This window comes from Callospermophilus lateralis, chromosome 3 (genome assembly GCF_048772815.1).
Source record: "Callospermophilus lateralis isolate mCalLat2 chromosome 3, mCalLat2.hap1, whole genome shotgun sequence".
Classification (NCBI taxonomy): domain Eukaryota; kingdom Metazoa; phylum Chordata; class Mammalia; order Rodentia; family Sciuridae; genus Callospermophilus; species Callospermophilus lateralis.
The window spans coordinates 178,752,125-178,809,593 of NC_135307.1; the positions used below are offsets into that span (position 1 = coordinate 178,752,125).

General features: G+C 54.5%; 1 protein-coding gene across 1 annotated transcript; it reads left to right on the plus strand.

The window, feature by feature from the left end:
* The first annotated feature begins 5,073 nt into the window (after positions 1–5,073).
* On the plus strand, positions 5,074–34,780 carry Vstm2l (V-set and transmembrane domain containing 2 like). The gene is made up of 4 exons (XM_076849082.1): positions 5,074–5,194; positions 26,372–26,541; positions 28,128–28,178; positions 34,508–34,780. The coding sequence occupies exons 1-4, from the start codon at positions 5,074–5,076 to the stop codon at positions 34,778–34,780; spliced, it is 615 nt and encodes a 204-aa protein (XP_076705197.1).
* Positions 34,781–57,469: the final 22,689 nt, after the last annotated feature.

Below are 57,469 nucleotides of genomic sequence, written 5' to 3' on the forward strand. Positions count from 1 at the left end.
CAAAATCTCTGGAGTGAGCTGGGTGGGGTGGCACACCCCTATAATCCCAGTGGCTCAGGAGGCTGAGGCAGGAGTTCAAAGCCAGCCTCTGCAAAAGCCAGGCACTGAGCAACTCAGTGAGATCCTCTCTATAAATAAAATACAAAATAGGGCTGGGGATGGGGGCCCAGTGGTTGAGTGCCCCTGAGTTCAAGCCTGGATACCCCCCCAAAAAAACAATCTCTCCGGTGTGGCCTGGGCATTAATCATTTTTATAGAGCTCCCCAAGTTCTCACAGATGTACCCCAGAATCGGTCCAGCCTCAAATCAATTCTCAGCCCCTTAAGACCACTGTCTGGGGAGAAGGAGAAGTTCAAAATCAAGCTCACATAGAAAGGGGATGGCGAAACCAGTTCTGGGGCCAATGTCCCTCCCGAGACTGAATCTCCTTCTACCAACTAGAGCCCAGGCAGGCCAGACCCACAGTATCTCACTTTAATAATGTTGGAACCTGGTTCAGTCAGGGCCACCACTGTGAGGGGCCGGGGAGCCTCGATGACGATCAGTGGAGCTGTGAGTCTTTTGCTTTATCCAAATCTTGGGCAGTAATTTAGGAAATTTAATTAAAGGGGGAGAAACGGGGACACCCCGCGCTCCCTGCCTCCTGTTATAATGAGTGACATACACCAGGCTGTAAAAGGGAATGCTGTCTGAGATGCAGTTCTGATGTTTTACTGCCAGGTTTTATTCGCTGATGTAAACGTAATCGTTGGAAACCAGAGCCCTATTAATGCACATATTTTCACACATCCGGGGCCCTGCCTGCCCCCCACTCCCTCTGGGCTTGTTCCCCCACCTTCTGGGGTCAGCCCTGGTGCTCTCTGGGCCTGTCTGTGCCAAGTCTGGATCTCCCTGCCGGTTTCATACCCTCCTGTGGCAGATAAGACTTTAATAGAATTCCATTACTCCTCGGAGCTCAGTAATGCATTCTGGAAATTAGGCAGCTACATACTAAAGCCATTGTTCCCCCTTATAAATGGGCTCCCTCGAAGCCAGTGACCATGGGATCCCCGATAAGCTCTCATGAAGCCTCGCTCCACATGTGATTGGTGTGTTAAAAGGTGCGACTCTGGGCTTCCATTGCTCATTGTTAGGGGCTGATACATTTAAGTAGTTTCTCCATGAATCAGGCAGCTTAGGTGTTTCCCCCTCCTGGCATTGATAGATGATAGAAAGGAAGCCATTTAGACGGTGCTCTATAGGGCCCGGGCCCACACGGTGAATGATTTCCAATGCCTGGTTTAATTTATTTTTAAATGAAATTTGTTATTGATTCTGGATTAAAAGGACAAATCTTACGGCTGTTACCACTGACACAGTCACAGGGCTCAAATGACACCTCTCAAGGAGGGGAGGGAGGGGCGGCCTCCCAGAGTCAACGGGAGGGTGGGGACTCTTCAGGGAGCTGGGCTCAAAAGTAAGGACCCTGGCAAGAGCCCCTGCTTGGGACAACTTGGAATTATCATCTTCGCCAGCTGAAATACATGACTTGGTGTCGCCCTCAGAGCCTCATTTGTGTAAGGGAACAGCCCTGATATTCGCCTCGTGGCATCCATGTGACCGCTGGATGCTTGTGAGTTGCCTCCAGGGACAGGAGGCTTACTCTCTCCCAGAGCATTCCCGAGGGATTAGAGGCAGCCACCCCCATGAATTCCCACCCACAGTTTCCTGGGACAGCCCCTGGTTACCTTCCGCATCCACGACTCTCAACTTTCCACGGTGTCTGCAGCTTGCATTTGGATGAGAGGATTACCCAGGCTAGGAGCACGGCGTGAAGATGCGCCACCCTGCTGTGGAACCTTGCGCAGGTTGCCTCCTCTCCTGAGCTTCCCTTTCCTTACCTCTAAAACAAGGAAGGCAATAATATTGGCCTCAAGGGTTGTTGTGTGCATTATGTGGGATCGTGGATGTGAGTGTGATTTGTAAACTGTAAATTGCAGGTTAGATGATGCTGTAGAAAATACAAATGGTACCGTATGGTATTATGAGAACCCTAGATCAGAGACAGAGAACGTGGGTCTAGTTCTGGTATGGTTGGCTGTGTGACTCTGAGGAGGTCCCTCACCCTCTCTGGGTCTTACTTGTCTAAGCTACTAAGGGAAGGGGCATGAATAAGAGGTACTCAGCTATTAGGCCTGATAACATGGGCTCTGGAACATCTAAAACATCATTGCCTTATCACTGCCTTACTTTGGGCAAGATACATCCTTTCTGAGCTTCTATTTCCTTATCTGTAGATTATGAGGACATCGTGGATTTGCCATGGGCCAGGAACTGTTCTAAGTGCTTTCCATGTAGCCACTCATTTAATCCTCACAATAATCTTGTGAAGGTGGTATTGTTATTCTTATTTTACAGATGAGGAAATTGAGACACAGAAAGCCCAAGCAAATTTTCTAAGGTAACACAGCTAGTAAGTGCTACCTTATGCTGTGTTACCTTAATGTCTAGGGTAACAGCAGCATTCGGAACTCAGAGTAAGGCTCTAGAGATCACACCTATGACAACATGTCCTACTCCATGTGGCCTAATTGTTCTGAGGATTAAGTGGGATAATTAAAGTTCTTAACATGCTGCTGGGTTCGCAGCGATGGAACAGAGGCTTGGGACCGGGAAGAAGGCAGCAGACATTTCTTCTGTGTGGGACTCAGGATGGATGGAGCTTTGCCAAAGGGAGAGGCAGCTAGCCGGGGGGAGGCCCTCACAGGAGGAGCAATGAGAAGGGAAGGACATACTGAAGATAATCATGCTGAAGGAAGGAGCAGAGCCCGGAGCCCAGGGCTGAACAAGAGGTGAGGCTGAGACTGCACACAAACCAGAGAGGTCACCATCTCACAAACAAACATGGCTGGCAGGGGAAAGAGCCATTACATCACAGCCTTCCCAAAGTCATATAGTCCCTCCAAGTTTGTCCTTGAAGGCACCTTAGAGGCCACAATGTTTAACTTTGTCCTAGACTCAGAGGAGAGAGAGATCCCTGGAGGTCGTCCACTAGGTCAAGAGCAAAGCAGCAGTGCTGTTGACCCTGACCTTCTCCCCCTGCAGGCCCAAAGTAGAAGACTAAGCCCTGGGTTTCAAGCCCAGTTGTCACCAGGCTCCTGGAGAGGCCTGGGGCTGGGTGTCAGTCTTGGCACTACGAGGTGGTCTTGAAGATTCTCGGTTTCCTCATCTTTACAATGAGTGACAGGAAAGTTCAAGCGAATGAATGAGCACTTTGTAGAGTCCAAGGCGCCTGTCCAACCCAGGATGACCGAACTACCACTTCTCTGTGAGAAGACGACTAGAAGTCACTGGGCACAAAACGGCTGCTCCCTCCAAGGAATGGGGGGCAGTGGCGGGATCTATCCGTGGTGCTGAAGGAGAGCCTGTCGGCCGAGGCGGTGACAGCTGTCCGTGGTTCTGAAACAGTGTTCCTAGGCGCGCGACTCTTGGAGGGGCGCTGTCCTTAATTTTGAAAGAGCTGAATTGCTGCTGGCGACCACAGGCCCCGCCAAGTGTGTTGTCCACCATGATATTGGAAAGAGAGGGTTGCGAAGTCAGAGGAAAGACGGCGAGGGGCGTTGGGTCCTGCAGGCTCTAACCGCGTTCTCGAACTCAGGGCGCTGTCCACGAGGCACGATCGGGGATCAACCTGTGGTCTGGAGCCCAGAACCGGCCCGCCATCTGGGTCGCCCTTCGGCGGGAGAAGGAAGGGACTTGGGAGAGTCTGTCCCTGGTGCTGAACTCTCGCCTCACAGAGCCAGACGAGGAACCGTCCTCGTGCTGCAGAGACGTCGGCTCTGGCAGGATGCTGGAACCAGGCGCACGAGCGCTGAGGAAGGGCAAAGGCCAGGGGCAGGGACGCCCGGCGACAGCTCTCTCCTGGGACCTTGGAGAGGCTCCTTCTCTGATTCAAAGTGCTTCCTTACCTTTTAAGAGGGACACACGCTCTCCCGTCTGTCTTTACTCAGCACCAGGAAGGAATCAGGGGATCTCTGTGGCTGCCTGCTCTTAGGAATGGGAGTACCTCCATCCCCCGACCCAGATGCACACGCACACCCCGCAGCTGGGCTCCTCAGTCCAGGGAAGGGAGCCTTACAACCCAGAAGGGGAGATCCAATTCACTGCGTAGGCGGCCCAGCACCTCTAAGCTAGAAGGGACCGCTAGCTGCGCCTCGCTCCCATTACGTAGACGTGAAAACTGAGTCCCAGAGTCCAAAACAACAGCGGCAACTATGGGGGTGGCATGTAAGCAATATTATGCTTTATCTGATTTCCAAAATCCTCCCCCGACCCCTGGAGGCAGCTCTGCTTGTCCCCATTTCTCAGATGAAGACCCTGAGGTTCATTCAGAGGTGGACATCCGGACACGCTCACACACGGAGCCAAAGGTCGCGGCAGAGCCGTCACCGGGCCTCCTGGGTCTCGGTCCTGCCTCGCCCACTGCAGCCCGGTCTGCCCCTGACCCCGGCCCCAGCGAGCTGGCAAAGTTACGGAATCCCTCTGAGCGCGCCGGCTCTGGCGGCAGAGGGGATGGTTTTTCTCCTGCTCCCGCTGGAGAGTATTTTCCTTTCTGAATCCCGTTGTGTTACGCTTTGCGGGAACCAGGTCCCCGGGGTGCGTCCTCCTCCGGATCGCGCCCCCACCCCCGCCCCCGGGCGGGGGAGCGCTGAGAGTACCGCTTTAAAAATCCCAGCCTGGGCAAAACTTTGATGATAAATCAAGCGGCAGATCCCTCCGCCGCCGCCTCCTCGGGGCGGGCGGGAGCGAGTGGGAGGAGGGGGTGCGGCGCGGCGGCGCGAGCGGAGTGGCCTTCCGCGCAAGGCAAGAGTCCCGCAGTCGGAGGCGGCCGGCTGGGCGTGCGCTCGCTACCCGCAGCCCGGGCTGGGCCAGAGCCGGGCGAGAGCCGGGACCCGGGCCGGGCCGGGCCAGCTGGCAGGGGCAGCGGCGGGAGCCGAGCAGCCAGGCCGCGCAGGGCAGGGGACAGCGGGCGCGGGCTCTAGGGCTCCTGAGCCCCGATGTGAGGCGGCGGCGCCCCCGGCCCGAGCGCGCACCATGGGGGCCCCGCTCGCCGTGGCGCTGGGCGCCCTCCACTACCTGGCACTTTTCCTGCAACTCGGCGGTGCCACGCGGCCCGCCGGCCACGCGCCCTGGGACAACCACGTCTCCGGCCACGGTGAGTTCGGTCGCCGCCCCCACGGACTTCCCCAGCAAACCCCACCCCGGGCTGCGCGCCTCCAACTTGGCCGCCCCGGGGCTGGAACCCGCGCCGGCGGTGGCGGGAGTCCCAGGGCTCCCCCTGCTGGGTCTGTGGACCCGCCCTGGCATCCTGGCCAGCCCTGCGGAGGAGGGGGCAACCGGAGCGCACCCCCACTGCCACTGTCGCGGAGAAAACGCCCCCCGACACACACACACACACACACACACACACACACACACGCGAATACACACAGCTCCACGGCCCCACAGATATTCACAGCCACGGACACGCAGCCACAGCACATCCACAACTGCCCTCCCACGGCTCCGCACGCCCGCTCCCTCCTCTCTCATAAATACTTATGCCCACTACACACATCAGGCAATGCGCCGGTGGGCGCACACCCTGCCAGCTGGCACCCGGGCACGGTGCTTGGCCACAACTCTTGCCTGTCTGCTTGGAGACACACGGGGACACACACACACACACTTGTTCATGCACTTTGCCCACCCACCCCTCTCTGCCTACCTGCCTTTCCCCTTTGAAGGCTTCCCCTCCCTCTCCATCCTACCCCTTATAGACCTAGGGGACCGGTCTTCTGAGACCTGCTAGTCTGAGGGCAGCCTCCCCCTTCAGGTGGGTGACATCTCAGGCATGAAGCCTCCTGATAGCTCCCTGAAGACACTGGAGTAGTTAAGGTTGCTGCTTCCAGCCAGAGGCAGGGGGTGGGAGGGGAATTCCTGCTGCTTTTGTCTGTCTCTGGGGCAGCAGAAGCCCCCGGCCATTCTTCCACAAGGTGCCCCCATCCCCAGTCCTGGCCCCAGAGGTCTGAGACTGGGAGACCTCAACTCCAGCCACTGTGGGAGCTGGGAGCAAGCTGACGTCCCCAGCGCTGCTTGCTCAAGTGTCAGAAGCTCCTGCTCACCCCAGAGGAGCCCAAGTTGGCAACAGAGTTGGGCGGTCTAAGGCAGGCAGCTCTGGGGGCTCCACTGTCCCTCTGAACCAGGCTCAGGTGTAGGGGACGGCACATGGATGAACACAGAGGAGACTCTTCCTCCCCATCCCTCCCCTGCAGGGCTGCATCTCTCAAGGGGACTGGAGCACCAGTGCTAGGCACTGTGTGCCCGGGGCCGGGGCAGGTCTGCACAGAGGTCAGAGAGCCGAGTGGTCTCCTCTGATGGGGACGAGTGAAGACTGTGGCGTCGGATAGATAACCAGGGAGGGCCTTTCTGGGACATGACGCATGAATGGGATTGCTCCAGGGGGAGGGGTTTCCAAAGCCATTCTCAGGGTCTCTGCTTTGGGGAGACCAGGACCCCCCACACCCTCCTGCTTCTCCATGTTAGATGGAATTTGCTCTGTATTGTTCATGCCCGCTTCATACCCCTTACCTTTTGCTACTGATCTGGGTGGAGTCCCGGTAAACAGGGAAAGGTTATTTTGATCTCCACTTAGAGACGGGAAAACCGAGGCTCAGAGAGGTGAGGGGAATTGCCCAAGGTCACACAGTGAGAGAGTGGTTGAGTCAGGACAGGCCCCAGGGTCTGTCAAGCGGAGAGGATGCTTTCTTCAGGACATTCATCTCCCTGTCAGGTTCCCTTCCGTTGACGGGGAACTGGGAATTCCTTCCTCCCCTCCCCTCCTTGCTTGCTCAGTTCCTTGGCACAGTTGGAACTTCTGCTAGGAGGGTTTTCCAAGGAAGGACTTCCCTGAATTTGCAGTCCCAGGAGACATGAGCCCTGGAGCTCCTAGGTTCATGGTCATCTTGTCTTTGGGGCACCAGACTCATGGGTCTTTCATTCCCAAGGAAGCAGGCTCTGCCCTTTGTGTGACAGGCTCTGCCTGCCCCCTGGTGCCATGTATGGTGAGGGGGCACAGCTCTGCCCCCTAACTGCAATCTCCCATCGGCATCCTGCGCAGTCCGGCGGAAGCAGGGGACGGGCTCCATGGAGAGGGCTGGAACCTGGCTTCTCTCCGGGCCCCATGTGCATCTCTGGGCAAGTGAGTGGCCGGCTGGAAACTCCCCCTCTGTCCCTCAAGAAATGAGGAGGCCAGGCGGCTCTGCAGGAGCCAGGCTGCCTTCCCCCGACATGGCCAGGTTCAAAGTCACCAAGTAGTGGCTGCCGAGGAGCCCTCACAGCTACCCCTGTGCCGGGCCAAGCACCCGCCGCCACAGGAAGGGTCTGGAGCCACTCACTTAATCACAAAAAGAAACTGTTATTAATGATAGTGAGACGCAGCGAATAAGTGGGTCATGTCTAATAAGCCATTTGTGTTCAGGAGGAGAATACCAATTTGATAAAAGCTGTGTGTGCTGAAAAAGCTCCGAAATTGCTGTTTAGCAGATTGGAGCCTGATCGTTTCATTATTCCTGGGCTCCATGTGTCCTCAGCTGATTCGGGAAATGTGGTCGGGTCGGGAAAGGTGTCTCTCTGGGGTTGGGGTGGGGGCTGGAAGCAGGGACTCCTGGAGAGGAGCTCACGGACCCCACCGCTAGGTCGGCTGCTCAGTGCCCCAACTCCACCTGAGCCCAGCCCAGGTGCCAGGCAGATGCCTTCCGCCGCCTGCCCTGGGGCTTGTCACGGGGAGAGCCTGCAGTCAGGCGGGTCAGCAAGGATATCTGTTTTGCTTCCCGGCTCCCTCCTACCTCCACCCAACCCCCTTCAAAGAGGGCTGTGTAAAGGCCGGAGGAACGAGGGGGGTGTGGTCCTCAAGGTGTCGACTTGGGAGGCGCAGTAGTGATGGTCAGGGGCTGCACCTAGTAGGTGCTCAGGAAATGGCAGCTGTTTTGATTTTCCGTATCAGAAAGGGATAGCTCATTGCCAAGAGCACAGCAGGGGTGGGAGGAAAGGGAGCTCGCATTTGTCACTATGTGCCAGGTGCCACCGAGCTCCTGGCCAGCGTGGACTCAGTCGGGCTGCAGTCGTGCCTGGAGGACAGTGGACACAGGGGGAAACTGAGGCTGGTGGAGGGTCACTGATTTGTCCAAGGTCACAGAGTCTGTATGGAGAGCGGGAGAGCCGTGTCAGAGGGAAGGTGACTGGTGGTTCCGGACCTGCCTTCTCCAGGACAGCCTGGAGGCAGGTTGGCCCAGACCCGTGACAAACTTCTTCCCGGCACAGCCCTAATCCAAGCACACCCCCCACAGCTCCCGGGGGAACTGTCAAAGCGGCAGTTTTCACCAAGAAGCAACAGCAGCTCAGAAAGGTGACAGATCTTGCTGAGGCCACGTGCACCTTAAAGACAGGCTGCCGGCCTGGACTCCTTGTCTAGTGTGTCTTCCAGATTTTATCCAGGGCAGGTGTCCACGAGGTGGGTTTCATTTCTTTCTTTCTTTTTAAAAAACGTTTTCTTTTTTATGTTGTTTGTTTTGATTTTTTGGTACTGGGGATTGAAACCAGGGGTGCTTTACTGCTGAGTTATATTCCCAGCTCTTTCTATTTTTCATTTTGAGACAGGGTTTTACTAAGTTGCTGAGGCTGGCCTTGAACTTGCTGTCCTCCTGCCTCAGCCTCCCAAGTCACTGGGATTACAAGGCAGGTCTTTGTGCGGATCTCTGCAGACCCTTAGAAACCCCCAGGGAGTTTGTTACAATGGTGATCCCCCGCAAGGCCAGTGTCAAAAGGGTTATTGACGGGACGTTGGAATTTGCATTTTAATAAGCTCCAGCCTGATTAGGAAGCCCTGCCTTAAGTCTCACCCATACCTATTGGGAGGTGGAGGGGTGCGATCCTCTGGTGCTAGGGACTTTGCTGTCACCGGGAGAAGTGGTCCAGTCGGAGTAGGTGTATGGATCCCGAGAGGAGGCCCGGGAAGCCTCCCCCTGCAGCAGCCCCCCCCCCCCCCACTGCCACCTCCCATCCCATCACACACACGCGTGTGCACACACTCACACACACACACCCAGGCCAGCACCTTCAATTATTAATGCACCCAGTGCAGACAAAGGTCCTGGCGAGGCCTGGCGCTTCGTCCATTGAGTGATTCACCGGCCTGAGGTTCTCTGTGGCCAGGAGGGAGCAGCGGGATGCTGGGGGAGGAGGGGGCCCGGGCCATTTGGCAAGCAGCCTGTGTGCTGAAAAATGACCCTGGCTTCCTTGCGTTCCTCACCGAACTGTTGGTGTCTCGCCATCAATAAGCTGGCTAGTTTGGTGGCTGGAAGATGGAGAAAATTGAGTCCTGTCTTCCAGAGTTATGATGTTAAAAATGTGTTCGTCTCCGTCCCGGGCGTTGGTGATTATTCTATCAATTACTCCCGTAAACACGGTGCCTGGGGCTGCGCGTTTCCAGGCCTCCTGTGGGGAACCGGCCCTCACCAGCAGTCTCCCCAGGTCCTTCACACAAATTGGTTCTGACACGGTGCCCATCAGCAGCTCCCGGGGCCTCTTTCTAAACAGGGCCAGCTGCAGGTGGTCAGCAGGGCACAAGGAACTCTGTTTCTTGATATGGGGACAAGCAAGGATGGCGGGGGGCAGAGTTCCCCATGGCCGACGAGCAGGGAGGGCAAAGGGAGCCTGTAATGGTCCCTGCTGGCCCACAGCCTCTGGGGTAGGAGATAGAACACCCGAATCATGGAGGCCCCTCAGGGTCCTGAGATGGGAGGCCTGAGGCCTAGGGCACGGGGAATTTACCCAGAATCTCCTGGGCGGTTCTGCTTGGCATTGGGGGTCACCTTATCCACCCCGTGCAAATGGAGATTCAGTGCTCGGTTGGGAGCACATGTCGGTTGAGGGTCCTGCCAGTGCTTAATGGCTCAAGAACCCTGAACAGAGAGGACAGTCCCAGGCCCAGTGTATAGATGAAGAAAATGGACTCAAGGTCACACACCTGACAAGTGCTGGGGTGCGATATGAACCCAGGAGTCTTGCTGTAGGCCCTGCGTTCATAATGCTGTTCAGTGTAAAAAAGAAGAGGGAGAGGCCTGGTCATGGTGGGAGATGAGGCTGGGCCTCAAGACCTGGCCCTGTGGCGGAAGAAGCTTAGTGACCTCTGTGGTCCTCGCCTGGACGCTGGGCAGCAATGGAAGTGGCAGCCCACATAGCCCTCTGCCACAACAGCCCTCTACTTCCCAAGCTGGAAGGAGAAGACGTGCGTATGCGAAGAGCGGCAGAAAGGAGCAGACGGGTGGTCAGAAAGGAGCCTTTGGGACTTAGGAACAAGCCAGCAGCTGACAGGGCCAGGAGTCAAGGGGCTGAGCTCCAGAGGGAGTTTGGAGCCAACTGGGCAGCCAAAGTCAGAGTAGCCTAAGTCCTGGGGAACCAGCACAATGCCCAGCAAGGGTGGTGGCAGGAAATAAATGAGCGGATGTCGAGGGTCTGAAGGGTGAATTCTGAAACTTCTGCTGATTCCAAGTTCATGCATCTTTAAACTCTCAAGTAATTTTAATTTCATAAGGAATCCCTGTTTATAGTGAAACGCCACGCAGTCAGAACCTCTCCCAGGCTGCTGGCTGCAGCGAGGACTTCCTGTGATGAGTAGGGCTGACTCCATCTGACCTTGGGGGGGGACCCAGGGCCCAGCCCCTGGGGTGCATGTGAAATGCCTCAATCATAGGGCTAAGGTGGCCAAGCATTGTGCCCTCGTTCCCCGACCCTGAGGAGACTCTTCCATTAGGAGAAGGGACGGTGGTCTCACTGGGAGAGGAAATCTACCCCGCGGCCTGTTTGGTGACTGTGGAATTCACAGCCCACCCCAGGGGGTCCCTCTGGTACCCAGTGCTGCAGAGAAGTCAGGTGGGGTGAGGAGGTCCTGCAGGGCCCCCTCCCACGCCTCTCCTTCTCAAAGCCGTCACGGAGGTCTCTGGGCCTCAGCTCCACACCTCCCCCACCCCAGTTAAAATCCTTCGTCAAGATCCTCAGCAAGACCGGGCCCTACCTGAGAGATGATCTTAGGCAGAAGCCAGACAGACCTCTTACGTCTAATAGTTAGGCATTTATTTTATTGGGGTTGGAAAAATATAACCAGCCCATCAAAACTGATTTCATAGATGTGATTGCTTAGGATGAGTCTAACGGGGTATTAGAAACTAGTGGGGTTTGTTTATAGGAAAACATTAAGAACATGATAGCGCAGGTGGTACCTAGCATGTCCAAGGGGGGTCCACAAGTAAATGACGGGACTTGGGGGGCACGTTAGTCCATAGGCCACGCCTTCCCCCCTCATTCCCCATGTGCTGCATCCTGGGAACGCTGGCCTAGTGAGAACTGTTGCGGTGTTTGGAAGCTCAGTCATTCATTCACTCATTCATTCAACAGATACCAGTTGAGCACCTGCCCGTCTGGGAACACTATCAGTGAAGGAGCGAGATAAGGCTTTTGCTGTCTTGAGTTCTCAGTCTAGTGGGGGAGACAGACAACTAAACCCATAGGAATATCAAAAGTATGAATTGTGGCTGGGCCCAGTGGCACATATCTGTAATCCCAGTGGCTCGGGAAGCTGAGGCAGGAGGATCGAGAGTTCAAAGCCAGCCGCAGCAACTTAGCAAGGCCCTAAGCAACTCAGCGAGACCCCGTCTCTAAATAAAATATCATAAAGGGCTGGGGATGTGGCTCAGTGTTTAAGTGCCCCTGGGTTCAATCCTTGATATATATATTATGAATTGTGGCAAGATTTAAGAAGCAGGGGTGAGTGACAGTTAACTCTTAGAAGGGCATTGGCCTCTGGAGCTGAGGGTGCCGGGCCGTGAGCTCTTCATCACAGAAGCTGTGGAGCTGGCCCCAGGCAGCTGTGAGCCAGAGCTGCTGTAGAGGGAGGGCTCTCTGTCTTATCCTAAAGGAGCAAAGGCCGGTGAGGTGGGCAGAGAAGCCAGGGCACAGTCGGGGGTGAGTCACGTCCCACAGGGATTTAGGGGTTGTGCTGGCTCAAGGGCCCAGGTGGGCGGAGCCCCCAGCAGTGAGGATGCCACCCTCAGGGGACCTGGCCAGATGGGGCCTTCTGTCTCCAGTGGCTCCTGTCCGCCGTTGCTCCAGCTCTGAGGGCACAAGGCTCCTTCCACCCTTGCTGGGTGACACAGCAGGTCCCCACCTCTCTCAGGGCCTTGAACCCTCTGGAATTCTTCCCTTGGTGTCCTCCTAAGCCCCGCCTTCTGCCCTGCTGTCTGGAGTGTGACCGAGGGTGGAGTCCCTCCCTGGCACATGGGCCCGCCTCCTCCCCTCCCCTCCCTCCTCCCCTAACCACATCCGGCGCTGAGGAGGGCGCTCCCATTTCACAGGCGAGGACTCAGGACTCGGAGACGCTCACCCGAGGACACACAGATATTGAGTGGCAGAGCCAGGCCCGAGCCCAGCTTGTGGGACCGCGAGCCAGAGTGCCCGACCCGTCATCTGTCCTGCTCAAGGCTGCCAAAGCGCGGTGGGCAGGTGCGCTCCCGAGCCCTGGCTGCCGCGGGTCCTCGGGTCCTCGCAGAGGCGGTGCGGGACACAGGGAGAGTCTCCAAGAGTCTGGGCCCTGGGGCTGAAGTCCAGGCCCTGTCTGTGGGGAGTGGGGACCCTGGGCGAGCTGGCACCTGCGTGTCCCTGACCGGGTGTTCTAGCAGTGGGCGGGTGTCTGGTCCCAGGGCGTGTCCAGAGTCTGGGTGCCTGACTGTGTGTGGCAGCTGGGAGGGTGGGGGGTCACTTGGCCTCCCAGCCTGAGGGACTGAGCAGGTGCCCTCTGCCTTGCGGCCTTTGCTTCTGTGCCAGCCTCCTCTCCCTTCCACGCTGGGGCCCTTGGGAGGCCAGGGGAGCCCTGGGAGCTCCTGGAAGGCCAGAGCTGGAGCCGTGGAGAGCCAGTGGCCAAGGGCGGGCAGTGCCCCCACGGGCAGGGCATGTGCCTGCTGCCTATCCGAGTCCTTGTCCCCCGGCCGCTTTCCTCGGAGTCTCCCTCCAGATCCTCTCCTCCTCTGGTCCCTATCCCTCTGTCTTGGCCCCTCCCCTGTTCCGCTGTACCCCCTCTCACGCCCGCCTGCTTCTCTGTTTACACACTCACACTCACGCCCCTTTCAGGCACATCTGGGATTATGCAAAAGTATATTCCATACATCAAAATGACACCCCCACCGGGCAGGCATTCAATAAGTGTCAGCCAGGCCGTGAAGGAGTGGCCGAGCGGCAGAGCTGGAAGACCTGAAGCTTCCAGGGGTCACCATCCTCTGAGAAGCTGATGCAAGCAACTGGTCACATGGTGCCTTTGTGCCCATAGTTTCCAAGGGCCCCAAAGCCTCCCTCTGGTCACCAGGGGAAGCAGCCTTCCTTTCCCCAGGGAGGAAACTGAAGCCCAGAGAGGTGCCAGGTCTGGCCTTTGGACATGGGCGGGTCTGTGGCAGAAAGGGACTAGGAGTCCTTGCCCTCCTCGGGGACAGTCTCGGGGACAGAGCTTCATTCATTTCCCCGGCAAGTCTCGCAGGGGCCTGGAGATACTGGAGAACAGAGACAAGCTCAAGGACGGGGCTCAGCACTGAGCCATTCGGAGGGGGTCTCCAGAGGGTGGTGGTCACTGGGTGTCCTGGGGCAGTCAGGGAGGACTTCCTAGGGGAGGCAGACTCCTGGAGGCTTGTTTCCAGGGACAGCCAGGACTGGGAGAGGCGCCTCACCTAGCTGCTGGGTCTGACGGGGGCTTCACCTGGAGTCCTGCGTGCTCATTGGAAAGGCAGGTTGTAGCCGGAGCTTGGAGAGCAGGGTTTGGTCTTGATCCACTGGGCAGAGGCCACCTGGGAGCCTTCTGTGTGGGGAGGCTGGTGGAGAGGCGGGAGGAGAGGCTGCCTGCTGGGAAGTCCGGGAGGTTGGTTGGAGCCTCGCTGAGTCTGTGGGCTCCTGGGATGCGTGGGCCGGCAGAGTCCAGGATGGTGGAGATGTGGGCTGGGAGGGGGTGGGGGTTGTGTGTGTGCGCACGCGTGTGCGAGCAGGCGTGTGCATGTGCGAGCAGGCTGGCCTCCTTGCAGTCCTTGGCCACACGGTCCTTCCCGGCCGCAGGCCTCCCCATGCTCTTTCCTGGCCTGGTGCGCTCCCTGACGTCCCCCGGCGGGGCCCAGGACCCTGTGGGTGCCTCCCAGCCGGCCCCTGGACACCCATTCCCTCCACAGCAGGAGAGGAGGCTCAGGGGCTGTGGTGGCCTGGAGCCCAGGGTCTGCCTCCCTTAGCCTGGCACGTTAAGGGTGTCTCCCGGGCTTGGGGGGCCCTGGACTGAAGCCCCTTTTCTGGGATCCCCAGGCTGGGTTCCCGGCTGAGGCAGGAGGGCTGCGAGCAGACGGCAGGGTGTCTGTTTTGCTTTGCGAGGTTTTAAAAAAATCATTTCCGGCCTTGGAGGCAGCAGCAATTACTGCCGGCTCACTGGGGAGCTGTTTGCCGCCTGTCATCGGCCCAGGGAAAGGGTCCCTAATGGAGGCCCCGCGGCCAGAGCGCAAGGTAGTGGAAATAGCGCTCAAAACAAAGCCACACTAATGGTCTCCTAGCAGGCAGGCCCAGCAGAGCGGGGAGGGCTGAGGCCAACGGAAGCCTCCAGGGCAGGGCAGGATTGGCCAGGCAGCTGCCTTATGTCCCCCAAGGTTCCCGCAGTGGTCACTGGACTCCAGCCGAGGCTTCCCCCCAGATCTGCTGCTTTCTGGCTCTCTGCCTCTGGGCATGTTAAAGCCCCTCCCTGCAGAGGGAACACTGTAAGTGCAAAGGTCCTGGGGTGGGGGTGGGACACACCCCCTGAGCTTGAGGTTCCCTGGTGCTAGACTAGTCTTTGTGTTTAAAAAGTCTAGGCCCAGGTCAGGCTTCTCAGCATGAAAAAGGGGGGCTGGAGCTTGGAGAGGGAGGAGCTAGAGCAGGTCCACCCTGAAAACGCAGGTGGTCATCTCCAGCATGGTAATGCCTCTGGGAGGCCCTGGGCCTGGTATTTACAGGCACATGTGCCCATCGGCTCCTCACAATGCCCACTTTACAGATGAGGAAACCGAGGCTGGGAGGAAGTGTCATGGGGCTCAGATCCAGGTCAGCCCAACTCCAGAGCCCATCCCTTCAGGATGCCAACTTGGGTTTCCCAACACAGCGGGCAGGGCTGGCAGGGGCTGGGAGTGGGGCAGGCACTGGGGCCTGATGGGGACCAGGTCTGACCCAGGCCAGGTCCTGTGGGGCCACAGCCAGCTGGACACCCCAGAACCCCTGCCGGAAGCATCCCAGGCTCTCCTAGCCTCTCCCGTCTGCTGCTGGCCCCTGCACCCCGTTTCCCATGCACCCTCTTGCCTTCTGCCCCTTCCGGTGCCTGGCCCTCCCTGGGCCTCCCTGGCCCTCCCTGGCCCTCCCTGGCCCTCCCTGGGCCTCCCTGGCCTCCCTGGGCCTCCCTGGCCTCCCTGGCCTCTCCCGCCTCCCACTCTCCTGCTCTCCTGCTCTCCTGGCTCTGGGAAGTGTCTCAGGATCCGGGGCCACCTGCACCCTGGGCTGGAGTGCCGGCCTGGGCACCCCACTCGCCCCTCCCCCGGGCCTCCCTCAGGGATGGTGCCCGCCAGGGTTGGGGTCGGTCGAGGAGTCCCAGCCTCAGCCGCCCGCGGCCTCCCGCCGCCCCCTGGCGCTCCGGCCTGGACAGGTGGGAAGAGGTGGCGGGAGTCCCTCCGGGGACCTGCTCGGCTCCAGGATCCTGCAGGTGCCAGGACATTGTCACTCTCCCTAAGTCTCCCCAGGGTCGTGGTTCCACCGCGGTCTCCTCGGTCTGAGCTGTGGCCGCCCGCCCCGCCGCCCGCGCTGCCCTCCAGGGCCAGGGCCGCCTGGCGGGTCCCCGCGGCTCCGCTCCTTCCCGGGGCTCAGCGTCGTCACCGGTGAGAAGCAGAGACCCCGAGCTGCCCCTTCTCGGCTGCCGGGGGTCGGGGAGGGGTCTTCTGCTGCATTAAAAAAAAAAAATCCCTCGACAAAAATCCACGCAGCGCCGCCCCGAGCCGCCCCGGGGAGAGCCACCGAGCGGGGCCAAGCGGGCTCTGCAGGACAGCGGGGAGGTGGCGGGGCCAGCGGGCTCTGCAGGACAGTGGGGGAGGTGGCCAGGGCTGGCCGGGCTCTGCAGGACAGCGGGGAGGTGGCCAGGGCCGGCCGGGCGGCTGCAGGGGCGGGGGCTGCTGCTAGGGTGGAAATGTTGGGGACTAGATGAAGAGGGTCGTTGTCCCTGACTGTTCCCTTTGAAATGGTTGATTTTAAGTTTGGTAAATTTCAATAAATTAAAAGTCAATCGAGGACACTCGCTGCACCACCACAGCCTGTGCCCGCAGCCCCGGGGGGCATTACCACGCGGACCCCCCCCACAGCGAGACTTGGGGGCCGGGCAACCCTTACCCCATCTCCCAGGTGAGGACACCGAGGCTCAGCATCAACAGCCCGTAGCACCCAGTTACGTCCTCAGAAACGCTCTGTCTTTTGGTTTGTCCTGGGCAGGCACCGGCCAGGGCTGGCAGGGTCCCCGCCTGGGGATCCTGCTTTGTGTGGCTGGGACTCAGCCCCCAGCGGGCTCCACCAGGTAACAGTGGGGTCTTGTGACCTCCTGTGTCCTGCTCACTGCAACAGCCTCTCCACCTGTATTGGTTCGTTTATTTCTTTTTCTTTTTCTTTTTTTAAGTGTGGATAAATCCCTATTTTTATTCATGTGTTTATTTGCGGTGCTGAGCTTGAACCCAGTGTCTCACACTGATAGGCAAGTGCTCTACCCCGAGCCACAACCTCAGCCCCTGCATTAGTTCATTCAGTCCTCTCACCCAAGCTCAGAGATGTGAAGTAGCTCACACAAAGCCACACAGCAAGTCTGGGGAGAGTGGTAGCTTGTGTCCTCACCTGCGCAGCCTGGGCTCCCCTTCCCCAGCCTCTTGCCTTCCTCCTGGTCCCTTTTCCTGTTCACAGATGGGGATGTGTGTTGGGGGTCGTGGGGTACGCTTCTGAGGAGCAGGAGGCTGCAGAGAGGCACAGGGCCCTGGACTGGAGGGACAGGAAGCCCTCACCTGGTCTGTTGGCCTACGCAGGAGAGCAAACAGCTCCCCCCAGGGGCAGCCTTTCTTTGATGTATCCCAGTTCGTTCAAAATTCATGAATTCTGTCTTCTGCTCCATAATATTTCCACATTTGTTCTAATACACACACAGCCTTCTTTCTCCATTTTTCTGGAGTGAAGCCTGATTTCTCTAGAAGTGACTTCCGTGAGCCAGGCATAGTGGTGCCCGCCTGTAATCCCAGCAACTTGGGAGGCTGAGGCAGGAGGATCACAAGTTGGAGGCCAATCTCAGCAACGTCGTGAGACCCTGTCTCAAAATAAAAAACCAAAAAGGGCTAGGGATGTAGCTCATGGTAAAGTGGTCCTGTGTTTGATCCCCAGGGCCAAAAAAAAAAAAAAGTGGGGTCCTTGGTTTGACCATTCAGACTGCAGAGGAGGGGGGTCTGGCCCCACTTCACTTCTGAGGTATCCATTTGAGCTGCTCTGTTCCTTCATGGAGGCTTGGCCTCACCCGTGCAGGTTAGGGGCACTAAGGGGACACAGACAAGAAGGGTCAGCAGGACTCAGGAGGCCTCTGGGTGTCTGGTCCAGAGTGGGCGGGGCCTTGGAGGTGGGAACTGGGGATGCATGGTGGTGGGGCTGGTGGCCAGGGGTGGCCAGGCTGGGAGGGTGATGGGAGCCGGCTGGCGTCCACACATCAACAGGACCTGCATCCCAGGCCCCTTTGGATCAAAAAGAAAGTCTCTGCTCGGGGCTGGCTCTGAACCTAACACCGCATCTTTGCCAATAGCCCTTGTTAATGGGAAAAGTTGAGGTGGAGGCCCAGGGCCTCCGCGGGCCTCCTTCCCTGGCTGGGATTCACGAATGCCGTTTGGTTGTCATAGTGTTGATTTTTACAGTCGCCCTCTGTTTATGGCAAGTGATGCTGATTTTCGGTTTATGGCCGTAATAAAAGCCTCCTTTTCAGCTGAATTTATTTAAGTAAAAAGGGAAAGATGCTTTGAAAATAAATATTAAGCAAATACTAGTGCAGGTGGTCTAGGGAGCCTGTGGAACCGGTGGAGGTGGTCCCCAGAGGCTGGTTTAGGAAGCCCTCTCTCCGGCACCCTTTCCTCTTCTGTCTCCCCACCATCAAGCCCAGCCAGCCTCCAAGGTGTTCCCTCCTCCCAGAGCCTTCCCGACTGGGCAAGGGCGGGGACACCTTGGGGAGCCTGGGGGAGGGGAGGTCCCGGGGTTAAGCCTTCACTACTTGCAGCAGGGGGGCCCAGCTCCTGTTGCAGGCCGGGCTTCCTCCTGCCAGGGCACACGGAGGTTCCTCAAGCGTTTTTCCAAACGACTTCCTCTTCAACAGGAAGAGAGCTGCTGGGTGTGGTTGGTGCGTCCCTGTGATCCTAGTGACTCCGGAAGTAGGCCGAGGCAGGAGGATTGCAAGTTTTGAGGCCACCCTCAGCAACTCAGCAGGATCCTGTCTCAAAAATGGGGAGCGGCACTTGGGATGTGGCTCAGTGATCATGAGCCCTAGGTTCAGTCCCCAGAACCAGAAAAAGAGGGACGCTCTAGCTTCTCCACGTTGGCCTGCCCATCTCAAGTCCCAACACCTTCCTGAGCTCCCCCATCTTGGCTCTGGCTGAGTGCCAGAGTGGCCACCGAGGGAAGTCCGGCACAGCCAGGGCCCGCAGGCTTTGCATGCCCAGCCTGGGAGACTGACCGTGACCCCGAGAGCCAGCAGTTTCCCAGCTGGGCCCAAGTGAGGGGTTTCCAGAGGCCCCTAGGCAGCCCAGAGAGGGGAAATGGGGTCCTTCCCCGTCCGGCCGCTGGACCTGCTCCCTGTGTTCACTGAGCACCTACTATGTACCTGGCATTGTTTCAGCTGTAAACAGACCCAAGTCCACAGTCCTTAAGGAGCGGGCGCTTAAGGACAGACAGAAATGAGATAAATAAGCACAACAGAGCAGGTGGGTGTGAAGGGTAAGAAAAACACAGGTCAGGGCAAAGGGAACAGAAAGTGGGCACAGGGAGGACCTCGCCAGGAGGACGTGTTTGAACACAGGCTTAAGGGAAGTGCAGAGAGTGGGGGGGGGGGGTCCAAACACAAGTCAGGAAACTGTTACATTGTTGTATGGAAACCCCACTTCTGGCCCAGGGGAGCCCCTGGGGCCTTTTTAAAAGTAGTGCTAAAATGGGCTTATTTCGCTTCACATGATGTTCTCCAGCTCCATCCATTTACCAGCAAATGCCATGACTTCATTCTTCTTTAAGGCTGAGTAATATTCCATCATATATATATATCTCACATTTAAAAAAATATTTTTTTAGTTGTAGATGGACACATATCTTTATTTATTTTTATGTGGTGCTGAGGATTGAACCCAGTGTCTCACACATGCGAGGCAGGGGCTCTACCACTGAGCTACAGCCCCAGTCCTATATCACATTTTTTTAATCCATTCAAAATAAGCCAATCCCAGGGGCTGGGGATGTGGCTGAAGCGGTGGCGCGCTCGCCTGGCATGTGTGGGGTGCTGGGTTCGATGCTCAGCACCACATAAAATAAAATAAAGATGTTGTAAAAAAAAAATAAGCCAATCCCCAAAAGCCAAATGTTTTCTCTGATATGTGGATGCTAATTCACAATAAGGGGGAGGGTCTCGGGAAGAAGGAGTCACTTTAGATTAGGTAGAGGGGAGTGAAGAGGGAGGGGGGAGTGAAGGGGGAGAGGGGAGTGAATGGGGAGAGGGGAGTGAAGGGGAGGGGGGAGTGAAGGGGAGGGGGGAGTGAAGGGGAGGGGGAGTGAAGGGGAGGGGGAGTAAAGGGGAGGGGAAGGAAGGACAGTGGAATGGGTCAGACACTATTACCCTATGTGCACATATAACTCAGTGTGACCAGTGGGATTCTACATCATGGACAACCAAAAGAATGAGAAATCATGCTCCACTTATATCTAATGTATCAAAGAGCATTCTACTGCCATGTGTAACTAATTAGAATGAATTTAAAAATATGCATAACAGAGTCTAGCATTTTCACCTTTTCTTCTTTTTCTTCTGGGGGCACTGGAGCTGGAACCCGGGGAGCTCCACCACTGAGCTACAGACCCAGCACTTTTCATTTTTTTACTTTGAGACAGGGTCTCCCTGAATTGCTGAGGCTGGCCTTGAACCTGTGGTCCTTCTGCCTCAGCCTCCCGGTCTCTGGGATCACGTTTTCACCATGTCCCTCACGAATGCCCGGCAAGTGGCTACCCCTAGCCGCCTCCCCGCCCCATTTTCACGGTCTTTAGGCGTCGTGTTTGGTGGTGACAGGTGCAGACGGTGGCTCTGCTGCCATCGCCAGGACCTGTGTCACCCCAGAGGGAAGCTGTCCCCAGCCCTGGTGTCCCCCCCCCACCCCGCCTCCTGCTTTGACCGTGCTGGGGACCTCTTTTGCTGGCTCACGTCCCTTGGCCTCGGGTCCTCAGGGCGCCCTGGGGTGGCTCAGGTCAGAATCGCCCTCCTCTGGGGCTGCGCTGGGGGTGGACTGGACCCTGTGAGTCCGTCCGTCCTGGAGATGTGGTGCCGGAGCATCTCAGTGTGGCCAGGGAGAGGACCGAGGGGCGACCGAGGCCGCAGGCCACACTCTTCTCTTGCTGGACCCCTCCTCTGTCTTAGTTTTCTGGAAAAGGATCTGCCTTGTCCCCAACATCCCCGGGAGCCCGCCTCTTCTCCGCAGAGCTGCTGGCTGTCTGGGGACCGTCCTTTGCAGGCCCCAGGGGGCCTCACACCAAGACCCCAAGAGCAGGACAGGGAGGGCCGGGCAGAGGCAGAGAGGAGATGTGGGGCTGACCAGGGCGTCTGGGATGGGAATCTCAGCAGAGGTGGAGTGAGCCCGGGGGCCAGGCTGCAGCTGCCCACGGGGACAAATGCCCTGGGCCTGCAGGAGTCCAGAGGCTTCTGGGAGGTGGAGGCAGTAGAGCAAAGGCAGCTGGAGAGGAAGATGGAGCTACGTGGGAGAGGTCCCTGGCCCGGGGATATACAGATGCTGTGCCACCGTACCATCTGCTGAAGCAAAAAGGAAGCATCTTTAAAGATCTTTCTGGAAAGCAGCCATGGTGGTGCACACCTGTCATCCCAGTGACTCAGGAGGCTGAAGCAGGAGGATCGAAGTTAGAGGCCAGTCTCAGCAATTTAGGGAGACCCTGACTCAAAATAAAAAGTAAAAAGAGCTGGGGACGTGGCTCAGTGGGAACGCACCCCTAGGTTCAACCCCCGGAACCCAAAACAAGCGAACAAACAAAACAAGCTCTTTCTGGATATGTAGGAATTTTGGAGTGAGAAGATGAGAGAGTGTTATTTATTGAGCACCTACTGCATGCTAGGCACGAGGCACGTGTCACCTTGTGTCTGTTTCTCATCAGCCTCTCATTCTCCCATTTCTCAGATAAAGAAACAGAGGCTCAGAGAGGCAAAGGGCCGCCCCCGTCACACCCCTTCCTGGGGACAGGACTGAGCTGAGAGCCGAGCCCTCCCTGTTGGTGTGGACGAGGGCCTGGGAGGTCGGGAAGGCCCCAGGGCGCTGGGGTTGAAGGGCCAGCCAGGTCCCCAGGTGTCTCCTGCCTGGCGCAGCAGCCAAAGCCCTTGCTCAGGCCTGAGCTGAGCCGGTCCTGCCGCCGCACTGTCCTGTCCACCAGGGTGGATGCGCACTTCGCGGGAAGGAGAGGTTGCGGCCACTCAAGCTCCTTGCTCCTCCCCTGCAGGATCCTAATTTGTCCTCCCAGAGAGCTCCTGGGGCTGGGCAGGCCCTGAGGCTGGAGGGCACAACCCCCTCCTTCTCCCATATCCATAACCACAGCAGCCCCTGGGCCCGGAGACGCCTGGGGATCTGGCAGGGAGAGGATTTTTTGTGTCCCCAGCTTGGCTCTGATGCTGCTGTGGGGCTGGGGGTCTGGGTGGCTGGAGGGAAGAAGGGGAAGGGGTCTTGAGAAAGGTCTGGAGGTTACAGGTTCCCTGTCTGGGTTCATTTAACCACTCACTTGCTCTGTGGCTTTGGGCAAGTCACTAAACCTCTCTGAGCCTTGGCTTCCCCATCTAATTCAGAGATAATAAGGACCACACCCTATTGAGTGCCATGCTGGGGGCAGGAGGGAATCTGTGTAAGAGCCTGGCGCTGTGGCTGGTGCAAAACAAGTGGCTTATATTTCTTCAAGATTATTATTATTGCCACAGCCTCGCCGTCGGCATCATTAATGGTCGTCGGGACCCCTGTCCTGCCTGCAGGGCTCCCTGGCTCCATCCTGTATCCCTGTCCCCTGTCCAGGGCTCCCTATGTCCCTGCACGCAACCAATGGCCAGCAACCCGGCTTCCCTGCAGACACAGTGTCCCCTTGGCCACCAGGTTGGAGCCCAGGGGATTCTCAGGGTCCACCCCACCCCACCTGGGTGCTCCTGGCAAGGTCAGGGGGCACTGGGAGACTCTAGGGCCAGGGTAGCCCAGTGGGTGGGACAGCTGGTGGCTGTACCTGCAGCCTGGCTCCCACGAGGCCCAGGAGCCTGCTCCCTGCTGTGGCCACCTGCCCAGTGGGTCACGGCAGGGTCACGGCTCCTCCGGGAAGCCCCCCGGTAGCCCCTGGCTGGGTGAAATGGCCCCGATGCCCGGCCTTAGCGGGCAGTGGAACAGACTCCGCGGCTGCGGTGCCCAGCAGCTGTCACTCAGCAAGGTGAAGGGCTGCTCCGCTGCAGAAGAGCCCCAAGAGCCCTGGGGAAGCAAGGCTGGAGTGGGGGGCCTGGGGTTGAGTCCCCTCCGCTGTGACTGTGATGAGGTTGCTGCCTGGTGCTGGGCAGGCTGTCCCCTCTGAGCCGCTGTCCCCTCTGAGCCCTGGCGCTCGGGAGGCCACTGGGGCTGGTGCTGCTGACCGTCTGCTGGGACGTCTGCAGGTCCAGCCCCGAGCACCGGGAAGGTGGCGGGTCCAAATGGAGATGTGCGGGGAGCGGGGAAGACTCTCCACTTTCGTGACTTAGCACGAGAAAAGGATGTAAAATGTCTCATTAGTAATTTTTATTACATGTTAAAATAATAATTTTTTGATAACTCAGGTTAAATAAAATACATTATTAAAATTAATTTCCCTTTTTTTTTTTTTAACTTTTTCTCTTTGTGACGACTAGAAAGGGACTGCTCCCTCTGTGTCTCCTGGGGGACTCCCATTCTGTTTCCGCTGGGCAGCGCGGCCCTCGATGGCCATTGCCGGGTTCAGGTGAAGAAGCAGCTGTCCTGTCCTGTCCACCCCAGGCTGCAGGGCTTGGGGCTGTTTCCAGGGAGAGGACCTGGCAAAAACTCTGAGCCCAGGGCCAGCCTCTTAACCCCGGGATGCTGAGTGACTCCAGGGCAGACACTGCCCTCTCTGAGCCTTGCTTTCTGAGGTAGTGCAAGGAACCCGTGGGCCTGTCAGGGTTTTCAGTCAGTCCTGAGACTCGCGCCAGTGAGTGGCACCGTCCTGCCTGCGGGGCTCCCCGGCTCTCCCACTTCCTGAAGCACCTTGGCCACCTCACCGGCCTGGGATCCTGAGCTGAGCTCCAGCCCCTCTTCCCCCCGTGGGAGGGGAACCGTGGTATTTTCTGATTTCTGTGGCTCAGGAGGACGTCACAGCCATGTCCCTCCTGTCTCTGCCAGCCAGGGTCACACTCCTGGCCACCTCAGATCTAGCTGGGGGCCTCGCCACTCTCCTCCTCACGTTTGCAAAGCGCTGGGGAGAGGGGCCAGGGTCATGGCAGACTGTCCCAAGGCCAGGGCAAGGGCTCACTCCTGGCCCCAGGTGCTCTGTGGCCCCAGGTACAGGTGGGGCTCCAGAGAAGGCTGGCCCAGGACGCCCAGCACGCGGCCAGCTCTGGACCTGCTGCCCCTCTCCGCCCAGCCATGCCCGCCATTCATCCCTTCATCCCAAAGCATCCACTGAGCACCTACTATGTGCCAGGCACTTTCCTTGTAAATAGAGGTAGATCCGCAGGCAAGACAAGCGCTACTGCCTCCTGGAAGGGCGGGCAGGTAAAACCATAAGTGAACTAAGCTATTAGCTGTCCTGTCCAGCACAGTAGCCACGCCCTCTGAGTGGCTATTTGCATTGAAGTTTAATTGATTTCAATCAAATAAAATAAAATTCAGGTCCTCACTCACACCAACTGGCTACCCACCTCTCTTTCTTTCTTCCTTTCTTCTTTCTTTATTTCTACTGGGTATTGAACCCAAGGGTGCTTGAGCTCTGAGCTACATCCCTAGTCGTTTTTTTTTTTTTTTTAATTTTTTATTTTGAGCAGGGTCTCACTAAATTGTTAAGGCTGGCCTTCAACTTGCAATCCTCCTTCCTCAGCCTCCTGAGTTTCTAGGATTACCCGGCTGGTGCTACAGTTCAAGTGCTCAGTAGACATATGTGGCTGGTAGCTATTTGAGTTCAGATACAGACCATTTCCCTCCTGGCCAGCACTGATGGTGTTGGAAGGGCAGGATGATTTAAAGTGCTGCGCTGGGGCGAGAGATGCCGTTGTAGATGAGGTGGTCAGGGTAGGCCTCCCGGAGGAGATGAGCAGAGTTCTGACGCAGAGGAAGGAGGGAGCCACGTGGGAATCTAGGGGAAGAGTGTTGCAGCAGCGGGGGATCAGCCAAAGTCCTGAGGTAGGATCTCCATGGCAGTGCTCAGGAGCAGCAAGGAAACCACTGAGTTGGGACTAGATTGGAGAGGGATGGAGTAGTCACACCAGAGAGGAGCCCAACCCGAGGGCCTCCGCGGCCACGGTGAGGACGGGGCTTTACCTGGGGAGGAGGATACCATGGGAGAGCTGGGAGTAGAGCGGCTCAGGGGCTGATTGTGTTTTGCCAAAACACCTTTGGGGCGGGCAGGGGGCAAAGCCACAGGGTTCGCTGGAGACCAAACCTGGGACATAAGGGGAGGAGGCAGGGAGGGAGCCCGGGTTTGTGGCCCTGGGGGGAGTGGCCATGGGTGTGATGGCCAGGGCGGGGCTGGGGAGGGACTCCCTGCGGCTCCCCGTGGCCCCTGTACTGGGGTCAAACCCAGGGCCAGGGCCGCCCGGGTGGTAGGAGGGGCTCTGTCCTGGAGCCGAGTCCAGGCCTGGGAGCTGGTTGTCCCCTGGGGTGGGGGGCGCAGGCGTCCACCTTCAGGCTTGATGTCCCCCCCCACACTGTGCCCGGAAACGCAGGCCACTTACCGAGCAGCTCTGCTCACCCTGTGGCCAGGCCCTGCAGATGCAGAGCCCTCTGCCCAGAGGCCAGGCTTGCTCTCAGGCGAGACCCCACCCACTGCTCAGGAAGCCTCCCGAGGGCGCCCCCGTCAGCCCAGGTCATCCAGAGCCCCGTAGTTCTGGGGGGGACAAGGTGGGTGGCCCCAGAGCGGAGGCTGGAATCCGGGAGCCCCTCCCTCCCAGCCCAGGACGCCCTCCTCCTGGAGGCAGTGGAGGGCCGTGGGGCCCGGCTGGGAGTCCGACGGGGAGGGCGCAGGGGGCTGCTGACGACGTCACCTTCCCGGGCGCCTCCGAGGATGGGATGATCTCTCCCGAGAAGGGGAAAGAATTCTAATCACCCCTCAGGACAGTATTTGTTTGGGGAGATGAGAGGCATATGGCGGGGACAAGCGGGGCCACACGCAGGGGATTTGCCTTCTCCTCCGCCTGGTGCCTGGGCCAGCTGCGGGCCCTGGGAGCTGGTGGGGGGACTGCGGGCGGCAGGGGTGTCTCCCATGGCACCCCAGGTGCCCCCAGAGGAGGGAGAAGGACCTCTCTCCAACACAGGCAGAGTGGCTACTCTGTGCCAGGGACCGTGCAGCCCGGGGAGCTGCCACCGCTGGTGACAGAGTGAACACAGAGGGGTGGTAGGGGTCCTGCCCAGAGCCGGCCTCTCGAAGGGCCAACTTGGGGCTGAACATGACTGACGGGGGCTGGGAGCGGCTCCAGAGGGAAGCTGGGGAGGCAGCCTCCGGGCCTCCTGGCCTCCTTGCTCACCACGTCCCGTGCAGCCCCTGCCCCCATCCTGCACGACACCCGGGCTCCGGGGAGAGGCCCAGGTCACAGTGTGGCATCCAGGGCCTGAGATCTCCCCTTCACCCCATCCCTTGCCGGCACTGAACGCTCTGCCCGCCCCAGTGGCCTCGCCAGGTGCCACACCTGAGGCCGGCCACGCCTACCAGACCCCCCTGCAGCCCTGGTGGCACTGTGGGTTCCTGAGCGGCCACTCCTCCCCCGTTTCTCGCACAGCCCTGTTCACAGAGACGCCCCACGACATGACAGCGCGGACGGGCGAGGACGTGGAGATGGCCTGCTCCTTCCGCGGGAGCGGCTCCCCGTCCTACTCGCTGGAGATCCAGTGGTGGTACGTGCGGAGCCCCCGGGACTGGGCCGACAAGCAGGCCTGGGCCTCCAACCAGGTAACGTCCTGGGCCGCTGGGCACTGGGGCCCACCCAGACCCTGGGCCGTGTCCGCTGCCCCCACCTCCTGGAGGGACCCAGGGCCGCCTGTCACCTTCCACGGCATCCAGCTGTGCGCCTCTCTGCTACCCCAGCCCCTGGCACTCACAGGGGTCCAGTGTGGGGGCGGCCGGTTAGGAGGGGGCAGGAGGAGACCTGGGCTGAGCCCCCAGAGGCCACAGGGGAAGGGTCCTCCAGAGAGCACAGAGGCCCCCCCTCAGTGCTGGACAGGACACCAGGCCAGAGGGACAGCGGCTGGTCCAGGTCACAGGCAGCTATTTTGTAAAGGACTCTGCAGTCGCAGAGTCCCCTCCCAAGTTCAAGCTCCAGCACCCATGCCCACCTCCGTCACTGCCCACCCCCTGTCTCCACGTGCATCCCCACCACAGCAGACCCTGGGCCACCTCACACACACCTGCCCACTGCTGTGACTGCCTGGGGGTCCCTCTGGACTGTTGGCAGAGCCTGCTGGCAGCCAGCACTAGGAGCAGCCCACACGGGGGGCTGGCAGGGCTGGAGGGGAACACCTCAGGTCCCTCTATCTAAGAGTGTCTGTGCTTCTGCAAAGGTGCCCCAGTGCGACTGGCGCAGCCACCCCCACCCGCCGCCCCTCCCCGCTGTCCCTCCTCCCCTGCTATCAGTTCCCCCTCTGTCCTCTTACTCCCTCACCAGCTGCTACTGGAGTCCCCTCCTGCCACTGGCCTGTCTTCAGTGGCCTCCCAGATAAACCACGGGCATCTGCGTCTTCGTCCCCGGGTCTGCTTCCCAAGTCACATCCTCACACACACGTGGGTGGCACAGGTGGGCATGCAGGTGCCTGCGCCCACACGCGACACATGCGGTCCCCGCCCTCACAGCCACCACGCTCTGTCTTGCTCTCATTCCAGTCCCTGGCTCTCCAGCCACACACAGGCCTAGGGGCCCTGCAGCCAGAGAGCCTGTGGGAGAGGAGTTTGGCTGGTCTCTGCAGGTGGCCACTCCAGGTCATCCTGCTCAGATTCTCGGGGGCGGGGCTCCATGGGCATGGGGAACCCATGGGGCACCTCCCGGCGCAGACCTGCTGCAGAGGGACCAGGGACAGACACAGGTGGTGTCAGCAGCCCTGCTGCCACAAGAGCAGACACTTGCCCTTTTGCTTGTCCACACCCCTTTCCGACCCGAGCCCTCAGGCTGCGTGGTCAGTTCCTTGCCTCTCCTTCGTCACCTGTGTTCCAACCCCCACCCCTGGCCCTGAGTGGACACAGAGCTGGAAGACTCCCGGTTCCTGCCCTGGTGGCCCTGCGCGTCTTCTGTGGCTGACCACGATCTCTTCTAACTCACTTTCTATTAGGATTTTAATTTTTGTCTGAAGCGGATTGCCCACGCAGCTGACGGGGCGCAGCAGGCTGTCCCCCCGCCCCCCCCTCGCTAGCACGGCTGGCACCCGGCACGTCCAGCCGCCCCCTGCCACCATCTTAACAGTCCCCTGCACCCACTCTTGACGTGTCCCTGACCCCCACCCAGGCTAACACCTTGTCTCTGCTCTCTCTGCCCCCCTCCCCCACAGCTAAAAGCATCTCACCAGGAGGACGCAGGGAAGGACGCCACCAAAATAAGTGTGAGTTCTGATAATGACTTCTCCCAAGGGCTCTGGGCCAGGGCGCTGGGAACTTTAATTCTTTTTTTTTTTTTTGTTCATTTCCGTGGGGAGGTTAGGCAAAAAGATGGAGGAGAAGAGAAACAGAAGGGGAAAAATGGCCCTGCTTGGTTTTTTAAAAGCCAGAGATTTTTCAAGTTCATTGAATGACAAGCACAAAAAATGACAAGGGAGAGAAGACGCATCCCTCTGTCGGCCGCGCCTGCGCTTCTCGGGAACCAACAGCACCTAATGGGACTGAACAGCTTCTGGGGCTTCTGGGGGCCCACATGACTGACAGCCACAGCATCTCGCCACCCCGGAGTCCCTGGGTCCCTTGGGTGATCTGGCTCCAGGGGCGGGGACTGCAGGACCCCGCGGCCTTCTTAGACATTCACCTTTTTTTTGTAGTAGGGACTGAACCCAGGGGCGCTGAACCACCGAGCCACATCCCAGCCCTTTTCCGTTTTCATTTGGAGACAGGGTCCCCCTGGGTTGCCGAGGGCAATGCTCCCTCACTACGTGGCTGAGGCTGGTCTGGAACTTGCCTCAGCCCCCCACATCCCTGGGATTACAGGAGTGCGCCACCGCGCCCAGCTTTCCAAGGATAAGTGGGGAAGCTCAGGACCTCAAGGCCACTTAGACAGATGCACGGAAAGCTGTCGTGAGCCACAGGTCGGAGCTTGGAGCATGGACACCAGGGTGGAGTCTGGCCTTCAGGGTGGAGGCAGGGAGGCCAGGGAGGAGGCTCCTGCAGCCACTCAGGGGAGAGGTGGGTGAAGGCCAGAGCAAGGACATTCAAAGTACCCTTGGTCCTGGGTGGCCCTGGGCAGAAAGTCCAGAAATTCCATCCAGCACAAGGTGGCCAGGTTCCACTCCCTGCCCTCTGGCTCCGGCTGTCACCGTCTGCCCAAGGCACATCCATGTCTGATGCCCCATTTCTTGCCCAAATATACATCAGCCGGGCAGATGGAGACCTGTGTGTGTGTGGGGGGGGGGTGAATGCACCCCCTTATTGAAACCCCCTCTTCTGTGATTTTGTCTGTGGGTTCAGAGCAGCTCAGGCAAAGGAGACACTAATCTAATTGATTTAGAGGATTATAATTTGAGGCTTCTGGGCCCCACGTGAGGAGAATGCAACGACGCTGATTAGTGAAATCAAATCAGTGGGCTCAGCTGAGGGTGGCAGTCACCCCAGCCCCACCCCCTGCCCTCCTGCCCCAGCTGGGGCCCTGGGGGGCTGGTCAGCAAAGGCACAAGCAGACCTCTGCCCAGCCCTGGTGCAGGGACTCCGCTGTCCCTAAACCCCACGGGCAGAGTTGGCACCCTGGGTTCCTGCAGTCAGTGGCAGGAGAAGACTTGGACTTCTCCGTGGCTTCAAGGCTCTGCGTTACTGCTCTGCCCAGCCTGGGCTCGTCCGGTCCTGCTTCACGGCACTCCCCCCCAGCCCCTTCCCACGCCCCTTCCTGCCTTTGCAGAGAGAAAGCTTCCTCCCCCTCTCCCCACACCTCCCCCTCTCCCCACCTCACTCTGCCCACCTGCTGGCTGCATTTCTGTCCATAAGGATCCATCCTGGGCTTACTTGCTCCCTGTCCCTTTCCCCAGAGATGGTGGCCCGGGTCTGTGTCTGCCTGATCCCTGGCCACATTTCCAGGGCCTAGAACAGAGCCCGGCACAAAGTAGGTGCCCATAAATGTTCACTGGTGACAGTCACACTCACATCCATGCAGCCAACGTGCACGTAGCAGACGCTGCACAGGGACACGCCACTATGGCTCGAGTCTGCCATGCCTGATGCATATGTGTATGACTAGGCAGGGACCTGGGGGACCAGGCCCCATAGCTGCAGGGGCAACGGGCAACCAGGCAGGGATCCAGACCTCACATGCCCATGTCTTCTAAAAGCACCAAGTTTGATGGGATAGCGTCTGGATTTTTTTTTTTTTTTGTACTGGGGGCGTTGAACCCGGGTCACTTTTGCCCCTCAGCTACACCCCCAGCCCTTTTTATTTTCTATTTGAGTCGGGGCCCTCCTAAGTGCTGAGGCTGGACTTGAACTTGCGTTCCTCCTGCCCCAGATTCCCAGGCCACAGGGATTACAGGCCCACCCCAGCGCCTGGCTTGGAGGGAGATCTGGCTTGATTTTTAAGTGTTGTGGCCTAATTTGATCTTTTGAAAAACACCCAACAGAGAAGTCTGTAATTTGGGCAGTGGCAGAGCCTGTGGGGTTCTGGGTTCTTGGAGGAGGAAGTGCGGGTCATGTTCAGTGAGCCTGGCTGGGGGTGGGGGTCATCTGACCTGTAGCTCAGTGGTGCAGGGATGATTCCAGACTCAGGAGGGGGCCAGAGGACTGAAAGTCTGAGGCTAGTCTGGGCAACCTAAGGAAACCCTGTCCAAAACAAAACAATAAAAGGGCCAGGGATGGGGCTCGGGCCTTGCGTGCCATGCACGAGCTCTAGGTTCTATCACCAGGGCCACCAAAAACAAAAACCAGACCCCTGCTGGGGTCACCATGTGGACCTCGGGAAGGCCCAGCTGTAATGAAAACAGGGTAGGGATGGTGAGGACATTGTGGGGCTAGCACTTAGCGTCCCGGGAGCTGCGTCCTGGCTCCACTCTGCCACCTCCTTGTGCCTCCATTTCCCAAGTTAGCTGTGGTCTAAGCCACAGAAGAAAACACTCTGGAGTGCTGTGGGTTTGGCTGTGAATGGCAGGGGTTACCAGGGTGGAAACTTGTTAACACGTATTTGCGAATCCTAAGACTCCTTTTCCTACTGTGAGAAGGAAACCAGACGAGGGAAAGAGAAGACCTCAGAATCCTATAGTGAGATCATTCCTATGGGAGGACAGGCATCTGTGAAAAATAAGGATGATACAGTGATAATAGAGCAGCTGACATTTACCACGTTAGCTTACCATATGTCAGGAACCTTGATGAGCACTTGACATGAGTTATCTCACTTGACTCAGGCCCAGGGAGGGACCCCTGGCCCAGCAATGTCTCCCCTGGTGGCCTGCAGATGCTAAGGATTCCATCGGTGGGATGGGCCCCATCCTGCGGCTTGGACAATCACTTCTGCTTATTGGTCATTTTCAAGTTCTGGAAGTTTCTCTCTTTATCTGACTAGAGTCCTTTGTACTGGAGTTTCAGTTGATTTCCCCCTAGTCGGTTTTGAAAGTAGACTCTGACCTCCTAATTTTAAGAAATTCTCCCCCCTCCCCAGGGGGACTTCATCACCCTAAGGTGTTGGTTGAGGACCACAGTAAACAGGGTCCTCCAGGAAGGCCCTGGCCACCCGCACAGCCCCTGCCCGCTGTGTGCTCCCAGGCCAGGGTGGGAGACAGGCATCATCCAGTCACCGCACACCACAAAGGCAAATGAGTGGCCATCAGAACCCAGGAGGGGAGCTGCTGGCCCCAGCCTGCCTGGGGTGAGCAGGGGTGAGTCCCCATGGGTCCCGTCCACCACTGTGGGCAGCCATCCAGAGTCTTCCGGGCTGAGGCACTTTGACAGGTCTGTCTGGCGTCAGGGAGGATCAGATGGAAAGGGCCAGAGTAGCTCTGCAGAGACAGGAGAGGCCGGTGCAGGGGATGGGTTCTGGCGTTTGGAGGAAGGTCAGAGGTGGAGTGGGGGTGAGATTTTGTGGAGGGATGAACCTGGCTGGGTCTGGCTGGAGCAGGTGAGGCCTTCGGGGCCCAGGATTGGGGAGGCCCCAGGTGGGTTCTGAACATGCTGAGGGGCTGGTGAGACAACTGGGTGTGTTGGATGGAGGCTCAGAGCAGGGTAGGCACCTGACCCCTGGTCCCCATCCCACACCGTCCCTGGGGCCCCACAGAGGCAAGGTTGGCCCCAGGGCCCAGATGGGCACCGCCCTCCTCCCTGGCCTGGCTGGGAAGGAAGAGCTGGCCAGGGTGTCTCCACGGGGCCTGGGCCCAGGGTGAGCAGGAGGGAGCCTGAGCTCGGTCACGGCCAAGACTTGGCCTCGTCCCTTTCAGCATAATTAGGTACTTAATTGCACCAGGAAGGCCTGTCGATGCCGGTGCCCAGGTGATTATGATTTACAGCCAGGCTGCGCGGCCTCTTCTCTCCCTGGCCACTCAGGCCCACTGGAGGCTGGGCCAGGAGGCTTTTTGTGCAATTTGTGATGATGAAACTCAAGGGACTGTTCCCCCACCCTCCAAAAAAATCTGGCACAGAATGATGGGCCCCCTCCAATGGGCGGGGCTCTCCAACACGTGGAGCCTGGGGCCTGGGAAATGAGGTGGGGATGGGAAGATGGGCTGTTCATAGGAGGCTCCCAGGCCCTGGCTAAGGCCTGGCCTCTGTCACCAGCTGGTGGCCTTGGGAAAACCACAGCCCTCTCTGGGACTCACTCTGCTCCCCCATACGATGGGCTTGCTCCCTGTACCCCTCGTGGGGTGATGGTGAGGTGTCGGTGAGATGGGTGGGGTTGGCGCAGTGCCCAGGCTCCATGGACATCATGACCCGCTCTGCCAACCCTGTCCTGGTGTCTTGACCAAGGCAGACCCCGGGGCTGCAGGACTGCACGTCTTGTTCTCTGGCTCAGCCCTGGAGGCGCTGCTGGGTGTGGCTGGTTCACAGCTGGGTGCAGCTGGGAGGAGGCGCTGGCTGTTTGTTGAGTGAATGTCTGAACGCAAAGCCCAGGCGAAAGGTCGAAAGGTCGGGGCGCGGGACCTGGCAGGGTCAGAGAGCCCGGCCCCTGCGCAGTGCTCCCGGCCCCGCCTCCCTCGGAGGGGAGGAGCCCCTCGGGCAGGGCGGGGCCTGGGGGCGTGGCTGGGGCGGGCCCGGGAGTGGGCGTGGCTGCGGGCGGGGCGGGGCGGGGCGGGCGGCGCCGGGCTCCCTCCCTGGGAGCCGGTTCCCAGCGCCTCGCATTATTACTCCATTAGCGCCTTGTAGGGTTGACAAATGAAGGATAATTAATATCCGTGAGGGAAACAGCTGTTGAGGTAATTCGCTCCCGCTGCGCATTTGCAACAGCGGCTCCTAACTCGCCCGGGAGCTGAGGACGCGCCCACTCGGTGCCCTTGGTCGGGGTGAGCGAGTCAGGGCGGGGTTGGCTCCACTGGGCCGGCCCTGGGGAAGGGACACCTGATTTTGGCCCCCACTCCAAGAGGGACAGCTGCCAGAATTCCCCTCTGCTTGCCATTGGGAAGTTCTGCCTGTGTCCCGCCTCTGTACCTCCTGCTGTACCATCAGCCCATGTTTTCCTCGTTGGAAGGGGTGATGACCAGCAGGAAGGCTCTGCCTAAGGGAGGTTGGGCCCTGCTCCCTGCTGCAGCCCACCAACCCTCTCACCTTCGGGAGCCAAGAAGCTCCCCTGTGGCCCTGCCAGCTCGGGGTGACCCTTTGTGGGCCTGGCACACAGTTTCAAGGGTGAGAGTGCATGGAGTCCAGGCTGGGTTCCATCCTCAGCACCACATAAAAATACATGAATAAAGACATGTGTCCACACACGACTAAAAAAAAAAAAATGTTTTTTAAAAATCCCCAAATAAAACCAACGAGCAAAAAAACAAAGCTTTACAAAGACAAGCATAAAAAAACACTCTTGCCCCGACCCTTGGTGGCGTCCTGATATATCTGCAGTCGGTTTTTATTTTAAAGAACTAGTACCTTTCAGGTGCGAGGACTTCACCTTGAGACCACCCCCGGCCACCCCTCCCTGTGCGGCCAGAGTCACCCCTGCGAGGAGGCTGAGCAGGCGCTGGGTTTCCTTCTGTTTTTGAACCTCTACATACAAAAGGCTGCGGAGCCAGTTTATTTACATACACGGCCTCCACCGTGGAGCCCAGGGCCTCGTGTGCTAGGCAAGCTGCTCCTCACGCTGCACGCTGTGCCATCGAATGGGCCATTCTGTTGATGGACAGTGGAATCGCTTCTACATTTTCCTGTCTGTCTGTCTGTCTGTCTGTCTCTCTCTCGGCGGGGGTGGAGGAGGGTATTGGGGGTTGAACCCAGGGGCACTCGACCACTAGCCCCACCCCCAGCCCTACTTTGCATTTTATTTGGGGACAGGGTCTTGCCCAGTTGCTTAGCGCCTCGCTCTTGCTGAGGCTGGCCTTGAACTTCCATCCTCCTACCTCAGCCTCCTGAGCTGCTGGGGTTGCAGGCGGGCGCCACCTGCTCATTTTCCTCCTCTTTTCTTTTGCAACTTAACTCGTCTCGTGCACCCTTGGCTGCCCTCATGGGAGTCCCCGGGGTCCCCCACGCTGGGCTGGACCCCGGGTGGCGCTCCCCGGCCCTGCCCCTGGCGCGGGCGGACGGGTCACGGTCTCTCTGTCGCCCCCAGGTGGTCAAGGTGGTGGGCAGCAACATCTCCCACAAGCTCCGGCTGTCGCGGGTCAAGCCCACGGACGAGGGCACCTATGAGTGCCGCGTGATCGACTTCAGCGACGGCAAGGCCCGGCACCACAAGGTCAAGGCCTACCTGCGGGTGCAGCCGGGCGAGAACTCGGTCCTGCACCTGCCCGAGGCGCCTCCGGCCGCGCCCGCCCCGCCGCCGCCCAAGCCGGGCAAGGAGCTGCGGAAGCGCTCGGTGGACCCCGAGGCCTGCAGCCTCTAGCCCGCCCGTGGGCCGAGTGCATGAGGGCCGCCGGGCGCTGGGGACAGGACTGCCTGCGGCCGCCTCCCGGCCCGGGCGCCGCCGGCCTCTGCCCAGCACCCCGCTCAGCATGTGACCCCGCCCGCCCTCCCCAGACCCCGCTCCCGGCTCGGAGAAGGTGGTCCAGGGCTCCCAGGGGACACGCTCTGGGCGCTGGGATGGGGACCATGCCAGGCCTGGGCTTCCCCTCTCTGTCACCAGCTTCAGTGGAGTCCCGTGTTTTGCTTTGCTTGCTTGTCCCCACCCTGTCCTGAGCCGGGCCTCCCAGCCTTATCGCCCTCCCTCCTGTGGTCCCCGCTTGGCCCTGGGGTGTGGACAGTGACCCCTCCCGACTCTGGCCTCGAATCCTCTGAGCAGAACTAGAGCCTCCTCCCTGGTGAAGAACTGGGGCGGGAGCCCCCAGGAGAGCCTTTCTGGGGTGGGGTGGCCCCGCAGCAGGGCCACTCACAGGACCCTGGGAGACCCTGGGGTGCCCTCGCTGAGGCCCTTCCTGGTCAGCTTCTTTATTCCTGAAGACACCCGGGCTGCCCTTCCAGGGCGGTGGGATCCAGGGACCTGCCTGATCACCTAGCCCCTGGGAGGTCCCCGCTGCCCCAGGCCCCAGGCCCCACGCAGAGTTTGCACCAGCAGGACCCCGTCCAGGGTCTTCGAGGCTCTTTGGAGCCCCCCTCTGCCAGCCCCCAATGTCCCAGCCCCCTCTTGGATCCTGCCAAGTCTGCCCAGGGGCCTGGGACTGTTGAGAGCCAAGGGCCCCCCTCCACCAATTCCCTCACCATTCCAGATCAGGGGGACACCCACCCTGGAGATTTGTAAATATTTCTATTGGGCCCACCACCCCACCCCCACCCCGGGAACTGGCTCAAAGCTCTGGCCGCCCCTCAGCGATGGTCGGGGTGTGGGAGAGGCCCAGGGCTTGCCTAGGGGTGAGTGGGTCGCTCTGTACACATGATCCAGTCTGTGACTACCAGCCACCTGAATAAAGCTGTTTAAAACAAATCCCGGCAGCAGCGTCTTCCTGGGAGATTGTCAGATGGAGCAGGGAGGTGACAGACAGCCAGTCCCCACCCAAGCAGCATCTGGCTCTGCTCCGTCCCCATGCAAGCAGGGCCTGGCTTCTTGGAAGAGCACAGGAGCTGGCGGGGGGCTGGAGGAGAGTTCCAAGGGGAACCCACACTTGTCCAGCTCCGATCCAATTACCCGACGCTCGGATTATTATTTGATTCTGAGATACATCCAGGAGAGAGCACACAGCACGTTTACACTGTTTTGTGAATAATTATAAAGAAAACACACACGTAGCCACCACTTGTCAAACATGTCACCCGAGAACAGATACCCCACCAGCCCGTGTTTCTTCCCAATCATTTCCCCTCCCTCTCAGAGCCAAACACAATACTGACTTTTTTTGTTTTCTTTTTTGGTCCTGAGGGTTGAACCCAGGGGCACTTAACCCTGAGCCACATCCCCAGCCCCTTCTAGTCTGTATTCTGAGTCAGGGCCTCACTAAGTTGCTTAGGGCCCCTCTAAGTTGCTGAGGCTGGCTTTGAACTTAGCTCCTGAATCAGCCTCCTGAATCTCTGGAATTATAGGCACTGCCACCACGCCTGGCTACACTGTGGACTTAAGGTAATCACCATCCCAGTATTCTTTTTATAGGTTTAATACCTATGTGTATGTCGCTTTAAGCAAAATATTTTCTGATTTGTTCATTTTTTGCCAACTTACTTGTCTGCCCTGCGGTGGACAGGAGTGTGGAGTGTGTGCGCTCTTTGGCCTATTACCACACACGCTCTGGCCCATGAGTCCTGTGTCTTGGTGCAAGCCCTGTGCGTCACCACAGCAACCTCCATCGCACCCTGAGTTTTCAGAGAGGGACTCCGAGGTTCAGAGTGGACGGGTGGATGGATGGAGACGCTAGCACACGGCTGGGGACAGGCAGGGCACTGGGCCTGTTGCAGAACACAGATGTCCCAGGGCTGTCTGGCTACTCCTCAGGCCAGTAGCTAGCCTTTATCCAACAAATAGGGTCCCTTCTGGAAATGTCCAAGAGCAAAGCTGGCCCTGGCAGGCCCCGGTTCCTCTGAGAGGGCCTGGGGGGACCTGGCTTGTCTGGAGTGATAACAGCTGTCACCCAGCCCCAGACCGACTCTGCTCCAGGTGAAGGGCTTTCTACAGGAAATGCCGAGATTCCCAGGATCTCATCGAGCTGCCTGTGTCCCCCCTCCAGCCCCTTTCTCCCCTGGAAGGATTCTTTTGTTCCCCTGGGAAGGTGGACCCGGCAGCGTAAAGGGCCTGGGTTAGAACCCCGCCCCTGCCCCCCTTGCTGCAGGGCCTCAAGCAGCGCTCCTAACCCCTCTGGGCCTCAGATCCCTTTCTTGTCGGCTTCCAGGGAGATAAATGCAAGTCCAAATCCAACTGAGCTCACAGAGCAGCAGGGCTGGGATCACAAAGGCAGTGAGTGCTGGTGAGGACGGGAGGAGCTGGTGGAGACTTGACCCCCGGCTGCAGACAACCTCACACAGGTCCTGGGGGTGTCAATCACAGGGGACTGAAGACAGACGTCTGCACAAACCCTGTGAAGGAATATTCAAGCAGCATTATCACGACAGCCCGGGATGGGAAGAACACAAATGTCCGGGCACTGAGGAGTGGCCAAATTAAACGTGCTCCCTCCAGACAGTGGAGTATTATTTGGCAATAAAAAGAAGAGGTATTCTGAGCCACGCTCCATCACAGACGGACCTTGAGAGCATCGTGCTGGGTGAAAGCAACCAGACCCAAAAGGCGCCATACACGGAGTCATAGGAAATGCCCGAGTAGATACATCCAACAGAGAGAAGGTCAGGCGGGGGCATCCCGGATGGAGGCGGAGCGAAGCGCCTGCTAAAGCAAACGGGTTTCCTCTGGGGGTGATGCCTGTTTCTAGAGTCCACTGTGGTGGCGGCTGCCCAATGGTGTGAATAGACTGAAAGCCACTGAGCGGATTCCCCAGATGGGGAGCGGCAGTGGTGCTCCCCCAGTGGTGCTCCCCCAGATGGGGGAGGGGGGAGTTCCTGAAGGTGGTACCCAGGCCAGTCCCGAAGGGTCAGGAAAACCTCTGTGCACTGCCAGGGCAGCTGCAGGCCTCTGTCCCCTTCGTGCCCCAGCTTAAGAATAACCTGGGGAGGACCAGGGGTGTGGCTCAGAGGTACAGGCTCACCCAGCTGCCTAAGGCCCTGGGCTCAAGCCCTAGCACTGCAAAACCCGAGGACCCAGGCGGAGAGGCATGTGCCCATAGTCCCAGCTACTTGGGAAGCTTGAGCCTGGGAATTCAGGGCCAGCCTGGGCAACGTAGTGGGGTCCGTCCCACCCAGAAAAGAAGAACCCGGGGGCTGGGGTTGTGGCTCAGCGGTAAAGCGCTTGCCTAGCACAGGCGAGGCCCTGGGTTCGGTCCTCAGCACCACATAAAAATAAATAAGTAAAATAAAGGTATTGTGTCCAACTACAACTAAAAAATAAATATTAAAAAAAAATAAAGAATAGCCTGGAGCAGGGTGGACTTGCTGTAAAATTCAATGTTCAGAGCCCCTCTTGGCCTTCAGACTTCCACTTCCATAGACGGCTTGTGACCCCGAGGTAATGATACATCTTGATGACGGCTCCCCATGTTTGTGTGTTTTGTGGTGTTGGGAATTGACTCCTGGGCTTTGTGCATACTAAGCAAGCACTTTGTCACTGAGCTACATCCCCAACCCTTCACATGGGTTTTTAGTGGCGGTAGATCATCCCATCAAAGAGGCAAAGCAAGATTCAGCCAGTCCCCAAATGCTGAACACTTGGGTTGTGTCCAATTGTGTGCTCTTATAAATAATGTTGCAATGAACTTCCTAGATGATCAATCTTTGCACATACCTGCAAATACATTTTTAAGATAATATTATCTAGAAGTTAGAATTTCTGGGTCAAAGGGTTTGTGCATTTTTAATTTTGGCAAATTACTTTCCATAGAAGTGGGACCAATTTACACACCCACAAACAGTGTGCAAAAATGTGTACCTGGTCCTCCCCACACACACACCGTGACAGCCCCAGAGTCAAGTGTTTTGATCCTGGGCCATCTGCTGAGTAGGCTGTCATCTTAGGGTGGTTTTGATTTACAGGTTTCATTTTTACCCTTTTCCTCCCTTCCCCTCCCTCCCTCCCTCCTTTCTCTCCCCTCTCCTTCCTTCCTTCCATTTTCTCTCTTGTGCTGGGGGTGGCCTGGCTATGCTAAGCCTGTGCTCTACCCCTGACCACACCCCCAGCTCCTGTTCTTATGAGTGAGACTGGATTTTTTTTCTTTCCTGCTGGGAATCAATCCCAGAGCCTCAGACATACCACACAAGGCTCTGTCCCTGAGCTACATCCCCAGGCCTGCATTTAAAAACAAATTTTTAAAAGAACCATTTGTACTTCTTTTTCTGGGAACTGACAGCTCAGAATCTTTGTTTCTTTTTCTATTTGCTTGTTGGCTGGCATCTTATTGATTTGGGGCAACTCTGTGAGATGAATTTCAAATATTTGTCTGTCCCTTTTTTTTTTTTTTTTAATTTTAACTTGGCTTTTGGTAGTTTTTTCCCAAGTAAAATATTTCTTATTGTTAAGTACTCTATACCTATTTATCTTTTATGGTTTCCGAGTTATCTTTCACTTACATAAATGTAAATTTGACCTTTGGGAATTTAAATTATTTTATGGTATGACGTAGGGTCCTGATTAATTTTGTCTAGGTTTTTAATTTTTTCTATATCATCTCAGTTTCATCTATATTTTTCCCACTGATTTGAAACCCCACCATTATCATACCCCAAACTCCCATCAGAGTTTGAACTGACTGCTTTTCAAAACTTTTTTTCTGCTTCCTTCATCTCATTCAGCACCATACTGCTTTAATTATAACAGTTTTGCAACAAATTTCAATGTATTCTAAGACCTTCTGTTTAAATTTTGTTTCCAGAATTTGCCGGCTTTCCTCCTCACTTTTCTATGTGAACTAGAATCATCTTAAGTAGTTTAAAAATCCAACAGTTATATTACATTAATTTCATAAATTAACACAGCAAAAACTTGCATATTCGAGGTTTATGTCTCAACATTCCCCTCCCCGGTGGGTCCTCTCACTTTAAGATTTCTCTTTGTGGGCTGGGGTCGCGGCTCAACAGTAGAGCTCACCTCCCACGTGTGAAACCCTGGGTTCGAACCTCAGCACCACATACAAAAAAAAAAAAAAAATAAGTGAAATAAAGTTGTGTCCAACTACAACTAAATAATAATAATAATAATAATAATAATAATAATAAAATCAAAAATATTTTTAAAAGATTTCTCTTTGTGTGTTTCTTCCAAGAGTATTTTAGGAATAATATGGATGTTTGGATGAAGAGAAGGATGTACAAATGCATAGACGTGTGATAGGCATGTGGTTTGGTATAGATGGTGTGTTTGCGAAATAAAAATATGTTAATTGTAGAATCACGGTGGTAGGTTTATAGGTGTTCTCTGTACATTATTTCAACTTTATGTTTTAAGTTTTAATGATGAGCTTTTGAGGGAAGAGAGAACATTTAGAAGTTTTCTTCCATGCTGGGTGCAGTAGCATATGCCTGTAGTCCCAACTACTTGGGAGGCAGAGGCTTGAGACCCTTTGAATCCAAGAATTGGAGACCAACCTGGGCAACATAGTAGGGCCTCATCAGAGAGAGGTGAGAGGAAAGAAATTTTCTTTCTTGAACTTTTTCTTGTGGTTGTCACTGTTGGCTAATGTTCTGTCTTCTAACAGATTGTTGTTTATATAAATGTGAAGGCATTTGGTTTCTGTATTTTAGTTTTTGTGTGTGTGTGTGTGCTAAGGATTGAACTCAGGGCTTCATGCATGCTAAGCAATGCTCTACCACAGTTTTTGTATTAATTTTTGTATGCAGTCTCTTTCTTGATTTTTTATTGTTTGTAATAGTTTTTTTTTTTTTTTTTTTGGCCAGATTGCCCCCACCTACATCCCAGTCAGGTAAATGATATCTGCAACAAGATTAGCTTCCTCATTTCTTCATGATCTATATACTTTTTATTCCTTTCTCTTGTCTAATTGCATTGGCCAGTAGTGCCAAAACAACATTAAATGGCAGAACTGCTAGAAGACATATTTATCTTGCTTTTAATGTTAGCGTGAATGCTTCCTTTCTTTCCAATTCTGGCTTTAAATATGTCTAAAGTCTCCCGTGAATGTTTTAGGAAACTCAAATCTTATTGACGAGGTTCCCAAACACTTCAATGTGAAAGTCCTTTTTAAGTTGACACATCCAATCCAGGTCCCAGGAATATGCCTACACCCCTACCCCAGTCCTCTGCCCAAGGGGGAAAAATTTTGAGTGATGTTAAGTGCCTTGCATTAATCACCTTTAGGTACAACTCTGGAAGCTAATGGGTACAATATTTAGAGCACAGGCTTTGGTGTCGGACAGATATAGGTGCAAATCCCAGCTCTGCCACCTCTGAGGTATGTGACATTAGATTCACCTTCTTTCCCTAAACCTCAAAGTTTCCTTGGAGACTTTCCCAGGACACTGTGAGCAGCATCTGTCATAGTGAGGTTGCTCTCTCTCATTTACCAGCATGGGGTGGGGAATCTGCATTGCTACTGAGCTCCCTAACCTTCTAAGTTCCCAGATTGTTGGATACCCCCTGTGCATACCAAGTTGTTTGAAAAGACAGACCCGAGCTGAGAGCTGTGGTGGTTTCTGAGAGGTGGGAGAGAGGAGATACCTCCTTAGTGGCTATTTGCAAAGGGCAAGTATCACATCTGTACCTTGAAACACATAAATGTTTAGAGAAAACCAATCAGGAAACAAAAGTAAATAGAATGGGGGAAATGAGAGAAAGCCAAGGTGGGCAGGAATCCTAGTATGTGCGCCATCTGTCATCTGAGTCCCCTTGACAACGTCTCTACCCCCGAGCTGAGAAGCACTGTCCTTCTGAAGGAAGCCCTTGCTGACCTGCTGAGGCCGACCCTGGAGCCCTGTCTGCCCACCCTCCTCCAGCCCCCTCCACCCTCTTCCCACCCCCACGTTTTTTTTTCCTGCTTCCTTTAGTCTTGATTTAGTTTGGGCTTCTGCATTCCTATCAGAGCCCTTGCTTCAGAAAAGACTTGCCTCGTCTCAGCGTGTGACTCTTGATTAGTCGAAGCCAGGGGTTCTCAACATGAAGTTCAAGGGCTCCGTGGATGCACTGCATGAGGTTTACAAACTTGGATGTCGGGAGGGGGGGACCCTACATTTTAATTTTCACTAACCTTTAGCATTTCCTTCTCCTTGAATGTAAGGAACAAGCCACAGTAGCATTAACTTTCTTACCAATAAAATCACAAATATTCTTCGTATCATAAAACAGTTGGTTGCAGGCACCTCAGAACATTGTTTATGCTCATTGCTGCTTTGAAATTATGGTTGTTTTAGATCGGCTGTTAGATTCTATTATTTATTGCCTTAATAAAGAAACACATTTATTCTTGTATTGTACTTTAAAAATATATATTTTGAAAACTGTATTTCAGTATAATTGGTCTCCTTTGTAGTATGCTTCTTTTGTTTTATTTATTTATTTAATTTTAATTTTTTATTTTTTTCTGGGCTGGGGACCAAACCTGGGACCCTCGTACAAGCGAGGAAAGTGCTCCACCGCGGAGCCACACCCGCAGCCTTGTTTTTTCTCATGTGGTTAAAATGATTCTGAGAAGCCTCCCACAGCTTCGCCATTGGCCAGAGGGGTCCGTGGCACAGAAGAGGCTGGGGCACCTGACCTAAGCCAATCCTGACAGTTCCACTGTCCCAGCCAAGGACGGCTTAGCAGTCGTCATGTGATCTGGTGATGGCCAATGAGCGTGAACCCTGCTGGGGGAAGGGGAGTCCCTCCTGGAAAGTTCCTTGACTGTTAAAAAGAGACTCTCTTGGTGTCTGAGCCAGGGAGGGCTGGGAATTTCTTCCACCACTGGGCTTCCTTGAGGAGAGCCGTGATCCTTGTAGATGGCAGGGATGACCAACGGGAAAAGCCTGGGACTCTGAGGATGCCGTTGAGCTGGTGGCTGAGCCAGACTCAGAGCCACCCTCCCTTCAGACTCATGCTGTTGACCAATACATCTCTTAAAATCCAGGCCATGGTGTCCGTTGTCTGTCACATGCAGCCAAGAGCACCCTTTTGAATCTACTGCAGGTCCAGCTTGACCTGGCTGCAGCCACCTTGGTTGTAAGTGCCTTTGGCTGGCCAGGGGACTCTGGCGTGCATTCCAAACCCTTTTGGGCAAACAAAGCCATGAAGATGGTTGCCTGGGTGCTTTAGGCCAGCCACTGACGCCTGGACTGTTTCTTAACTGTCATTTGATGTAGTCATTGGTTCTGGGAAGGCCCGGTACATGCTGGTGCCGCAGCTCTACTTTGTCTAGCTCGGCATACAAACCCCTTCCATGTGCCTTGGGGTGCGGGACCCTCCTGTCTGGTTGCCATACAAGACACGCTTCTGTCTGTGTCCCTCTCTCTTTTTCTGTTTCCCTTTTTTGTACTGGGGTTGAACCCAGGAGTGCTTTACCACTGAGCCACGTCCCCAGTCCTTTTTTTTTTCTTTAAATTTTGAGACAGGTTCTTGCTAAATTGCCAAGGGTCTCGCTAAGTTCCTGGGGCTGGCCTGTTGTAGGGACAAACAAGGCAAGGCACCGAGGACAGCAGGAAACAGTTTTATTTGGCTGCAGCCAGGCTCAGAGGGCACAGCTTTTGCTGTAATCAATCAATCCCCTGAACCCCGAGTTCAGGGAGTTTCAGAGTTTTATACCCAGCATGTAAGGGGAGGGGCTCAGAAGTTCCCAGTCTGCAGAAGTTCACATAAAAGCAGCTTTTTCTTTCCCTGTTCTGGGCAAGTTAACCCTTCAAGGACAACACCTGAGTAGGAAGAGCTTCTTCTCCCCTTTCTTTCCTCCCCCTGCCAGCTGTTACCATGGAGCCCAGTTGGTAATTTCTCTTAAAAATGTAGACATCTCTGTGAAGCCCCAGCTCAAGGCCAGAGGCCTTACGCATTTCTACAAACTACTATACTGGATGCATGTTTGTGAGAACCTAGTAAGGGGGTGGCCAGCACCTGGAGTGCTGATTTCTTCCCAACCAGTGGCCACGTAAAACAGGGCAACACGAAAATAGGAAGTATATCTACATTGAACTCTTGTAGAGACTCTTGCTGACGGTCCTAAAATCAGTCATGGTGGAGATTTCTGGAGAAGCCCAGTTAAGACTTTTCTGTGGAGAAAGGGGGTGACGCTTCAGGCCTGGAGCCTGCGTTGGCCTCCCTAGTCGCTAGGTTGTAGGCGGGCGCCACCACACCTGACTCCTTAAGCCTTGAATAATGTGCGGTTCTGGATTTCTGAGCCTCTCATTCTGGTCTCTCAACATCTTCTGTCCTCAGTGGCCCTGGTGTTTCCAAACACCCCCAGGCTACTTTTGTCCCCTCCCGTTTTCCGCAGTTGGTCCTGGATATCACCGGTCGACATGGAGGAACAAGCAGGCTCCTCCTTCTGTTATCTGGGTTGCCCAGGTCCCCTTTTCTCAAGGCTGGGCATGGCCAGGTCCTTCCACTAGGCTCGAGAGACTCAGTCTCCAGGCCTCCACCCCTAACCTGGCGTCCATCTGGGTCAGTGGTTCTCGAACTGTAGCACGCAGTAGAATCTTGCTAATGGTTGTTACCAGCAGCTTGTTAAAACCCAGACTTCTGGGCCTGACTGCAGAGTTCCTGACTCGGTAGACCTAGAGGGGCCCAGTGAGCTGTGTTTCTAACAAATCCCCACACGATCTGCTGCTGGTCTTGACCATGACAGTTTGAGAATCGCTGGTCTAGGGCCCTATGAAAACACAGTTCCCCAAAATGACATTGATACTCAAGGTGAGCAGAGGAGACCTATCACCTCCCTCCACAGAGACAGCATGTTGCCATTGCCACAGCCCAAGTTGCAAACTGCTTACTGCACTGTTGAGCTCTATCTCCACCCAGACTCTAAAACCCGTTTCAGACACGTGGCTCCTGAACTGTCTCACTAGCCTAAAACTGGGAGGTATTGCTTATGTGTGCTTACTGTGTGCCAAGCGCTGTAATGAGTTATGTCATTTAATCCCTCCAAGTACATTTGAAATAGGCAATGATCACTTTCTGGAGAAAAAGAAGACAAAAACTCACCAAGCTCATCCTGTCGGTAAATAATTTAAGAAACCAAAGATTTGCTTCTGCACTATAGAACTCCATAATTAAGAACAGTCCTGGGGCTGGGGATATGGCTCAGCGGTAGAGCGCTCACCTAGCATGTGCGAAACCCTGGGTCCGATCCTCAGCACCACATAAAAATAAATGAGTGAAATAGAGGTATTGTGTTCAACTAAAAAAAAAAAAAAAAAAAGAACAGTCCTGCTCAATAGCATCTATCAATCAGCTGCCCTTTGGGGTGCAAGACAAATTTGTCTACTTGTGCCTCATCTAGCTCATTTCTTTTTCTGGTCCACAAGGTCATTCCATGACTTTTGTCAAATGCTAAGGTTTCTTGAGCCAGCTCCCCTTATCTCCTTCATCCGTCACTCAGCCCTTCCACTGCCCTCACCCCCGACCCTCAGCAGAAGGAGGCAAGACTTGCTAAGTTGCATTTGGAGCCACACAATTTGGTATCTGAAAGTGTTAACTGTGGGCATTTTAATAGAGACCATTTCCTAAGCTTTATCTACATAAATGTTCCAATTTAATATGCAAATAGACTGCAGATGATTTAGGGTGTGCTGGGCCTTTATTGTTCTGGTTGCAGTTCTGTTGATTTAGCCCATAGCTTTGTGGTTAATAATTTAGTAAGCAACCTTATTTTTTCATGTCCTTGTGTCCTCATGCCTCATCCTTTTCCACATTAAGGGACTTGGTCCTGCATGAAGTTTTGGTTTAATGAACAATCAGTCCTTGAATAAATGTAACTGCAAAAGAACTCCATCCAAATTCTAGGGAAGGCTTTTGTTGTTATCATTAGATTTGCATTTTTTTTAGTTAATTGTTTTATTTGTTCCAATTAGTTATACATGATAGTAGAATGCATTTTGACATATTGTACACAAATGGAGCACAATTTCTTAGGGAAGGCTTTGAGTTCAAGAATTTTACCTTCTTGGGGCTGGGTATGTGGCTCAAGCGGTGGTGCGCTCGCCTCGCATGCACGGGGCTCTGGGTTTGATCCTCAACACCACATACAAATGAAAAGAGTAAAGATATTGTGTCCACCGAAAACTGAAGGATAAATATAAAAGAAAAAAAAAGAATTAAAAAAAAAAGAATTTTACCTTCTTGGTGGGATTTTTGTTTTTATCATAAATATATTGACTATCTTTGGGCTGGGGATATGGCTCATGCGGTAGCGCGCTCGCCTGGCATGCATGCGGCCCGGGTTCAATCCTCAGCACCACATACAAATAAAGATGTTGTGTCCGCCGAGAACTAAAAAATAAATATTAAAATTCTCTCTCTCTCCCTATCTCTCTCTCTCACTCTCTCTTTAAAAAAAAAAATACATTGACTATCTTTATCCCCATGGGTGCTTATTGCATTATATTCTATTTTGCCCAATATTAACATTAATATTTTTTTCATTTAATGTTGTTACTTGAAGGGTAATATTTTCTCAGTTTTTAAAATAGCATTTTCCTAGGACTTTTTAAAATGTTTGTTTTCAACATTTACTATGTCATTATCTTAGTATATTTCATATGCAGCTCATAACTGGATGTTTGTTATGTTTTTAAAAGTTTCATCTCATAGTCTCTGCCTTTAATAGATAAGTCTAATCCATTTATATTTATTGTGATTGCTATTTGAACTTTTTTATCATTTTATTTGGTGCATATTTTCAATTACTAGGATATTTTTTGAGGGGAAGAGGGACTATGTGTAATTATTTAGATTTTTTTCTTCTTTCTTAACTTTTGAAGGATAAAGTCCTTTGTCACCAGATTCAACTACCCTCTCATTTAAATGCTTATAAAGTACATTTCTTTGGGTGGTTTCATTTTAATTTTTAACATAGTTACTTAACCATATATTTGCCTAACAGTGCTAAGTCGTTCAATGTCTTTATTTTTCACCTGATAACAAAACAGCCTGAACAGAATGTACTCACAAATTGAACTGTTCCTTCCATCTTCTTTATTATTGTCTAGAATTCTAGTTCCACTGTTAATCATTAAAGTAAATATTTAGGGCCAGGGATATAACCCAGTGGTGCATGCTTGCTTAGCATGCACAAAGCCCCTGGGTTCAATCCCAGCACCACAAAAATGAATAAAGAAATATTTATATGGTCAGAAATTAATTCCATTTACCAATGTATTTATTCAGTTTCTTTACTTAATGCTTTCTTTCACTTTTCCTTCTATGAAGTCTAAAAATGCCTATAGCTTGCTCTCCTTCTTCAGTATTAATTCAGTATTAATTTTGAGGTAAATTAATATATATATTTTTTCCTCTGCATGTTCAGGATATTACCTCTCTCTGTATCTCATTCATAGTCACTAATGAGAAATTTGTCTGTTCTTAGCACACTTCTGGTGTCCTTTGTAGACAATTCTTCATAGTAATGAATTTGTCTTTGTTCTCTTGTAATTCTTGAGAGTTCTCTCTTTATCTGTGACATTCTGCCCTATCTTTTTTAAAAAAATTTTTAGTTGTCAAGGGATCTTTATTTTTTGTTTATTGATACGTGGTACTGAGAATCGAACCCAGTGCCTCACACATGCTAGGCAAGCCTCTGCCACTGAGTCACAACCCCAGCCCTCTGCCCTATCTTTACAGTGGCCTGGTTGAGATTTGTTTTCCTTCCATTCCTTTATCACGTGGTACCTATTTCCCACCTGAGGCCCTCCTGCAATACTCTCAGCCATCATTGCCTAACTACGGCACTTCCCTTACATCCTTCAGTCAATCCTTCTGGAATTTCTATTACACACTTAGTGGAATCTCTCAATCTGCTCACCATGGTCTTAATGACTTTCTAACATTTTCTGCTTTTTAATCTTTTTGTGCTGCTTTCTGAGTAAATGACTCAGGAAGATCTTTGAATTCACAAATTTTCTCTTCAACTGTGTCGTCTGTAGACTTCCAACTATTTGAATTTGCTTCAGTGATTTTTTTTTTCAGGATTTATCGTCATTTCTTTTCATGTGAACAGTTAATTATTTTGTTGGCTGTCTTTCTTGGTGTCCATTTTCTTCATGTGCTCAAGCATTTGGGTTTGCAGGCCTATTTTGAAGAGGAATATTTTTGTCCCTTTTCTTCCTCTGCACTTGCCTGGACTCAGTCCCTCAGGACCCCAGTCCCTCACCAGGCTTACTCCTGGCAGCTCAAGATTCCTCTGGAGTCAGGGCAGCTTGGCTCAGGAGCCAGTTACTGGACCTGCATCTGCTCCCTTTAGTTACCTAAAATGTGCTTTTAAGCCACAAGGACTTGTTTGGCCCCTGCTTACTCCAAGAGTCTTGAATCCCGGTCACTGGTGCCTGTTTCCAGATGGTCAGCCTGAGGTTACAACCTCTGTTTATCTTTGGATTTCTATTTTCTTTTTGTGGCAAAGGAAAGTTTATCTTGTTTATGAGTATGAGCTCCTTTAAATTTAAAAGATAAAAAGTATCTGTTACTATAGTATATAAACAGAGGTCATTTTCTCCATTAATTCACAAACCTCTGTTATTTATTTATTCATTTATTTATTTTTATAGCTCTGGGGATTGAACCCAGGGCCATGTGCATGGTAGGCATGTGCACCTATGACTGAGCTACATCTCCAGCCCTTTTCTTTTTTGATTTTTTCTTCGAGACAGGGTCTTGCTAAATTGCCCAATCTGACCTTGAACTTGCTATCCTCCTGCTTCAGCCTCCTGAGTAGCTGGGATAATAGGCACGAGCCACTGCACCTGGCTTTTTACTTTTTTTTTTTTTTTTTAATATCCATTTCATTGAAGTATGAATAAAATCACCAATTGAGGTGCATCATTCAAATCATTCAATAAGCTTTGATAAATATCTATAGTCATGTAACCACCATTACAGCCAAGGAAAGAATGTTTTCTTTGCTTCTCAGAAAATTCCTTGCTCCCTTTGCAAATAATCTCCTTCTCCAGCTCCAGCCCTAGATAACCACTGATCTGCTCTCGATATATTAGTTTGCATTTCCTAGAATTTCATAGAAATGCAGCCTTGCAGGATGTATTCTTTTGTGTGTGGCTTCTTTCACTGAGCACAGTGATTCCGAGCCTCACTCACGTCTTGTGTATACCAACATGTGTTCCTTTTTGAGCAGTACTCTCTTGTGCAGATACGTCACAATTCGCTTTTCGATTCTTCTATTGATGGACATTTGAATTGTTTCCAGTGAGAGGATGCTATGCATCAATCTGCTGAGAACATTTGCATACCAGTCTTTGTGTGGGCCTGCCTTCTCCTGGGTGAATATCTCAGTGTGGGAGTGCTGGGTGGATGGCCAGTGTATGTCTAACTTCCCAGGAAACTTCCAAACTGCTTTTGCAGAGGCTGCACCAGTTTATGTTCTTATCTGCAATGGAGGAGAGTTCCGGAGAGGAGCAGAGGTTATTTTTAAAGCATGAACTCAATGCCATTTTGACTGGAGGTGACTGTAAAAACACTTTGGAATAGAATGCCAGGAATGGTAATGAAGGTTCTTTAGGGCACAGACTCCAAGTGACCTGTTTCCTGCTGCAGCCCCAAGGCCTAGCCCAGGGCCTGGCACCCCAGTGAGCCAGCCCGTGTACAAGAGGTTTGTCTCTCACAGACATTAGGAGCTTTTAAAGTGCTGGGTCAAAGTTGGGGCTGACTGCCTCTCTTCTAATCAAAGGAAGTTTTATGGGTCCTTTTTGTCCTTGATCCCCAAAGTTCACAGGATGCTTTGCTTTGAGCCAGTTGGCGTTTCTGCCCTGTTATCACAATCTCTACTGGGTCTGAGTTTCAGCAGCAGGGAGGAGCCACAGAGGAGAGAAGAGCACACAGCTTCTCTTTGAGGCTGCTTGCCTGAGGTTGCAAATCATTTTAGTGGGTCCATCATGGCAGAACTTGTGCACCTGCCACATCTAGCTGCAAGGGAAACCAGAAGATGTGGCCTTCGTTCTGACCAGGCAGGTGCCTAACTGGCATAAATACCAGGGTTCTTTTGCTTTGAAGAAGCGGAGGGTAGATACCTCCTGTACCACCTTGAACAGGACTGTGTCTTAAATGGCTCAGAGCTCCCTGAACTCAATATGCCATGTTACCCAGAAAGTGTTCATTCCTCAGCTCAGGGAGAACCCTTTCAGCTCGATGCACCACAGAACGTCAGGCTGATGGGAACAGGGGGTGTCTCAGTCAGCACCTCCTGTCCCTGCCCCTGACCACTGAGGCAGCCATCCTGACTCCTTCCCCGAGGTCATCTGCACCGGCCACAGGTGCCAAGACAGTTGAAGGATGGAGCATTCAAAGAAGGGGTGATGTTCTTCGGAGGAGCTGCGGGTGGGTACATACCCCTGGCCTCCCTGGGACGCTAATGGCTACCTTCTGGGTGATCTGTCTCAGGAAGATCTCTGGGTTCTGTAACGGAGGTGGATGCAGAGAGCTGGGCCCACTGGCTGCCCTTCCCACAATTCATCAAGCTGAACCTTGGTCTCCAGGAAACTTAGCAGCTACCAGGTACAGGATACGGCCCAGAGCTACATAATCAATACGGTTGCCACTAGTCACACACATCTATTTAAATTTAAACTAATAAAACAAAATATTCATTCCCCAGTTATACAAGCTGTATATCAAGGGCTCAATGGACACATCTGGCTAGTGACCACCATATTGGATAGCTCAGGTCTAGAACATTCCAATGACTGAAGAAAGTTCTATTGGACAGCACTGCCCCCAGAGGAAAGCCAACTCAAGCCTTGTTAACAGCAGTAGAAAACCAAGGGACAGGCCATGGGGCCTATGTGCACAGTGGTAGGTGGACCCAGCTGGGCCACCACATCCCATGGACCCAATACCCTGTGAAGGGAGCCAACAAGGAGAGGAAAGCATGCAGGCCAAGGTACCAGGATGCACAGGGGACATGGAATATGCCTACGTCCTGTTACAAGGCTGTCTCAGTGTGGGTTCCTGCAGAAACCGACCCTGGGGTAGAGATTTGAAGGCAAGTAGTTTGTTTGGGAGGTAACCCCAGGAGGCATCAGGGGAGTGACTCAGGGAAGGGTGTGGTCAAACAGGGTGCCACTGTGTGCAGGTGAAGCTCCATGCTACGGGGGACTCTGGGAAATAGTAGGGAACATGTGACTTGGGCTGGGGGTGCAGCACAGTGGTTGATCACTTGCCTAGCATGCACATCCCAGCCCCCCAAAAAAGTCTAGGAATGTGGCTTAGTGGCTGAGAACTTGCCCAGTATGCAGGAGTCCCTGAATTCCGTTCCAGCCTGAAAAAACAAAATCAGTAGAAAACAAAACAATGAAAACAGAAGGCATGCAGCCCAAAGTCACCCTGCGGAGAGAGCCAGAGTTTATAGCTAGAGCCCATAGACTTCAGCTTCCATCCATCTGTCCGGGCTGAGGGCTGCTCCAGCTTAATCCACCAGGACTTCGGGTGTGCCGAGTGTGCAGGTACAGACAGAAGACCTGCCTCACCTGTAGAAGGTTACCAGGCAACAAAAACATATTAAAATAAACTAAAAAAAAAAAAAAGTCACCAGGCAACAAAGTAACACGAGGCAGCTGGCACCTGGGTGAGCATGCTGACGCAGGAAGCCCCGAGGGATGTGGCGGGGCACTCAGTCCCTTCAGTGACAAAAAATGAAGACCAACACGCCCCATCTGCCGCTTTATTACACCCCAACACCCCCACCCCCCCTTGCACACCTCTCCCACTGGCCTCTTTCTCATTCCTCAGACTCATGCTGCTGCTCTCTCCTACAGCAGGACCTTTGCACATGCTATGTTGGATGTCTGAATTTCTCTTCTACTCCTTCCCTTCCCCCTTCATCTAGTTACATTCTCCACATTCTTCAAATCTTATTTCAGATGTATCATCCTCTAGACGGGTTTCTCCGAGGGACACCTCATCTCCACCCCAGAACAAGATCAAGTCCTTCTCCCTGTCCTGTAGTGTGTCACTGTGTGTTTGGGGCTGATGAATGCTCTCTTCCTCATCAGACCGTGAGGAAGGGATCTGGCTGGTGTAACACACAGTAGGTGCTCAGGAAATGTCTGTTGAGTGGATTAATGAATAAAAGAATGAATTCTACTCTGATAAATGGAGGGCCCCCAATGGCCAGAGAGAAAATTTACCAGCTAAAGAGCCTGGGAAGAGGAGGCGGCTAATTAGCAATTCATTAGGATCCATTTTCACTGTCTATAGTCAATGCTAATCACTTGTTTGTTTAAAACAGGAAGTTCTGAACTCATTAAACCCATTAGTAAATGAAAATGTTTCTGGGGAAGTCTGGCCTCCCACACTGGAGAGTGATCTCAGGGGCAACACCCCTCTTGGTAGACTTGCCGGGAGTCAGCAAAGCCCTTGCTCACCAGCTGGAAATACCCTGGGCTGGGACCCCAGTGGTCCCTCAGCAGGAACCTAGGAACCTGCCCCTCAGACCTCAGGAACCTGCCCCTCCGGCTCTCTGTGCTCAGTTTCTTCTCCTGTAAAATGGACAAAATATTCAATGTCATGGTTGGTCACAAAGGTCAGAGAGAACTGTGCAGTAGGATGATCGGCTCAGACCTGTGGCATCCTCCCTGACAGCCCTAATTTGAGACTGTAGCTGCCCAGCAGGCCTGACAGTAGTCTGTCCACTCCTTGATCTCTAGCTCATTAGCAGGGCGGCCCCTCTCGCCCCCTGAGCTGCCCACATTTGGAGGGTGCACTCGGGCCAGGCTGGAAGCTGCTCCTTCATTGGGAAGAAGAGCGAGGTAGCCAGGCAGCCACGATCGCCCAAGGCTTGGCGCCCGCCCAGGCCTGGCCCCCTCCATGCCCAGCCCCTTCTGGGAAGCTGAGCCTGATTCTCGAGGCAGAAATGGTCCCTTTCCCAAGCTGTGCACCCCTGGGTGGGTCTTCCCTTCCCAAGGGCTCCCAGGGACCTGACGCTGCAGGAACAGAACAGCTGTCTTCACCTGAGTGACAAACACTGACCTCAGGGCACAGTTCTTTGCATGTGGTAAACCATCGGTAGCAATTTTATGGGGGTGAGCGTCTGTTATTGCCCCCAACTCACAGGTGAGAAAACTGACTTGTCGGAGGTCACAGAGCCGGTAAGTGTGGCAAATGGAAGAACCAGGTCCCAAGTCCTGTCTAACCAGAGCCCTGAAGAAGAGACCCCAGGACAGCTGCCCACGGTGAGTCCACCATCGACTCCCCGGGCTCCCAGGGAGCGCCCAGCAGAAGCAGAGCCAGCCCACTGTCCTCCCTCCCGAGCCTCGCCCTGCTCCTCCTCCTCGTCACCTCAACATGGGGAACCTGTCCCTCCCACTGTGCCCTCTGCCCACCAGGGCCCCTCCTTTTGTGCCTGATGGGCAAAGGCTGCAGTGCGAGTTCCAGGGCCTCTCCTCCACGAGGCCTCCAGAGCTCTTCCACTTCCACCTCTGGACCTTCCCTGTGTCTCTGCACCATCACTGAGGTGCTGACTCCTCCAGGGCAGCCAGCCCCGAGGCCAGCTCTGTCCATCAGGCTCTCAGCATGTCACGAAGGCTCCGTTTTTTTACTCCCATTTCATCAAAGCTCAGAGGGATGGAGACACTTGTCCAAAGTCACACAGCAGGGGCAGGGTTCAGAGTCCTCACTCCAGGCTGCTGCCCACCCTCCTCCCAGTGCAGACTGCCACTGCTGCCTTCTCATCTTGTTTGGTTCTTCTCCGGGCCCAGCTCCTGGGAGGCAATATTTATCTCTTTTGGTCTCAGGGCCTGGCTCATAGGAAGCCTCAAAACAAGGCTTGTCGGGATGAAGTTTCCTATGAGCAGAGTGTGGGTCCTGTTCAGTGAACCCTGATGTAATACTCGGTCAGGTGATGTTGGCAGCTGCAGGTTCGAATCCCACCTCTGCTCTTAATGTCTTGGGTCACTCAGGGGATGCGCAGTCCTGTGTGAAGTCAACTAGAGACAGAGGCATGCCGTGTCCCTGTCCAAGGTGCTGATGATGCAGGCGCGCGTACACCTCCTGCGACCAGAGCCGGGACAGACAGAGGACAGCACGCTGGCCCTAGAGAGCCCAGAGCCCTGCATTCAGCCTGGGCAGTCAGGGAGCCTCCAAGGCCTGACCTGCCTCCCTGGGGCTCAGATGAGCCAGCGTGGGTGGGAGATCATCTTCCTGCATGCCCACAGGGGCCCTGGTGGCTGCCTGTGTGGCAGGGCACACCCCACCCCCCACCCCTAGAGGCATCCTCTCCAAGACCCCTTTGCTTGTTTAGATCACATATTGTCCCCCAGTCCCCAGCCCTGGTTCCTCTTGAGAAATGCAAAGCTCAAGGAAGGGGTCCCAGATGACAATAGTCCCCTGCCACCAAATGTGAGTTTGAAAAGAATTAGACTCAAATGCTCCTATTCTAATGATAAAATATTTCCTTAGTTACACGTGCATATGGAAAAAAGTCAATCGCATAAAGGGGACTCTGTGAAAAGACTTCTCACTGTTGATGGGCTCTCCTCCAGGGGGCTGCCACCAGGGGTCCCAAGATTCCCCACAGGGCCTCCCCTCCAGGGAAACAGCAGCACCTGTCTGCCCACCTTCTCCTCTGGGTCTTGGAGCCCCTCTCCGAGGTCAACCTTTTTCTTTGGAAAGGCTGCACGGTTCACTACACCTGTCTAGGGAGCCCTTCCTTAGCCAGTTTTCTCTGGATGGACTTTGAGGTTGTCTGCAATTTTTTTTTTTATTTTATTAATGCAAACAATGTATCACAAGCACCTTATTCATCATCTTTGTACAAGGGCAAGTAAATCCCTAAAAGCAGGATTGCTGAGTCCATGTATGTGCATTTAAAACTCTGATAGCTTTTACTGTCTTATTCTTTAAAAGTGCAGTGCAGCAATTTGTTATATGGATGAACCAAACGCCATTAAACAGCCCACCCGCTTCCTCCCCATCCCCGTCTTTCCCTTTCCTCTTAATTTTATACTTATGTTTAGGAAATAGTTCCCTGCAATATTTCCTGGCTTTTGATACATGGCTCCTCAGTACAGCTCAGTGGGATTTCTGGGTTGGAGGGGGAAGAGGAGGGCCATGTCCATCTCTCCTAGATGGATGGTTAAATGCCAGGGTTGGGTTAGTTCCTAAATTTGGCTTCCAGTCTTTGAGATATTAATATAAGGCATTAAGCCTAATATCCGACACACACAGGACATGCAACATTTGTGAGTTTTTGTGAATTAAGAACAGGGTCACAGCAAACAGCCTATACGTGTGCTTCTTTGTGTGCATGTGTGAATCCAATTTGGAGTCCAATTGGCCTCCAAAGAGTGTGTGCCATTACACACCTGCCAACACAATTAGCCAACCCCAGATCTTTCAGGAGTCCAAACTTTAGACTAGTGGACAGGACGACTGAGGCTCCCAAGGCAGTGCCCAAGGTCATCTGTGAGCCTTGGCACAGTTTGATTCCTAATTTTGACTTCTCTGGCCTCCCCGGGGGCCCTGGGGCAGGGTTCAGGGTGGAATGAGAGCTCCGGGCTGGGGTTGTGAAGATGGCACCAATGGGGGTGGGGTGGGCTGGGATCCATCTCTATGTTTTATTTCAAGAAAAAAACGCCTGACTCTTCTCCACTACTTCTTTTCCCGTTCCCTCCCCCATCTTTTCCCTTGGAAACGGGCCCCAGAGATTCTGAAAGGTGCTCTTCTGACTTCTGAGCCGCCTGTGTGGGAGGGAGCTGGGGACATGAGGGTCCGATTGAAGGAGCAGGTGGAGACCCAGGAGCTGTTGTGCACAAAGAATGGCAAATGACATAAGGAGGGAAGAGGGAAGGGGGTGGAGGCGGCAGCTATTCTTTTTTTCCCCCAGGGCTTTTTAACCCTTCCCTGCTGCAGCCGCGGGCAGCCCTGGCAGCCCGGATGCTGGTGCTGCCACAGACATTTTCATAAATGGTTGGTGCTGGACGCTTTGGGGCGAGGAGGGCCGGCTCCTGCCTTGTCCTTTGCAGACAGGCTTTGTACTCTGGGCAAAACTGTTGGAAAAGGTAGAACAGCTCCTAATCTAGGAGATGATTCCTGTGGGAAATCAGGCTGCTTTCCAAGCGTAATTTGAAAAGCCGCTGCCTCCAAACTTCAGTGGCGGTGGGGTGGGGGCGGGGCGCGGAGAATGCCATTTATAAAGCAATCAGCGCCCCGACAGCGGCTGCCATCACTCAGAATTATTTTCCGAAATTTGGCCTCTATTCCTTACTCTGGAGGAAAAGGCAATACTGGCACTTGGCTTCCAATCAAGCCCGACGCTGACTGGGGCGAGCCACACAAAGGGAGAGGGACCCTGCTTTGTTCATCACAGCTGGAGCTGCTCAAAATCCTTTCCAGGGCTCCTGCACTCGGGATGGAGCTGGAGGAAGCCTCATCAGAGGTTCCATTCATCTCACTTCTTACTTTTAAACTTTAAAGCATATATTTATGTGCCTCAAGTTGCTCATGAACCACGGCATGTCAAACAGTTTGGGGTTGATGGAAGAGGAACATTTTCTCGTCCTGGGACTTTCGGAAACACAATTTCATGGCCAGTCTCTCTTCCGTCCAATTTCTTCCGTTGGCTGCCACGAGATGAATATTCCTAAAATGCTTTCAATACATTACTCACCTGTTCAGGAACCTTCCAAGGCTACTTCTCGATCCCTTAAGGCTGGGGCATCAGACTGGCATTCAAGGCCTCCCTCCAAATGTGGCCTCAGCTCCCGAAACCCCAATCACACCCTCCCAGACTGCCAGGCCATACATGTCACAGGTCACAGATGTGGGGTGGGGATTGCCTGACGACTTCCCACCCTGGCATCTCTTTTCCTGGTAACCAAATTCATCCCTTCCTGTTGGGGAAGCCACACCGTCCTGACTTTCTCCACAGGTAACCATGTGGACAACTGACCCCCTGCCTCCAGGCCTGTCCCTGAGGATGCTGGAGACCGGAAGCTGGTGAGAGAGAGTCCCGGGGAAGAGGGAAGCAAGCCCTTGTATTATATTCATGAGGCCTTTGAGCTAAAAATGATTTTTACATTTTTAAAAAAGGTTGCAAAAAAGTCAAAGGTGACCCAGAGACCTGGGACAGAGGAGCCTAACTGGGTTCACTACTGGCCCCTTATGGGGCTGTTGGCCCGCCCATGTTACAGATGGACGATGTTTGATCTGGGGCTGGGCAAAGGAATGGCTGAGCTGATAAAAACAAATCCTAGGATTTGTGCTGGGCTCTCAGAAGGAGGCACACACTCTCCTAGTTGTTTTTATTTATTGGTCTATTTTTGTGGTACTGGGGGTTGACTCCAGAGACGCTTTACTACTAAACTACCTCCCAGCCCTGTTTATTTTTTGAGATAAAGGTCTTGCTAAGTTGCCCTGGCTGGCCTCACACTTTTCATTCTCATGCGTCAGCTTACCAAGTAGTTGGGATGACAG

Coding starts and splice junctions, on each gene's coding strand:
- Vstm2l (XM_076849082.1), top strand. CDS start 5,074: ATGGGGGCCCCGCTCGCCGTGGCGCTGGGCGCCCTCCACTACCTGGCA. Junction 26,542..28,127: donor AGGCCTGGGCCTCCAACCAG/GTAACGTCCTGG, acceptor CCTCCCCCACAG/CTAAAAGCATCTCACCAGGA. Junction 28,179..34,507: donor AGGACGCCACCAAAATAAGT/GTGAGTTCTGAT, acceptor TGTCGCCCCCAG/GTGGTCAAGGTGGTGGGCAG.